At 34.2% G+C, this 53,438-nt stretch overlaps 1 protein-coding gene across 1 annotated transcript; it reads right to left on the bottom strand.

The window, feature by feature from the left end:
* Nucleotides 1–2,016: 2,016 nt before the first annotated feature.
* On the bottom strand, nucleotides 2,017–36,433 carry LOC138701210 (serine protease gd-like). Its single transcript, XM_069827870.1, has 12 exons — nucleotides 36,294–36,433; nucleotides 27,486–27,676; nucleotides 20,725–20,893; nucleotides 17,828–17,998; nucleotides 16,570–16,742; nucleotides 15,780–15,954; nucleotides 13,466–13,771; nucleotides 11,215–11,394; nucleotides 9,471–9,583; nucleotides 9,099–9,266; nucleotides 6,551–6,707; nucleotides 2,017–2,281 (listed from the first exon to the last, which is right to left on the bottom strand). Exons 2-12 carry the CDS (start codon nucleotides 27,672–27,674, stop codon nucleotides 2,076–2,078), a joined length of 2,007 nt encoding a protein of 668 aa, XP_069683971.1. The 5' UTR covers nucleotides 27,675–27,676; nucleotides 36,294–36,433; the 3' UTR covers nucleotides 2,017–2,075.
* Between the last annotated feature and the right edge of the window lie 17,005 nt (nucleotides 36,434–53,438).

Below are 53,438 nucleotides of genomic sequence, written 5' to 3'. Positions count from 1 at the left end.
ACCTTCATCCCATTCAGACACTAAATAACCTGAGATGTTGATACAGCGTCTAAAATAAGCCATTAAAAATGATGGCAGTTGTTCCGCAATAACTCAGTCTTTCGGCAGAAACCGAACACATGTCCAAGTGTTTCAGTCTCGTCACAGCCTGGGTGGCGGCAATGGGTTGTGTTGAATGCTCTACTTGGGACTGACCGTACTGCAGAACTATCTTTCACTGTTATTTTATAGAGATTTCCAGGAAAAAAGAAACAACTAATTTAATTTTCTATTAGCAGTAGCTAAGTAAGTTTACATAATAAAGCTACTGGCTGCAAGTAGCAGGGTCTAAGGCAGTGATGGTTCTAGGAAAAATATTTTCTATAGCTCGACTGAGACTGAAAGTAGTTTTACGCTCTCACATACTCAACTACTCATTCTGGGAGAAAAAAAAAGCAATATTCATATCATTATCTCATCATCAGTAAGTTAGCCTATAAGAATTCATATAAGCATGGATTTCGTTTCCAGTTACTTATTTCAAGTAGTTACATCTTCATTTTTGGAAGGTTGAAGAAATAACTTTTAGTTCTGATTTTTGGATGAAACCAGGCTCACATGCCAAATTATTGGACGTAGGTTCGATTGTTCGATTCAGAGAGAAGGCAGGTCGAAAGGATTTCTCTCTCTCTCTCTCTCTCTCTCTGCCATAATTTCCACAACTGGAAATGAGTACAGGGATTCTTTTCTTAAGAATGAAATTGAATCGGTATTTGTTAAAACAACGTCAGTCACAATTTTTGTGATGTTCAAGTTTGTCGCTATTTCGCTACATTTATAGTTAAACATATCGTTTGGTGTTAAAATTAGGAGATTTATATATTATTTATTATGTTTTATTTAACTACGCTCGCAACTGCAGAGGTTATATCAGCGTCGCCGGTGTGCCGGAATTTTTGTCCCGCAGGAGTTCTTTTACATGCCAGTAAATCTACTGACATGAGCCTGTCGCATTTAAACACACTTAAATGCCATCGATCTGGACTCGGATCGAACCCGCAACCTCGAGCACAGAAGGCCAGCACTATACCGACTACGCTACCCAGGCCGAGTGTGAGATTTATGTATTCATAATCAATCTACAGATAATTAAAACTTTAATTTTGTTTAAACAACAGTTTTTTTTTAAGTTTTCTACCAGTCTGGATTTCATGACTTAAGTTGTTTTAACAAATATCGATTCAATTAATGAATAGTAAGGTTTTTGAATAATTTCAAGGAAAAATTGTTCCGTTGTTTTAACAAATATCGTTTCAATTAATGAATAGTGTGGTTTTTGAATAATTTCAAGGAAAAATTGTTCCGGAACCGGGTATCGATCCCGGGACCCTTCGCTTAGCGCGAAAACGCTCTTCCGACTGAGCTACCCCAGGAACTATACATGACACCGTCACAAATTTTTCCTTGAAATTATTCAAACCTGTTTTACAGGGAGATACTACCTGAAAGCCAGATTTGTATAGTATGGTTTTCGTTACTTCTGTCTTCACGTTCAGATTTACTTTATAATAATGGAATGTAAATTCGTGGAACAGAAAGTTATACTCTAGATCATATATACCCAGATAGGTCGGCCTTATAGGCTTTGACGTTAACAACTTTTGTCAGGTTTACTTCGCTGCCATCTAGTCGTTACATAAGGAGTCACGTCATAATTCCCATTTTAATTGCATTAGCGACTGTACTGCCATCTCGTGTTCTTTTACGGCGGACGGGTGGCGATCCTGGCGGTTGTTCTCTTCAAATTGCTGCCGATTTTAACATAGCGATGAGTTATCTGTTACATATATGATCTAGGGCAACGTTGTCAGACAGAGACTAAACGGAGCAGAGCGCTCCACTAGACTGGTTGCGTGCTCCGGTGTTTCCACAGACATAAGCAAGTTCAAGCTCCGATCTAGCTCCACAACTGGTTTTGGAGCGTACAACTCTGACATTACTGATCTAGGGTTATACACACATCTGAATAAAACAAAATAATGATAACATTTTTTTATTTAAATAAATGACACAATTGTAAAACATGGCACATTATCTTAAACTATGAGAGTGTTGATCCAGTCTAGGTAAGGCGCAATATCTTGGAACACGATATAATTATTAGTATCACAAACTTTATTGTCGTTATCATTTGGTCTACTGTTTGAGACAATTCCACGAAGTTGCCATACCACAGTGCCATCTCTCTGAGCCTGTGGAAACAACATACCACCACCACTGTCACCATTACATACACTGCTTCCTGTAAAAAAAGAGTGTAATGTATTAGATTAAAGGTACCGGTAGTATAGTAGTGGTGAAAAAACCGGACCGACCCTTGTAGCTGATTTCAGAGCCTTGTTCACTCCAGAGCACGATAGACTGGTAACTAAGACTTCCGTGGTCCGAATCCTGCCTGGGAAGGAAACTTTTTTTTTGTTCCTTATTCAAATTTATTCCCAATACTTTTTGATTTCTGGTAAAATTCATGTTCTGGGAATAATAAGTTAATTACATAGTAAAATATCGCTGTAATTGAAAAGTATTGGAAATAAATTTGAGTAAGGAACAAAAAAAAGTTTTCTTCCCAGGCAGGATTCGAACCACGAAAGTCTTAGTTACCAGTCTATCGTGCTCTGGAGTGAACAAGGCTCTGAAATCAGCTACAAGGGTCGGTCCGGTTTTTTTGCCAATACTGTACATTATTTCATAAATATATCAGATTATCTTACAAAGGAAATACGGTAATTAGATAAAATCTACTATTCTCAGTCTTCCATAAAATGTACTTCAGAATATTGTAATTATGCTTAAACGTCAATATTAAATAAACACTATTTCGGTCCATTAAATTAGCTGCAGCTGTAATGAATTATTTAATAAAGGTTATAGGGCCTATATTACATAGAGTGAACCATAAGTAATATCATTAATTTCAGGGGTTATTCTTTGGGATATTTCAAACAAAAAAGTTTAGTGCAATTTTGCTCGTTTTTTCTTTTTAGTTTTGTCCTTTAAATGTGCGGAAATTTTATGTGAACAAATGTAACTGTTCGTTCTGATCAAATTTCTGCATATTTAAAGGACAATAGTAAAATGTTGTCAATAATTTATAATCATAAAATACACTGTTCTCTTAAATTGACTGAACGCAATGGCTTTCCCTAAATACGCTATGAAATGTTCTATATAAAACAATTTTTATCTCGAAAAGAAAACAAAAACGAGCAAAATTGTATTAAAATTTTCAGTTTGAAATGTCTAAAAAAATAACTCCCTCAAATTAATGACATTACTAACGGTTTTTCCTGTATAAATTATTGTTAAGAATTTCATTTACGCTGAAAAGTTTTCCGTATAATTTAGTATAATTTGAATTATTATATAAATTATATTTTATTATATTTTTCTTTTTTATATTGAAATCTATTGTTTGTTTTTGTATAGGCCTACATTACAGTCTATTTTTAAATATAAATTTTCACTGTATAGGAGATTTAATAATTTTTGAAACTATCCTTTTTTATTGTATCTTATATATTGCGGTTCATGAAATTTTATTATATTTTTTATTTGCAGATTTTAAAAGATTTAAGTAATTATGTTAGTTATTGTTTTATAAATATTAATAACTATTGTTATTCTGTTGCAAAGTGTTACTTGACTTTAATTGTACCTGGTTTTGCAAGAAATTAATTTAATTCATCTATTAATAATATTATATTCATATATTTTAGTTTACATTATGTTAATGTGAATATTAAGGGGAAGACATTTCAATATGCTTTTATAATTTTCATTAAGTATAACCATCAATTTCATTTATGCTTGTTAAAATTGTATTTCAATTAATTTGTAGGTCTATTACTCTATTAATTAAATGTTTTATTGGAATGTTTTACTTAATTATTTCTTATTCGTAATTATAATAGAATTAGTAGTCAATAACAATCGAAAAGTACAGGAAAAAATTACAAATATCGCATTCCTGATAGAGGTGATATATTATAATGATCTAATTCATTATATTACTGCAAAACTTACTGCTGTTTCTATTGAAAATGAAGGAAATGATGACCTTATCCGTGGACATCGCTTTGCAACGGACAAGGATGTGTGCAATTGGATAAGATTGTGGCACAGTCTAGTATATACAGTCACGAAGCTTGAGTTGTGAGGTTGCTAGGAACAATAGACTGTGCCGGTACTATTTCGCATTGTCCGTAATGAGGCGATATTAGCTACCCTAGTGGTTAGCAACTATATATGGATGCATATTTACTACGTATTCAGCTTCGTGACTGTATATACTAGACTGTGATTGTGGTTAGCAGTCTAAAGACTTCTACAAGAAAGGGATTAACCGTCTTGACTTTCAGTGGAATAAATGCATTAACAGTTGTTATGGTAATGTTCTCATTACAGCTGGTAAAAAGGAGGATTGCCACCACGGATGACACTTTATGGTGACTGACTCGTTTTCGTTTGACTGCCCTTTGTAAAAGTGAACTACTGGGAAGTTTGTAGACTATAATTAGTGGATTTTAAAATTATAATGATCAATTTATAGAGTAGCCTATAAATTTTGATAATAACAGTATGTGAAGTATGTTGCTTGGCCCTCCCCTTGAAAATATTCTGGGTTCGCCACTGATCGGAGTCCATTACGATAGGATTAATAGGTTCGAAATCTTGGATGTGTCTGCAGTTTTAACAGCACAAATACGTAGCAAAAAATCTTACATCACAAAAATGTAGGTCACGTTCTGATTCTAAGCCATAACATTAGAAAATTATTCTCTAGCATTGCTCATTAATTCTCTGTGTGAACATATCGAAGAACTTTTATTTTTGAACGAGAAATAAATATATATTGTAACTACTAACTTGCCTTTTCGTTTATTTTCAGAATCAGCACATTCAAGTACACGGTAATCACCTTTATTTCGTGTCGTGGCAGAATCATTGTGGCTATCATTTGTCCGTAGAATGTAAGTATAACCATGGAATTTACATCATTCTATTTTTGTGTGAGTACAAATACACTGGTGGACATAATTCTGGAAACTTATTGGTTTTGTATTGAATTATTATAAGATCTGCATTGATTCACAGATTTATTCAATTGAAAATGTTATTCCTGACTGATTCGTTAATTACGGGGTTACAATAAGGGTATTATATTAAACCCTGAATATTTTAACAATAAATAATTATTACTATGTGGGAAATTATATTCTTGTCGTTGAAGATCTAAATATTAATTTTCAGATTTAATTATAATTTTTCATTATTTACTGTAATAAAAACTAGTCCATTTTTGATTTTAAGATTATTGTTGATCGGTAGAAGCATTGTTGAGCACTGTTAGCATTAAATGTGGACATTATTAGTGAGTTTCTATCATTAGTCTGACTTAAGATGTCGTTAGGTTAACATCTGATGGCTTTACAACAAACTTTATTGATCATTTTATCACAATGGCTCCTCGAAAGGACTGGACACCTTCTAGGGCAATCACACTTCGAGAAGAAGGTTACACATTCAAGGAACTTTCAAGAAAACTTGGTAATGGTACTACAATGTCTGACGTCCAGAAGGTATGGCAGAAATACAAATACACAAAATCTTGTAAAGCAACACTTAGGATTGGTAGAAAAGCTAAAGTAAGTACAAGAGATGTAAAGCAGATTTGTCGATTAGCATTGAAAGATCGAAGGAAATCTTCTAAAGAGATACGGGAAGTTCTACACAGCAATTGGCTTTGTATTTATGTAAGGAATGTTCGAAGGAAATTATTTGACAATAGACTGAAAGCAAGAGCATCAAAAAAGCCATTTCTCTACAAAGGTCAACGAGAAAATCGTGTAAATTGGTGCAAAAATAATCAATCATGGACCAATGATGGCTAGGCGAAAGTGATATGGAGCGATGAAACAAGAATTTCTATATTTGAAAGTGATGGAATCAAATACGTTCGTCGCCGAAATGGAGAAGCTTCGAAACCTGAGTGCCTAATCGAACAGTCCTCGCAGAAATACTAAGTCCACTGATTATTTATTGTTGAAATATTCGGTATTTAATATAATACCTTTATTATAACCCCATAATTAACGAATCAGTCACGAATAACATTTTCAATTGTATAAATCTGTGAATCAATGCAGATGTTATAATAATTCACTACAAAAACAAAAAGTTTCCAGAATTATGGCCACCAGTGTACATTAGACAACTTTTAACGTTCTTATGCAAAGATATTGTACTGAATATATAAATGGTCGCTAACAGTTATTTCACACAACTTCACTAAATTAACTGTTCTTATCTACTTCGTGAAATATGTAATAAGGAAATATTATGTTCCAATTACACAAAACTGATTATTATTATTATTATTATTATTATTATTATTATTATTATTATTATTATTATTATTATTAGTTCTTAATTTATCTAAGTTATCTCCTTTCGTCACTTTTCTGGCATCAGATACTAATAAACTAAATCTTAATTTTTTAAGTTTCCTTACCATTTCGGAATCCTGCACAGAAGCTTGTTCTAGTAGCGAACTGTGAAAAGAACGTGGGATTGCTCCAAATACATGTCGTCGTGTTCACTACCGGCATTTTGACCATCTTCAACTTGTTTCTAGTCTGGCCAGCCTCGTCCAAGCCCCACCCAACTACCTATTACAAAATTTACAAAATTAAATTATAAAAAAGTAAGCTGGCGATATTGCTGTAATATGATATGCAGAGTGGAAGTGGTAAACTCTGCATACTGAAGGGGCAAATGCAATATATTAAAATTAGAGGTTGTGGGATTTAATCGATTAATCTAATGGATTAATCTATCAATTTCTGTTGTAAGATTAATCGATTAAAATATTTAATTGAATAATCGAGTCGATTAAAATTAATCGGTTGTAGTTGATATTAATTATTATTTTGTTAATACAAACTCATAGCCTACTAAAAATTCCGACAATATTCCTCTCTCGGAAATTGCTTACTTAAAAGCTCAATAGTACTGTTATTTTCTAACTGCAAAGCAGGTAGCGTAGGAAAAATCTTTGAACAAACACTTCAGAAAGAGATGAAGATATGAGGACAGTGACCTAGTCTACCTCTATTGAAAGTTGAAACACAGTGCGAAGCCTTTATTAAGTCTTATGGTTTTCCAAGAAAACTTCCACCTTGTTGTCAGCTCATCTTCCTAGCATATGAAATACATACTTTTCTGGGATTCGTCCCCCTCATCCCTTTATAAAATAGTCACGTCTACACTGTGTGCAAGTGAGAGCGTAACTACCTTCTTCTCTTTCTAAAATCTGATAATTCGATTACAATAGGAGCCAGTCTTCTGTTTCGACCGCTGTACTTTTGCAGTTGCAGTTTCTGTACTGAGTTTGTATATGAAGGTTGTGTGTTTAGTTTGATAAAGAAAAAAAAAATCAGTTTTCTGTGGTCTGTGAAAAGTGTAAACTCCATTATGTCATATGAGAATTTGAGAGGTAAACTCGGTGAAACGTTTAGATTTAAATTGAACGATCATGGAGAAGTGCTTGACAGAAGAAAAGTTTCTTCGTGTTTAGTGATGCAGGAAACATTGTTACTAAACGTAGAGCGGCACTTATTTCGGAGCATGTGAATGCACTCACATTTTTTAAATCATGGATAAAGCAGTATTAACTAGGTGAGTCTTCATATTTTTTGTTATTTATGTTTGTCTAAAAAATTCCAGGAGAAATTGGCACAAATTATAAGCCTCATAATAAATATGTTAGTAAATAACTAAAATAGTTGTTTTGTAATATAACGATACAATATACCTATACAGATATACATCATTTAATACTTATTCTTATCACTGAACACAAATTAAATTGAACAATAATTGCGTATTGCAGTATATTAAAACATTTTTGAAATCGATCAAATTGAAATAGTTAATCGATTAAATATTTTGATCGATCAACAGCACTAATTAAAAAAATAAATAAATAAATCTATTATGCGTTTTGTAATTAAGTCCATGGTTAATTAGAAAATTAGGCTGAAAGTCTGCTTAAGACACTGCAGTAGAATTACCAGACATCCTGATGGTAGGAAATAACGATACGTGTTAATCTTTTTATTTAATTTGCAAGGAAACCGTCCATTTTATTTAAAAACTGCGAAGGGATAAGTTATTCCTTATCAGTTTCTCTAATGATAAAAGTAAAAATTGGAATCGTACGAATAAAACGTATCGAGCAAAACAGTGTTAACATTCAGGGGAAAATTATTTTTTCTGAGAAAAGTAATATGGTACTGGATTTTTTTGTTGTACTCTATGCAAGGAATAAACTGTTAAAACCTGCACAATCTTATATTACTTCCACCCTATAGACTCGTCCTATACTTTTGTTCGCTCAGTACATGAAGTCTTTGACTCCTGTTACATAATTCGACAGCAATATTACAGCTCATACTTTGTTATGTTATTACTGAATGATGTCATTGCTTTCTATTACGCGTAAAAGTGACATTTTTCTCATTTTCACCTCCAATAAGAACGTAGTCTCATATATACCCTAATGGTATTACAGCTTGTCCAAGTCAAGTCTGCGAGTGGGGATATCGGGATGGAATGTAGAGGCAAAACACAGTTGCCACATAGGTCACTTGACGCTCAGATTTCAACGTGTGCACATCGTTTAAAATACACTACGGAGCGCACGCATTTGTTGTCCTTGTCTTCAGATAAAGGCAACAGTTACGCTGTCTCCCAGCCTCCCCCCTCATGCAACTTTCTCTCCTACGCCCACGCTTGGCAATCAGAACGCCAAGCCTCACTGTCAAGCAGAAGCAGAAGTACAGTCTATTTCAAAGCGTCTTAAATTGTTACCGCTCTATGAACTCAAGCGCAGTAGGAAAACTTTGTTGTCATATGAGACTGTACTGGTCTCCTCTCGTTACCGCCTCCTTTCACTACAGAACTGCCTCCAACTTCTCCTCTCGGCTCGCAGACTGAATTTGGTCGAGCTGTATGTGGTAAACAAGTAATGCAGTAAAAATGAAATGGCTTAAACTTACCACACCTTCATTGCCGATTATTTGACTCAGATCTGTATTTCTCTGGTTCCAGATACATGCAGGTCTCACATATAAAGTATATTCCACAGTACTGGATAGAATTAACAGAGCAATATCTGCCTCCAAATTAGTGGTGTTGAACGAAGGGTTCACAAAAACTTTTTTTACCTGTAAATACACAAAATTTCTCAGTTTCAAACTCTAAAATGAACCTTACACCAAGAGTGTCTTTCATAGTTTTTCTTAAAATATTTCTCTAATATTTATCATACTGGAATGTAATTCCGTAAGCCTATGCCATTGGGTATGTAGCCTACTTAGTTAGCTTTTTATTTAGACGACCTTTTAAATATGAGCTTTAAGAAAACTTACCTCCTTCTCCTGTGAACCTTCCTCTTTGCGGTTTCTGAGATCATATCTTCCAAGATAAACAACTAAGTCACTTTCATTGAGTGTTTTACCAAGTCTGGTGACACAGTGGGCGGCTAATGAAAAAAGAAAGAAAGGAAAGCTTGTGAAAATGACAACAATAGAAGCATTATAAATACAAAGTTTTCATTAAATACTTACATATTTAACTTTAATAGAATATAATTTGTTGTGTATATGTTGAATTATCTATTTATTTTTGCAACATTGGACAACTCTGTCTGGTTAGTTGCTGCGGTAAATTACATTTGAGGAGGTCAGAAGCAAAGGTGTATAAGTGCACTTAGTTATTTGTGAGAAAATGTGGTTGAAAGTACTTAAGATTTCGTAAATTCCCTCCAACATCGAGAAATGGGGCTGTGGTTTACAGTGCCGGTCTCTTCGTATCAGCACAGTCTACTATATACAGTCACGAAGCTTGAGTTTTGAGGGTGCTAGAAACAATAGACTGTGACGGTACTATTTTGCATTGGCTGTAATGAGGCGATATTAGCGATCCTAGTGGTGAGAAACTATCTAATGTTTGCATATTTACTACGTATTGAGCTTCGCGACTGTATATACTAGACTGTGGTATCAGTCTTTCTGTACCGTACAAATCAAAACAATTGAAGGAGTCACAAGCAATGGGGTATAAGAGCACTTTAGTTCGTTTTGAGAAGATGTGATTGAAATGTAAATTCAATAATATTTTAGTTTTAATTTTAATTTGTGATTTAGTTAAAAGATACATTCCTTTGTCATTATGAAACGTGATTACTATGTTTTTATACGGTCGTTCAAACTTTAAATGTTCGCTCTCGAAAACATGCAAGAAATAATATATGCATCATATTTTGCCTTGGAATCCCTGAATTGAAGACTGTTTGTCATTTCATGGGGAAGAATGGAGCTTATGAAATGGACAGACAAAATAAGAAATTGAGCTGTGCTAGAAAGAATGGGTAAAGAAAGAATAATGCTGAAACCGATCAGGAAAATAATAGGCCTAGAAATTGACTGGGTCGCTGCCTAAGAGGAAACTGCTTACTGAAGGTGCACTGGAAGGGATGGTGAAGGGAAAGAAGTTCGGGACAGAAGACGTCAGATGATGGACAGCGTCGTATGCGGGTGTAAGAGGAAGGCGGAAAAGAAGAACGACTGAAGAATGCTACGTTTGCAGTGAACGACCTGTCTTTGGGCAGGAATGAATGCATGAATGAAAGAATGAATAATTATGTCATTTTCATTTTGAACTCTCATAAATAAAGGTAGGAATTTATACCACAATATGAGGATATTAGGTAGTTGTGCTTAGATTGTCGTTAGAATAACGTGAAGTCTGAGATATGGCCAGGTTACAATTGAAATGTGTTGTATATCGCAGCAATTGGTGATACGTTTCTCGCGCGTAGGGTTCAGCGTTGTGCTCCGGCAATTGATTGCACTGCGATTCGTTGATTGGTTAACCACATAAAGTTACAACCTCACCCTGCTTATACCACGGCAGAGTTCCGTAACAGGTTATGCTCACTCTCTCTTTCAACAACAAACACTCTATGCATACCTAACCTTGTAGTCTCTGTGGGTAAATTCCTACCTTTATTCATAACATAACTCGAATAATATATGTAATTACGTAATTCATATTTAACCACAACAATTAGGTCTATTAGTTATGGAATTAATGACAGTCAGAGATAAGTACCTGTGATAACGGTCCTTGTGCTAACAAATGTTCCTCCGCATATGTAAACCAAATCAAAAGTCCTGAACTCATAAAGAGCAGCATGCCAGGGCCATTGTCCACGCTTGGTGTCTTTCCCATAAAAGATCAGCGGGTTTGTTCTCTCTACTGGGACTCCACATTGTGATCCTGCATTTCCAGCTGTGATAAAACAGATATAAAATAAATTGCTTGCAGAGTAAAAATTGTCTTATAATGCAGTGTATTATCACAGTCTAGTATATACAGTCACGAAGCTTGAGTTGTGAGGGTGCTAGGAACAATAGATTGTGCCGGTACTATTTTACATTGTCTGTAATGAAGCGATATTAGCGATCCTAGTGGTTCGCAACTATCTATGGATGCATATTTACTACGTATTGAGCTTCGTGACTGTATGGTATTATTATGATTCACTTAAAATATATACTGAACACTGACATTGTTGTGTTATTTTCTAATACCCAAATTAATTAATTTATGTCTCTTACTATTCCCAAACAAGGTTTGTTATAAAAATTATTTTAAATCCGTCTAACAAAGGAACCGTCCCAGGTCATGATGCTTCAATGAATTTAATGCAAATGCATATTTAAGCTAATTTTAGTTTTAGTTCGTTAAGAAATGTGGTGAGAGTAGTTCGTTTCGCTTTTTCCTTCTTTACGAAATATATTGACTTGAAAATCGATGCTACTTATGCCGCTTCTTGCGCGCAGTCTGATTCTCATAGTTCCGTACCACCGTAACACAGCTCTAGCATTAATGTAATGCCCTAGTGAATTTTTTTTCTTAATTGACATTAATGCATTAGTAGTGCAATCCATGGCATCTGTTACTCATTCGTACACTGTCCAAATCCATAGGTATGCAGCTGGAAGCCTAGGAACACGACTGGACATATGATTTCAAGAACCGAAAGGGAAATTTGGACCTAAAGTAAAACAACGTGTAGACAAAGATAAGCCATTTAATGTCGTGGTCGATGCAAGTATTTCGGTAAACTGACAAAAAATCACTTGAGAAGATAGTTAAGAAATGTAGTTCTTCCGTATGTTACGAAAGACACTACTACTTCTGGATTCCTAGAGTGGTCAGATAGATGACACTATATTTACTGCTGAATTAATCAATACTTCACACGGTAAAATAATTTTAAAACATAAATTATCCCTCCAAAATCTACATGATTTGTGCAATCCTTGGATGTCTACATTTTAGACAATATAAAATTGTAATTTGAAGGCCTAAAGACTATTTCAGACCTGTGAAAATAATCCAGACATAGCTTATTCCACGATAGGGGCTTCATAATGACATTCCATTCCATTGTGTAAAACCAGTTTCATTCACCTGTTCTCAAACACATGATAATATTGTACATGTAGCAGAAGTGTGGATCTGTGACGGAGAAACATGTGAGAAAGTTTGATAACGTTCTTGCAACAATGTTTCATGTTGGAAACAGTGTGTATACGTCACAGAAGAGTGTGAAAAACTAGCCTAAATAAAATGTTTGTACTGTTCAATGGCTCTTTGTCCCGACCACTTCAGTTCGAATCCACAAATCATATCATATTTAAAAGGTGAGTCACAAAGCTAATAAATATATTAAATTCAAATTCGATTTGTGTTTCAGCATGAGTGCTGTACTGATGTGAGTTAAGAGAAAAAGAAAATAGACTGGAGCATTAATGCTAGAGCTGTGTTAGGGTGTTGCAGAACTATGAGAATCCGAGTGCACGCAAGAAGCGGCATAAGTAACGTCTATTTTTCAAGTTTTTATATTTCGGAAACGAGGAAAAAGTGTAACGAACGACTATCAAGACATTTCTTAACGAACGAAAATTAGCTTAAATATGAATTTTCATCAAATTCAAGCATCATGATCTCGGACGGTTTCCTTGTAAGAAGTTTGTTTTTATGGGCATTTTCAGATGATGGGAACAATACATTTTGAACAATGAAATTATTCTTGAATATTTGTTACGGTATTAACCGAATTATTTCATGTGTGTCGCTTGGTATTTCAAAGTAAGTTTGATTTTGCTCTTGAATATTTCTTAATATCCAAATAATTTCTTGTGTAGGTTATAGCTTAATATCTACAAATAAATTTAGTTTTCTGTACATCGAACGGATGGGGGTTCATAGCTATTATTTCGGTTTTTAACACCAATTGTACTGAAAATCACAATTTGAGTCAAGAAAACAGACAATGAGTAACTTAGGCTACCTGGTTCTCGTGGTCGTTCCGGAGCTCTTGTTGGAGGTATGTTTGGAGGTATTTCTTGTGTTGGTGGAAGTGTAGGTCGCGAAGTCGGTGGTGGAATCGGCCGTGTAGTTGGTGGTGGTGGAGTCGGCCGCCGTGTAATCGGTCGAGTCGGCCGTAAAGTCGGTGGTGCAGTTGGCCGTGGAGTTGGACGTGGTGTAACAAACGAAGGTCCTGTTTGCATAATATTGCCAGGACAGTCGAGACTGCTCGAAGTACAGTCTTGGCTGAATAAACTATGTCGATACGTGTGTGTGAGCCAGGAACTATCTGTAAGGAATTAACCATAGGTTTCCATATTATAAAGAATATTAGTAAGAAGTATATACTGATGAGATGCAATATACAGAGGTTAGGTTTTTTTTTTTTTCAAAAGTTAGAGGTACATTTAATTGCTTATATTTTCTACACAATTTTAAACATTCTGGCACTGGTATTTTAACAATAAATGGTATTTTTGCATCACCTTGACAATGAGTTTGTTTGTTTCTGAATGTTATTGTGGTAGTGTTATCAGTAGACAGTTTCCTGTAACTTGGCCAGCAAGATCGCCAGATATTAACCTAGTAGATTATTGGTTTTGAGATTATCTGAAGGAAAGAGTGATTTCGAGCGAACCTACAACAATTTGAGTTGAAGGACTCCATCTCACATACTGTGGCAGATATTCCAGAACACGAACTCAGAGTAGCTGTATACAGCATTGAAGAGAGGCTGTTACTTGTACAAGAACAAAATGGTGGATACATACAATATCTGCTATGAAGTTTTGACAATGGATGGTGATGCAATAATACCATTTCTTGTGTAATATGCCAGTATCAAATTTTAAAAATTGTGTAGAAAATTGAAGTGTAAGAATTTAAAGTTACTACTTAGTTTTGAGAAACCTTATTTAGATTTTTTTGTACTTTCTTGAATATTGAATACAATTTGTATGGCAACAAGATTTCAGTAATGCTATGGTATAATCATTGTTAAACTTACGGGAAGTACGCACAGTATTGAAATAACTAAATGTAAAAGGTCCAAATTTTGAGTACCTACTGTCCGTCTGAGTGGTTATGTCGTAGGGTCGTCGAAACAGGGGAAATCACGTGACAGTTAGTTACTTAACGGGGTCCTTTTCGTTGAGTTATTTTAAACAGTTGTATAAAAATATGTAGACTTTCAATTCCGTACAGCAAATATTTTCAGGAAAGAACCTAACAGCCCAGCCACTAGCCTTTATAGAGGGGCTAGCACAAGCGGGTGGGGAAAATCGGGATGTGACATAACCATTCGGACGGACAGTACATACAAATGTAGCGAAAATTAAGTACGCTTGTAAATAATTGTCTCTTCTGCCATAACGCCTGTCTGTAATTCCCGAATTTGAGAATACGCGCTAGATGAAAAAGTATACAGTATATAAAATTTCTAGCTCATAATATGTGATTTTTCTCGAGGACATTATGCTTTGCATTACCTACTATCTTACAATATTCCTTCCAGTTCTTTTCCACATTTTAGAAATCACATTGCTTGTCAGTAATGATTTCGGCCAAGCAAACTTAATACCTCAACTTTTGTCACGCTAAAATATTTATTTATTGTATATTTTATTGTGAATTTATAAGTCTTTAAAATGCGGTGAACTTTTTAACACATATCGATGGCTGAGAACCAGACTGTTCTAAGTCCAGCTTTTTGTAAGAAAGAAATCTGTGTTTCATTGTGTTCCAGTTCTTGTCTGCATATATGAATCGAACAAAATTGTAAATATTCCTCTCCATAAGGTTGCTATGAAGCTATTCCAAATTGTTTCATGAAGCTTTGAATGTCAGGAGCTTAAAATAGCTCTCCTAAAAAAAAAAATAGTAAAATGGACTTGGAACAGTCTGGTTCTGAGCTATCGACATGTCAATTTGTGAAAAATGATGCGTTTGCTTTCCTTTCCACTGCCCACTTGAAGTTCTTTACTGGTATAACCATTCGTTATCTCATGAAACCTACCTGCGCGTCAGGGGAAGAAGAAAGTGGACTGAGAAGTTTTCCTCCCTCTGGCTGGCTACAAGTAGAAGCGTATTCTACTTGTAGCCAGCGAGCTCACTTACCCCCACCATAAAGTTCTTACGATATGCTATGGCGCACACAAGTATTTTGGTTTCAAGAGTTAACGAATGACCTATAGAAGCATTTTGTTGATATTTTGAAGGTAAACCGTGTTATATCTGCACCAGTACATCTGAATTTGACACTGGTAGTAAGTTTGTGAACTAATGCTTAGTAAACTCACCTGGTCTGCTACCTTGACAGATTACTTCATTGTTCACGGTAATGCTTTTGATTGTTGGCAAAGGAGAACTGACGGGAAAATTTAATCTGTACAATACTGAATATTTTTCACCAGTTCGCATACGCTGCCATTCTTCATTTAGACTATTTACAAGCTCCAAACTGCCTTTCCTGTCCTGAAATATACATTTTATATAGTTACATTTACATACGGTACTACATATTATAAGTATTACAGTAAAACCTCGTTAATCCGGACCCCGATAAGCCGGACTTCGCTTAATCCGGACAGGCAAAAAATGATGAGTTTGAAAAAACTAAAGAACCTTATTTTAAGACTTACTTTTATACATTAAAACTATGGAATTGCAATAATTACAATATTACACCTATAGTGTATTTAGGCATAGGCCAAAATACACCATAATAAACGTGTTTTGTTGCTATAAACGGAATTTTAATGCACTTTCTGTTTTTCTTTTAGGTTATTTCAGTTAATCGGTCAAATTATCCCCCGCCCAATTAGTCCGGATTAACGAGGTTTTACTGTATTTTAAGTTTTCAAGCAACAAGAAGAAAATCAAAGAACTGTCAAGTTATTTAAATGAATGTTAGATAAATCAGTATGATATGAGACGTAATAGGATTAAGTTATGCTGTGACAGCACAAAAAATTAACTTATAAACATACGAAACTTTTCAACAAATCCATACATCTCTATGTTAGTAAGCTAAAATTATGAATCTTCAATAAACTATTTGAATGAAACAGTTAAAATCAAGCTGATTACCCTTGTTGCAAATGATGCGACGTATATTTCTACACTGATGCCAATTGCTACAATAGGATAAGGATTAGGAACACTGATGATACCGTGCACATCCCCAGACCTGTCCTGCTCGTATTTAAATACATCAGGACAAGCTGAATTTGGCGAATTCTGTTCTTGAGGAATGTACAAGTCTGAAGAAAAGAAAAAAAATGTTATGAAGAAAGGCAAAACTAATTTTCTATGTCATACATTTAACGAATATTAGTAATAGAAAAATATTTTTTTAAAGTATATATTATGTACAGTTAGTGGTGATAAAAATGACGTAAAACACAACCATACACACGTAATGCTATGATTATTGCAACACAGACTGGAGTGTTTACCTATAACAAATTCAATATGCAATTTTGAATTCACTAACCTATATTCTCCAAATTATTTATTTATTTAGTTAATTTATTTAATTAATTAATTTATTTTATTTATTTATTTATTTTATTTATTTATTTATTTTATTTATTTATTTATTTATTTATTTAATACATTTATTTTATTTATTTAATTAATTAATAAATTTATTTTATTTAATTAATTAATTAATTAATTAATTTAATTAATTAATTTACTTATTTATTTTATTTATTTATTTATTTTATTCATTTATTTTATTTATTTATTTATTTATTTATTTTATTCATTCATTTATTTAATCATTTATTTATTTATTTATTTAATGTAATTATTTATTTATTTTATTTATTTTTTTGTTTAATTTAATTAATTAATTAAATTAATTAATTAATTTTATTTTATTAATTAATTAATTTATTTTATTTATTTTTTTATTTTATTTATATATTTATTTTATTTATTTATTTATTTTATTCATTTATTTATTTATTTTATTCATTCATTTTATTCATTTATTTCTTCATTTATTCATTCACTCATTCACTCATTCATTCAGTTATTCATTTATTTATTTATTCATTTATTCATTCATTTATTTATTTATTTATTTATTCATTTATTTTGCTAATAATTGTAAAAAAATATAACATAAACATAAAAACTTTAGCTCACCCCTGAAAGAGTAGAACTCGTGCTCAGGGGCGGATTCCTGAATTGAAATTAAAAAGTATGTAATACAATTTGTCTTATGTATACTACGCAATAAGAATATATACATTTAAATATTTTCTGTGTCCAAAATAAGTAACACTTCTTGTTTTGTGAAGTACCAATATTCCTCCTGTTCCAATTCCATCCTTACCTATAATCTCTACATCGTCATCTGGTGCAGGTAATGGGCGTGGATTTGTAGGCCTAGGTCTGAATGTATCGCTGGACCGTAGGATGTTGTCTGGACATTCCAGGCTACTTGAAGAACATTTGCTGTTATATATAGCGTGGTGTTTAGTTAGCGTTGTGAGAATTTGAGAGTCTGAAAGTCAAATAAAGCACATTCATAAAATAATCATATTCTCTGAAGTAGTACTACTGATTTTAAGTTAATCCGGACTTTCGTTAATTCGGAAAAGTTATTCCCAATGAATCGGGATTAACTGTATATATTAATCATTCGTTTAAATCTAATTTAATAAAAAAAAGTATGCATATGAAATTTCAAAACAATTTTCTGACTTAAGGATAGTTTATTTGAAGTCTTTACGACGATTTACTTGAACTCGACTGTAAAGATTTTCATCCTTATTTTTTTCTCATACAAGCGATGTTAAGAAGTAAGAATAATGTGTATAGACTATTTGTTAATAGACTTTTTCGTCCAAAAGAGAGTTTTTAAATTTATAAATTCACGGAAAATCGTTGTCATTATAGATTCCTGATGCACGACTTAGGAATAAGTTTAGTTTATTAAATCCTAGCTGGTAAAAATTACTACAATTGCGTTCTGATGTGTTGGCGATTTTTTTCTTACATAAATAGACTTGTTTTCAAAACACCAGAGTTGGTATAACCAAAAGCGTATTTACGAATGGGCTAACTCGGATCATGATCTATATATACCTTTGTGTGTATGTGAATTGAGGATTATTTATTAATTTATTTTAGCTCAGTAAGGCTGATTGTGATTGCATCAAACTCCTTGATTGGAAATGGGTAAATACTTTTCTGCATTTTCTAGTTTTGTGTTTGGAGGCCTATTATACAATCCATGGGTGTCGTTATTTCGAATTTCCCACTTATGAGTAAAAAAATTGGACCGGAAATCTTCCTTAACATTTTAGTATTGGTATATTGGTAATCAGAAATATTCTTGAGGAAGAATCTCTAGTCTACAGGATTAGAAAAATGTAGTGATTGACGCGCTGATTTTATAGTTACTTTCCCATCTGTTTTACACACCTTGGCCGTTTTTCTCACAGCTCCCTAACACCCTTCACGGGATTCAAAGTTAACGTCGTTAAGCAGTAAGAATATTATACAGGATGTTTAAAAATCATTCAACATTTTTGAGGTAGTAGTAGTAATCGAAATAAGGCAAAAAGTATAATGAACGTGGGTTCTAAAAATTAATATCTTCCGAGATATGAATACTTGTTCATCATCATCATCATCATCATCATCATCATCATCATCATCATCATAATCACAGGAGATGTTCAATGTGATTTCCATTCATTGTAACGTACCCCTCTGTCTCACATATTATTTATTTATTTTTATTTATTTATTTATTTATCTATTTATTTATCTATTTACTTATTTTGCTAATAATTGCAACATAAAACATAAATAAATAAAAAACTCTAGCTCGCTCCGAAAGAGTAGAACTCGTGCTCAGGGGCGGATTCCTGAATTTAAATTAAGAAGTATATAATACAATTTGTCTTATGTCTACTACGCAATAGGAATATATACATTTAAATTTACAATTTTTCAAAATTTATAAAATCCATAATAACTTTTTAAATTTAATACTAGAACTATTAGAACTGACAAGATTAGGATATTTAAATATAAATTTGTTATATATTATTGAGCCTAAATTACCACTATGACTAATACTGTAGCAGTGTTGCATTTTGGTTCAAACAATCTTAAGAATTCAGACCTTTTGTTTCATAACTATGCGAATACAATTCAAAATTATTTCGATTTTTATTTAGGCATTTTATTAATACAATATAATAAATTGGTCTTATTTTAAGAACATTGAAGTCTAAAAACAATTTTTGAGATGGAAAATCAATAGGTTTATGAAGACATATTTTAATTATTTTCTTCTGTAATAAATAAAGTGGATTAAAATAGGATTTAAATAAGCTACCGCATCCTATAATTCCATACATAATTACCGATTGAAATAAAGTTAAGTATATTGTGCATATATTAGTGTAGTATATAATATAGTATATTAGTGAATTACAAGTTGTTACCCTTTTGTTTATTGCTTTTCTGGTAAGATATTATATATACCCAATAAGAAAAAAGCAAAGAGTTCACATTAGAAGATATGCTGTTCTTACAATACGAATTTCAAAGTCCTTCTTTCGTACAAAAAATTTGATTTTACAACCCATGTCTATTAGACTTTTTTCTTGTTTTGATGGAAACTATCACCTCTTAGAATAATTCATGTTTTCCAATGGAAATCACATTGAGCACCTCCTATGAAGTTCGTGAACAAGTACTCATAACTTGGAAAATATTAATTTTAAGATCCATGTTTATTAGAATTTGTTTTCTTGTTTTGATGGCTACTTCCACCCCTCAGAATATTGAATGCTCTTTTTTTTTAATGACAATCACGTTGAACATGTTTTAAGACGTTGATGAATATTAATTTTAGGATCTATGTTTATTATACTTTTTCGTCTTCTTTTGATGAAAACTACCAACTTTAAAAATATTTAGTGTTTTAACATCCTGTATAAAAACGTCACAACAAATATTTAAACTCCAACAAAGAACTAATACGGTTGAGAAAACAACAATACAACTATTCAAAGTTGTTGTTGGCATAAACCTAATTCAGAGAAAACATTAGCTAAAATACAGCGGAATTCCTCTAGAATTTCTTACATGACGTAATGCTTATGACGTGGTGCGTAGGCACTGGGAGCTACACTTTAATTAAAAGTTGAATCACAAGACTGAATGAATTTGATTTGTTGGCGTGACGTATTAGAGAAAGATCCTGCTCACTCGGTCTGCTGCCCCTGCAGATGACGTCACCGTTGACGATGATCCGTTTAATGGTGGGTAGTGGCGAGGGCAGTGGGAAATCCAGACGGTAGAGCACTGGGTTCCTGTCCCCAGCTGCCAGCTTACTCCAAGCGTTACGGTCTACCAGCTTCAGGTTGCTATTCCTTTCCTGTAAAATAAATGGTGTATTTAAAAGATTGCGATGTAATTAAATAATATTGTGACTACAAAAATCACATGAGTTAGAAATAAACCGAAAAAGGTAATTACCGATCAACTTCATCCTCGAAAATATATTTTAAGTTATTTTAATAATAATCATAATAATCTTGCACACAACAGCCCATGGATGGCCGAGGCCATAGAGCGTTCGGAGTTTAGGTATACAGTAGAACCTCTATTATCCGTGGTAATGAAGGGGTTGGAGTGAACTGTTAATCGAAAAAATCGGATAATCCGTACCATAAAAAGTTTTCATAAACTAAGTGCATAATATTTTCGTAATTTCCTCCATAATATTTTCTTTTAATACGCTAGGTAGTGGATCAGAAGTTCACTAATTTAAGTCAGTTTTTTTTTTACAATTCATGTTTGATTTCTCGATAAGTAAGTTATTAAAACATTATTTGTGCCAGATCGTGCGTATTTGCTTGGTTTCCGCACAAAACCAATCCGCGTTAAGTCTAAAATTCCACATTCAGTATTCCCAACCTAACACACATAACAATTTCCCTCTTCTTACCGCTTAAGTGACATATTAATTTACTGCTTTAGGCTTCTAACATATTATTTTTAGAGACGTTCAATATAGTAATAATTATAAATTGGAAACTTACCACTGAAATTTCACCTAAATTGCACTGTTAATTATTGTTTTTAAATATTTGCAAAAAATTAAGTAAACTCTACAACTCCACTAAAGTTACTGGATTCGTGATGCAAGTAACTTTAAGGAAGCCGTGAAAAAATCAACAAGATTCCAGATGCCGATGTTATTGCTGCAATATGTTATATAAATAATATTGTTAAAATATTAAAATGAAAAATAAATCATTACATAACCTTACCGTTTGTTTTAAGTTCGCATTTATGGACTGGGGGAAAAAAAGACAGAGGTATATCACGGCTTGCTGGAGTATAGTAAACACAGAAACCATTTTAAAGCAACAATGTTGAAGATAGATATTTTTGTTTTGCAAATTTGCCGTCATTGAACAGAAACCAAAATGGAGATTTCATTGCAACTAATTAGAAATTCCTCTTTCGGGTATGTAATAAACGATCTTCGCACAAAATAATGTACGATACACGAGCGGTATGTTTTCTTTCAATTCTCGGAAATTAAAAAAGCTCAACTACGTTTCGCTTTTTCAAACTTTTCCTCGAACATGAAAACTTCAACATACCGCTCTTGTAACGGATATTACTATTATTGTACTTAAGTCTGGTTTTCAACGAAGGGTTTTTAATGGCCAAGGAAACTCCTTATGACGACAGTCTGTAGAAAGATAGTACCATAATAGTAGAGGTCTCATGTTGTAGATTTACAAATGTTATACAGTTTATGTTTTGTTTTTCATTAGCATAAATCGCGCACAGTTGTAATTTATATCTCGTATTGTGAGGTGAGGTAAACCACATTTTCTCTTTTCCCTAACCACTCAATTACTTGCACTTTTTTCCGTAGTACAACATGTTTTCTTTTGACACTTGTTGAAGACTTTTGCATATACAGTAGAACCCTGATTATCCGTCACCCTATTAACCGATTGGCGGATTATCCGACTGTCTATTTCTCGTTATTTTTTTTCTTCAGAAATAAATCATTTACATGAATACTCTTTTGTACAAATAGGTTCTACATATGTTTTTGCTAGAGAGTGTTATTACAAGCCTTTATCGTTACAAAACATTGTCTACTATTCAAAGTGCCGTTCTATAATATAACTTGTATATGAAATATGTCTTCCACGGGTGTTAACAAAAAACGTGTTGTGCTGAGTATCGAAAAAAATAGAAATAATTTGAATGGTTTGAGAAAGAGAAACTGTGGCTCATCTCGCATCAGAATACGAGATTGGAGTTACAACTGCGCGATTTAATAAAAAAAACAAGGATAAAGTGTAAAAAATTATGTATAGTCCGACCATCGGATCTGTGCCCCCGTAAGATATGCGAACTGAACCTTAATTCCTTTTCAGCCTCGGCAATTCATTTCTCTCCCTGTATTCCTATTTCTCTCTTTTCTACCCCTCTCTCTTTCTCTCCCCCACTACTCACAATGTTGAGCCTTCTTGCGGGACACTTTATTTGCACTTGCAGTCCAGTGTTGTCAACTCAACATGAATACTGTAGCACGGAGTGGTGAAAGAAATATTATTAAGCAAGTAATAGCATTTTGCATAAGTCAATCAGCGTCATTAGACCTACTTAAATTAAATTATGAATAAGTAATAATTAACCTTACAGTATTATAAGTAATATTCAAGAGACATAGCACTGTTTGACGTAAGTTTGGCAACATCCCTATTCGGCAAGGTTCGTGGCCTGCTGTTTGGCGTAGTGGGAGAGAAACGGGTGGAATGGGGTGAGTAGAGGCGTTAACTTTTCCAAGAACGACGACAGCGCTGAAGGGGCATAGATCCGATGGTCCGACAATAAATCTACAACATGAGACCCCTTTATTCCTATCTTTCCTGAGACAGTCATTACAAAGGGCTTCCTTGGCCCTTAAAAAACCCGTAATTGACAACCAGACTTAAATTTGTGAACTTCTGATCCACTACATAGCGAGTTAAATACAAGACCATGCAGGAAATAACAAAATCTTTCATGGTACGGATTATCCGATTTTTTCGATCAACCGTTCAGTCCATCCCCTTCATTACCATGGATGATAGAGGTTCTATTGTAGTTAAACAATGCGGCCACTCGAAGAGCAGGCCATAATGCATAATGGTAAGGGTTTATAAAGAACTCTCTGTAGAAAAAATTCGAATTAATATAATGTACAGTACTTAACATTTTTTTCTGCGAGGGAGAAAAACAGTCGGATAATCCACAAATCGGTTAATAGGGTGACGGATAATCGGGATTTTACTGTACAGGTTGGCAGTGAAATAACCTTCCTGATTGAAAGGGACGATAAGTACACTTAAAGGAATAGGAAACTTATATTACGTTTCGTGATTAAATGCACGGTTAATTAGAAAATTAAGTTTGAAGTTTCAGCAGTCTGGCAACATCGCCGCTAACAGTCTTCTTTCGTCTCGCAATACAGTTGTAGAGGTCAACGAACTTAGATCTGACTTTGTACGCGAACATCCCTCTCTCGCTACTACGTTGCAATCTGCTCACATCGTTCAGTGGCTTGTAATTAGGGGTTTTTTAATTAAATTTACACGAAAACCGTCCACGCTATTGAAATACGTCAGAGGGATAAATGATTCTTCATTAGATTTTCCATCGATATGAACAAAAATCACGATCCTACTCGCAATAGTTACCGAATAAGAGGATGTTAAATATTTGGGGGGGGGGGACTTTTTTTCTGAGAAAACTATGAACTTTCCACCAATATGGTATTCCACTTTTATGCTACATACAACATGAGCTATTCGCTCTGAAAATTTGCTGGATTATTTTGCTTTCATCTTCTTAGCGAATATCCTCCCGTCATTGTAATATAACTACGTATTTTCTAACGTATATAAAATAACAGAAGTAAATCTAAATACTTCAACGAAGCATTGCTTCAAATATAAAAGCTCTATATTGCTTATAAGTAGACATATATTAGTATATTTGTAGGGCTAGGATTTTGATGACCTATAAATTATGAAAAAATGTCCTCAATGCATTTATGACCTAAAAATATTTCAAAAATGCTCTTAAAAATGCCGTAACAATTTATCTTACATAATTGGCTTAGTAGAAAAAGAGGTTTTGTACAACTTAATATTTAGATTAGTAATTAAATTAAATTTTACATATTTTTTTCTAAGTACTACACTTTAATTAATTATTTTACTTGATGTAGTTTCCATGTATGATATTCACTTCTGGTCGGCATGTGGACATGAGGTCGGCAGTCGGCTGGTCGGTCTTGGCCCTTCATGGGCTGTAGCGCCATGGATTTACTTTACTTTTAGTTTCCGTGTAGTCTACCACAAGGCCACTCTTATCCTGAATTAGCAGGTGTAGAGGAGTCTATATTGAAGGGGTGATTGGACTGATTCAGTACTTGGGGTGTACTACGTTAAAATGACAATATTTGTGTAGAAAAACTATTAAAATATCATACAAAACAATGAGTATTAATGGACAAAATATGTAAAGAAAATATCAAAGAAAATAAACATTATTTTACATTAATAATGGGGATTTATGGCCAAAATTAAATGAAAATGCCTAAAAAAAATGACCGAATAAAACAAAAGATGCTCTTATGAGTTGAAACAGGCAAAAAATGAAAAAAAAAATGACCTAACAAATATGTCTTGAAACACTCAGTTTATCACATAACATATAAATACTAAAGCAGCTATGTTTCTGGCTTACTAGAAAAAAGATGCAATTTCATCTAAATCCTAGCTCTATTTATTTGTATTTCAAGTACTCGAAAAAAATTGAATAAATTTACTTCTATTATTTTATAAACGTTAGAAAATACGTAAATAACTTATTTCAGTTATATTACAAAGAGCGTAGATTTTTTTATATTTTATTAGGTTATTTTACGACGCTTTATCAACAGTTTTGGTTATTTAGCGTCTGAATGAGATGAAGATGATCATGCCGGTGAAATGAGTCCGGGGTCCAACACCGAAAGTTACCCAGCATTTGCTCATATTGGGTTGAGAGAAAACCCCGGAAAAAACCTCAACCAGGTAACTTGCCTCGACCGGGAATCGAAGCCGGGCCACCTGGTTTCGTGGCTAGACGTGCTGACCGTTACTCCACAGGCGTGGACAAGAGCGTAGATATCCGCTAAGAGGACGCATATATACCAAATGAAATTTTCTTTAACTCAGAGTGTCCACCGCAGTGAAGTAACGGTTAGCTTACCTGATCGTGAAAACGATCGGGCCGGAGTTCAAATTCTAGTTGGGACAGGTTACTTGGTTGAGGTTTTTCCGGGGTTTTCCCTCAACCCATTAAGAGTAAAAACTTTCGGTGCTGGATCCTGGACTCATCTCGCCATCATTATTATCTTCACTTCACTCAGACGCTATACAGCCATAGCAGTTGATAAAGCGTCGTAAAATAATCAACTAAAAAAGCAACTTTAACTCCGAACGCTCTATACCAGCAGTTGCTGGATTCATGTCCACATAGGCCACCGGCGTCGCTCAGGCGGTAGCATGTTTGCCTGCAGATCCGGGGCTACGTTCGAGCGTGAGTTCGATTCCCGCTTAAGCTGATTATCTGGTTTGGATTTCTCCGAGGTTTTCCGCAACCGTAAAGCGAATGTCAGATAATTCTGGATATATTGTGATGCATATTTTCTTTTATGATACAGAAAGTGGAATATTCAGCAATTTTTCGAGGCATAATGAGTAATGAATGAATCACTCCCTGTGAAAACGCGGCATTATTCTCAGCTCATTTGTTTTATACCAAGTAAGACAGTCTATGTGAAACAATAACAAAAATGGAAGCACACTGTTCTCTACTGCAAGAGTTCTTGTCCTTAGTTTAAAATGTTATTGGTGCTTTGACACCTGAAACACACGGAATTGCGAAAAACCTTTCTGAAAAACTTCATTCATTGCTTCCAAAAGTAGTGCCTCTGATACAGTAACATTTTAAGTAAAAATTTTACATCAGAGATTGTTGTAATATAGGCTAAAACATTTCAGTAAAAGTAGTGCTTGTGAAAGAGTAACATTTTAAGTTAAAAGTTTACAGCAAGACTGTGTTTATTCTTTTGTAATACACAACACAGCCTTGCTCTTGAAATCATTCTTTTATTTGTGTACTGTGGTTGTTGACCTTGATGCGGGAGTAGACTAGACGGCAGTTCGGAAGGCGGTCGGCTACTATATGCGCCGTAGCATTTTTAGTATGTGACGTCACAAGCTTGTACAGTAGAATCAATCGGAATCAGTCTGTAACAAGTACTTCCCAAGTTCGTTTGTTCATGTGTGAGTGTTTCAATACACTGAATAAGTAAAACTAACATTTACTGTGTATGTGTAACATAAATAAATGGAAGAAGAGACTGTAAAAAGACAAATATTGCACAGGCAGGCGCGGAAAATATTGTTTAAGGTGTATAATTATTTTAAAAACGTTGACGAGCAGAACGTTGCCGGCCATCTTGATGCTGACTGCAACGTTGCCAACGTGCAAGAAACGACTGCAGAAGCATGTGGTGTGGGATTGAGAACAGTGCAAAGAATATTGTTAGTGAAGGAAAGAGTTTATGTTTGATGTCATGTTTACAGTAACTAACGGCTGAGGTCATTATTGTCTTTTGATAATTGAAGTTCTTTCCTACGCTATTTGTAATACACGTGCGCGTGAAGTACGATATGGCAATGTTGTACGCTGCTGTGCTCTCTCTATCTGTCTCTCTCGACGCAAGCGCTAGCAGACTACCGCCTTCCGAATTGCCGTCGACTCTAGTAACTTCTGAATCGTACATCACCACGCGCCACTTCTCTTCGTCAAGTCTTTTGACTCATTGCACAAACTCCGTACTCACTTAATTTCATAGAGTAGTGGCCAAGATTCCTGTTTATAGTGTGATGACTTACCGATGGGACGGATGCTGTGACGTAGATCTCCACGGTTATGTCGATAGCGATGTATGGCAGAGGGTTGGGCACCGTGATGATGCCGTACGAGTCCTCGTATCGGAACACGTCAGGGCAGGATGAATCTGCAGCCCAAGAAAGTGTCAGAGTCTGCACTACCGTCAGAAAGAGCCATAAACACGCCGCCATGCCTGTAACACAAGAATGAATACACCTACACCTGAATTACAGTATAGTGCTCTGCTTTGTGATAGCTAGCAATAAATAATAATAATAATAATAATAATAATAATAATAATAATAATAATAATAATAATAATAATAATAATAATAATAATATTTGCGACTCTTCTTGACTGGCAATGCAGAATCGCCTATAAGAATTTGGGTCCCCTACAAACATTTGTCAGGGTCCTCCCCTCTCGCCAATATTTAATTATGTTGAAATTCTAAAATTTAAATACTGCACCAAGACAACAAGCTATTGTTATTTTATTACAATGTTTGACAACCTTGTTTTTACTGAAAATGAAATATTACTTAGACAAGAGAAATAAAAAATAAACTATCAGTATCGGAGACCCGTACTGTCACCTGGACTTCACTCTAGTTAAATTTTAACTGTTGTAGACGATATAAAGAATAGGGAAATGTAAAGTGTTGAAGTTAAACAAGGAAGCGGGGTTGTCCCGAGAAAACCTCTGCAATGCCTCCTTTGTCCATCACAAAAATTCCATAAAGAACAAGCCGAGGATCGAACTCGAACTCACAGACACCACTTCGTAAGCTGACACGAGTATGTAAAACATTTACTTGGCATTCGCTCAGCTACGTGAGTTGAACATAGATTTTATACTCGTAGAAATAAAGGTACAAAAATGCGTATTGAAGAAAGAGAATTCGTTAAATCTTTCCATAAATAGACACGGATCTCGTAAATTAAGTCGAGTCATTGTTGTCCATATAAACTGTATTCATTCAATGTTTAAAAAATTAGACCCGTTGGCGTTCGGAAAAAAACAGCTTATTTTGCTGTAAACATATCAGATGTAACAAGAACTGGTTCTGGCAATTAATGTGTGTAACCAGAATCGTGTAGAAGTAAAACTGTGGGAATGTAATTTCAAGCGTGAAATTTAACCTTGATTTTGAGGAGAGCATCTGGACTGGACTATTGAAATTAATTTTAAAGTCTTTATTCTTACTCGTTTGTTATATTGTAATTATTGTATAAGCCTTAAGGAAAGTAGTATGTATTATTATGTACAGTAAAAAGGTAAAGGTATCCCCGTCACATAACATGAAGGCACTTGGGGGCCATGGAGGTAGAGCCCCATGGTTTCCATGAGGTGGTGTGGTTGGCATCACGCTTTGACCGCCTTTTACCCCCGGGAAAGACCCGGTACTCAATTTTATAGGAGGCTGAGTGAACCTCGGGACCGTTTTGAAAGTTTGGCAACGAGAAAAATCCCGTCATCATTCGGGATCGAACCCCGGCCCTTCCAGTCCGTAGCCAGTTTCTCTACCAACTGAGCTACCCGGCCGTCCCGTTATTATGTATAGTAGTGGCAAAAAAACCGGACCGACCCTTGTAGCTGATTTCAGAGTCACAGATTCAAATTTTCCTAGTCACAAAACACATCCGTCTTGTATAATTAATTGTAGCAATGAAATTTATTGCATTTGTTCGATTCTTACCGTCTTTTGTTTCCTTCAGTGCCTCAAACTTACAGACGAAAAAACCTTGAGAGTTTTATTTTCATCTGGCATCAATATTACATTTCTACCTCTATTCGGCAAAGATAACTGCGTATTTTTACATTAAATAGCAGTACATACCTCTGGCTTCACTATCCATATTGAAATTACCACAGTTTGACACAATATACAGCACAGGATTCTTTTGTATCAGCTACAAGGGTCGGTCCGTTTTTTTTTTTTTTGCCACTACTGTACAGGGTCATGTATTTTGTTATAAATACACTTTTTTTAAGTTTTTGCGAATTCCAATATTTAAATGTCAATATGCATCTCATTCACACGATTACCTCAAAATAAATTCTCGCTTGTACGGGCTTCCATACCTAGTAAGAAACATAACTCCCTTCCATAGAAACCCAATGAGTCCAATGTGCGTTCGTCCTGTATTCTGTTATTGTTACCTCAGATCCTGATCTTAGCCAGCTAGAGTTTTGACACTTTAACTGTGCACATGCGGAGAGTAGCACTTCTGGCACTCTATCGCACTTCCAGAAACATCAGTTGTTATAATAAAACAATGCGTAATTATATTTCATATTTAAGTATGAGATGTATCTATACTAATAATAAATCTGTAGCCGAAGTTTTTCTGGTAATTTTCGATTTTCCAAAAATAATTGGTCCTAACATATATAATTAACCGCCCTGAAACCGAAAATCACTTTTTTGACATTTTTGTTGGTATGTATGTATGTATGTCTGTCTGTCTGGATGTTTGTTACCTTTTCACGTGATAATGAGTGAACCGATTTATATGAAAATAGGAATATAAATTAAGTTCGTTGTAACTTAGAATTTAGGCTATATGGCATTCAAAATATTTTATTTAAAAGGGGGGTTATAAGGGGGCTTGAGTGAAATAAATCGAAATATCTCCCTTATTACCGTTAATTTTCATGAAAATTATTACATATCATAATAAAAGTTTCTTTAAAAATAATTTCCTATAAGTTTTATTCTATGCAAAATTTTGATAGGACTTATATTTAATGAGATAAATTAGTTTCAAAATGACAATAACAACACCATCTAAGGCGGTGTAATGAAATAAAAAACAAATGACTTCGTCTATAAGGGGCCTTGGACAACAACAATCGAAAGCTATGAAACATAGCCTACAGAGAATGTTTCTGTGTTTGTATGAAGTAATATCGGAAGCTAAATTAACCGATTTGTATAATTAATTATTAATTCACCATTGGAAAGTGTAGTTTTTCTAGATGGACATAATGCTATAATTATTACAGTAACTTCTGAGTGAATCGAGGACAGGTAAAAATAAAATAGCTTCTTATGTACAGAAAACTTGATAGGCTATTCTGTACATTCGTTTCCTGTATTTCCTAAAATAATTTTTTTAATACAATTTAAATTAAGTAACATAATAAACTATATATCCTTCTATCAAAACGAATGTTCCCTGGATCAAATGCCCTATTTTAATTATGTAATTACTTTATATTTATTTCTAACGGGTGCAGCGGAGCGCACGGGTACGGCTAGTATTAAAATAAGAATAAAAGAGGAAAAACTAAAAAATTATTTTTACTTTCCTCTTACTGTCGCGAGGTAACGAAATGATCCTTGGCCAGACTGTAGAGCCATGTTCTTGAGCGAGAAAGCACATTCGCGAAAGATATAGCTACTGTTCGACCTGGAAACATTACTTTTGAATTCCCTTCAGAAAGGATGGAAATTTTACTTCCTCTCCCCGCACTCGAGTTAGATACGTATGTTATAGTGAATAGCATAAGATACATCGTTATTTAATTACAGAAATAAATCGAACTGAGCCACCGGCCTGGCTCAGTCGGCTAAGGCGCTTGCCTGCCGGTTTGAAGTTGCGCTCGGGCGCGGGTTCGATCCCCGCTTGAGCTGATTACTTGGTTGGATTTTTTCCGAGGTTTTCCCCCACCTTAAGGTGAATGCCAGGTAATCCATGACGAATTCTAGGCCTCACCTCGCCAAATACCTCGTATGACATAAGAGGATATTTAAATTTCTTCTTGTGAAGTTTATATCCATGTCTTGACTTAAGATGTGTTTTCAAAAGTTTCGAGAAGATTTATTTGAAAGAAATAAAGTGTAATTTCATGTTGTTTCTCTTTTTTTTTTACATACGAGGTCACAGGTCAACATCATCGATATATAATTATAATTTTGTACTGTCTATTGTATTTGTAGCTTTGCCTTATTATCTACAAATAAATAAACCTTCAGATATTGAACTTTCGTTCGTCCCACACTAATTCTTATCTTTCACTGTTGCTACCTCTCGTCACTGTAACTCTCTGCCGCCTGAAGTCAAGGGCAGCCGAACATTGAAATCTTTCAAATGCAAGTTGGAAAATTATCTTATGACGAGTTGCCAAACTATTATGACAAGTGTTGTATTGCATGTTTCCACGTATTCACATTGTTTTACGTTCTAATGATATTTAACTTGTTTTATCTTTTTGTTTTCATATTTCCCGATAATAGTATTTCTACAGTATAATATGATAACGAGAGCTATTATAATCATAATTTTACTTACTGTGTGTACCTAAAAATATTGTATTCATTGTATGCTTTCCACTGCGCTATTTTATTACTATTATTATTATTATTATTATTATTATTATTATTATTATTATTATTATTATTATTATTATTATTACTCTTACTATTTTTCATTATTATTATTATTATTATTATCAATAATTGTCTTATTTTTTATACTTTGTAGCCTATGTCTCATTTATTTTGACCTGCTGTTCATATTTTATTATGCTTTTTCCTTTCTTTCTGTATGTTAATTTAAATGCAAGTAAATCGCAGGCAATCTTAATAGAACATCAAAGATCGAAGTGTGACAAACAAAATTTGCCACCGATAATTGTAAATAATACTACTATTCCATACAGTACGACCGCGAAGAACCTTGGTATTTATATGGATTGTCACCTGGAATGGAATGAACAAGTGAATCACACTTCCAAAAAAATATTTTCCATTATTCACTCATTAAAGCGACTGAAGAACTTTCTTCCTGATAAATTAAAATTAATCCTTGTACAAACACTCGTGATGCCACACTTTGACTACTGCGATATTATATTAAGTAACCTAAATGCAAATTTGAGCAACAGGCTACAACGTGTGCATAATGCGTGCGTCCGTTATATTTGTAATATTCGTAAGTATGATCATGTTTCCCCGTCTTCCCAAACTCTGTCTTGGCTAAGGCTAAGTGATCGACGAGCTCTGCATTCCCTTGTTCTCTTGTTTCAAATTCTGCGCACCGCTACCCCAATATATTTGGCTTCTCGTTTTCAAAATTTATCCGCATATCATCAGCTAAGTACAAGATCTCATTATAACAATTTACTCATTATACCCTACCACAAGACATCTTTATATTCTTCATCCTATACAGTTTCAGTTGCTAGAAATTGGAACTCGCTTCCGAGTGATATAAGGGGTTGTTGGACAATAGCTTCATTTAGGTCAAAATTACATAAATTCTTACTTAACAGATGAATTGCTGATTAATATTTGTTACTTATAATGAAACTAACATCTGTCCATTCTTATTATTATTATCTTTAATTTCTCTAAATAGATTTACAAAACCTCTAATGACAATTACATTAATATTCTCATTATAGAAATAGAAATATATATATTCTCCCTGTAACATAGTCCTAGTAAGCTTATATTAAATTAATTTTCATCATTTTACTAGCTATCTCAAATATTAAATTAATTATAATTCATTGAATTAAATTAGCTCATAAATTAAGTTACTACTTTACCTTATAGATTTATCTAAATTTAAATAAATGTGTAGTGAAGATTATTGCTGGAGAACCTTTTAAGTGTAGTGAAAATATTTGTAATTTAAATTTATGTATTGTATTGATTAAGGCTGGTTGAGTGGAAGAGAAGGCCTTATGGCCTTAACTCTGCCAGCGAAAATAAAACATTATTATTATTATTATTATTATTATTATTATTATTATTATTATTATTATTATTATTATTATTATTATTATTATGTTACATATTATGTCTGATTTCTACTTACTTGTTGTTTACATTATATTATTATTATTATCTTATTCAGTTTTGTGTGTAAAATTGTAGTATACTTTGTAAATTTGTAGTGTTTTTTTGTAACGTAGTTTTACTCCTGGTTGAGTGTTAGAGAAGGCCGTATGACCTTAACTCTGCCAGGTTATTATTATCAATAATTGTATTACTTTTTATACTTTCTATGTCTCATTTATTTTGACCTGCTGTTTATATTTTATTATGATTTTTCCTTCCTTTCTGTATGTTATGTATTATGTTGATTTCTACTTACTTGTTGTTTACATTATATTATTATCTTATTCAGTTTCATGTGTAAAATTGTAGTGTACGTACTTTGTAAATTTGTAGTGTTTTTTGTAACGTAGTTTTACTCCTGGTTGAGTGTTAGAGAAGGCCGTATGACCTTAACTCTGCCAGGTTATTATTATCAATAATTGTATTACTTTTTATACTTTCTATGTCTCATTTATTTTGACCTGCTGTTTATATTTTATTATGATTTTTCCTTTCTTTCTGTATGTTATGTATTATGTTGATTTCTACTTACTTGTTGTTTACATTATATTATTATCTTATTCAGTTTCATGTGTAAAATTGTAGTGTACGTACTTTGTAAATTTGTAGTGTTTTTTGTAAAGTAGTTTTACTCCTGGTCGAGTGTTAGAGAAGGCCGTATGATCTTAACTCTGCCAGGTTAAATAAATTATTATTATTATTATTATTATTATTATTATTATTATTATTATTATCAATAATTGTCTTATTTTTTTATACTTTCTATGTCTCATTTACGAGTATTTTGACCTGCCGTTCATATTTTATTATGCTTTTACTTTCTTCCTGTATGTTATGTATTATGTTGATTTCTACTTACTTGTTTTTTACATTATATTATTATTATTATTATTAATATTATTATTATTGTTATTATTATTATCTTATTCAGTTTCATGTGTAAAATTGCAGTGTACTTTGTAAATTTGTAGTGTTTTTTGTAACGCAGTTTTACTCCTGGTCGAGTGTTAGAGAAGGCCGTATGATCTTAACTCTGCCAGGTTAAATAAATTATTATTATTATTATTATTATTATTATTATTATTATTATTATTATTATCAATAATTGTTTAATTTTTTATACTTTCTATGTCTCATTTATTTTGACCTGCTGTTCACATTTTATTATGCTTTTTCCTTTCTTTCTGTATGTTATGTATTATGTCTGATTTCTACTTACTTGTTGTTTACATTATATTATTATTATTATACTTACTATTATTATTATTATTATTATCTTATTCAGTTTTGTGTGTAAAACTGTAGTGTACTTCGTAAATTTGTAGTGTTTTTTGTAACGCAATTTTACTCCTGGTTGAGTGTTAGAGAAGGCCGTATGACCTTAACTCTGCCAGGTTAAATAAATCATTATTATTATTATTATTATTATTATTATTATTATTATTATTATTATTATTATTATTACTAGCCGTACCCGTGCGCTCCGCTGCACCCGTTAGAAATAAATATAAAGTAATTACATAATTAAAATAGGACGTTTGATCCAGGGAACATTCATGTTTGATAGAAGGATAAATCGTTTAATATGTCATTTAATTTAAATTGCATCCAAATAATTAAAATGCGATCATTTTGGTCCAGAGACACTCATTTGGTGCAATGACAATTCCTTTAACATGTTTCTTAATTTTTATTATATGCAACCATAATTTAATGAAGATTGACATCATTTAGATTTAATGTGTATATTTTATTTTACTTGTTACAGGTTTCCATTGAATTATGGCAATAATTTAATTTTAACATTTGTTTTCTACGTATTCAGTAAATGGCGCTTGGCCCACTATGGTTCTGAACCCTTCAAATAACTTAAATTATATTATAAAATATTACATATTATGTTATATTATATTATATTATATTATATTATATTATATTATATTATATTATATTATATTATATTATATTATATTATATTATATTATATCAGAAGTTACTGTAATAACATTATAGCATTATGTCCATCTAGAGAAACTACACTTTCCAATGGTGAAATAATAATTAATTATACAAATCGGTTAATTTAGCTTCCGATATTACTTCATACAAACACAGAAACATTCTTTGTAGGCTATCTTTCATAGCTTTGGATTGTTGCTGTCCAATACCCCTTATAGACGAAGTCATTTGTTTTTTAATTCATTACACGGCCTTAGATGGCAGTTATTTTAATTTTAAAACTCATTTATCTCATTAAATATCAGTCCTATCAAAATCTTTGAAGGAATAAAACTTATTGCAAATTATTAAAAAAAATACTTTTGTTATGTAACATTTTTCACAAAAATCAATAATAAGCGAGATATTTCGATTTATTTAATTCAGGCCCCCTTATAACCCCCCTTTTAAGTAATGTTTTTTGAATGCCATATAGCCTAAAATCTAAGTTACAACGAACTTAATTTATATTCCAATTTTCATCGAAATCCGTTCATCCATTATCGCGTGAAAAGATAATGAACATAGACAGACAGACAGGCATACAAACAAAAATTAAAAAAAAGCGATTTTCGGTTTCAGGGTGGTTAATTATATATGTTAGGACCAATTATTTTTGGAAAATCGAAAATTACCAGAAAAATTTCGGCTACAGATTTATTATTAGTATAGATTACTATTATTATTATTATTATTATTATTATTATTATTATTATTATTATCATTATTATTATTATTATTATTATTATTATTAATTTTTGTAAGGATTCTGAACCACCATTACACTTCCGCAAATGGATCCCCTAGTCTTGCAGCCAGCTGACTCAAGGCAATTAATTACGCAATACTGGACAAGCACAGCCACACAGGTAATATTCATTCCACAAACTTCAGTATTACGTCCCTGGAATCTGGTAATTATTAATCTAATTCGAAAGTATGACCAAGTTGACGTACCTGAAGTGATTTCCTTAGGAACAAGTTGGGCAGAATCCACACTACAAATCACACTGTGCAGATGTTGTCACTGATTAAGATCTCGCAGAGCACTAACGTTTATCCCCTACTTGGCACATTTTGACAGCGGGGCAGCAGCAGCAACAGGATCGTGTTGCGTTCTTCGGAACTCGCGGCCAGACTGGTGTACCTGTATGGTTGCCATCTGCAGGTCCTCATCTGCGTTGTCTTTGCTCTGGGCGAAGAGGTATGCAAAAGAAAAAGAAACATAACAGGAAATTGTGGCTCTTATTAACGGAACTGTGTCGTTGACAAGGAAATGGATATGAGGACTTGTGAATGATCAACCTTGAACTATCTTACGCTTTCAGCAAGAGATTGGGAAAGTCCAGCTGAATTTGCTGCATGATTAATGTAGTAGGCTACGTATACTGCGAGGCTTGGTGTGTCAGTGTTGTCCAATGCAAGTTAATAATGTCCCGAAACTTGTGGCCATCTTGTTTCGAGACCCGTAAATATTTACGAAAATTCTAATAATACAGTCGATAATTTAGGATTTGTATTTATTAGTATTTATTTATTTTTTAACCTGGTAGAGATAAGGCTATCAGGCCTTCTCTGCCCCTCTACCAGGAGATTACAACTATAATATGAAGAATAAAATTATAATTAATATTACATTTACAATTACAATTACAATAAAAATTAAAGTACGACAAGATTACCTGATTAATGAAAGCTAGACAATTTATCGTAGAAGTTAAGAACAAAGAATATTTTTGTATTTACTGAATTACAAATTAAACCTAGAATAACAAAATTCTATAGTGATGAAATTACCATATATTGAGATATTTTGTAATAGATTAAGAGAACTATTTACAAGAAACCATATCTGAACGAGTCTCAATTACTGATCAAGTGCCTAGTGAGTTGCGCATAAGGATTTTTAACAGAGTTCATTCCGTTGACTGAAATTAAATATATTACTTGAACGATTGTGGTTCTTATGGAGACTTGGTTAGGTATCAATGACCTCCCAACAACTTCGGTAAGAATGGACATGAATAAGCTGCTACTTACCGGTTTTTTTCTTTTAAGACTGTGGGCTACTTCGTTTACTATTGATATTGTAATTGCAACATACTTAAGGTTTTAGAGAACCCGGAGGTTCATTGCGGCCCCCACATAAGCCCGCCATTTTCTCTATTTTTTATTGGGTTATTTTACGACGCTGTATCAATATCAAGGTTATTTAGCGTCTGAATGATATGACGGTGATAATGCCGGTGAAATGAGTCCGGGGTCCAACACCGAAAGTTACCCAGCATTTGCTCGTATTGGGTTGAGGGAAAACCCCGGAGAAAACCTCAACCAGATAACTTGCCCCGACCGAGATTCGAACCCGAGCCACCTGGTTTCGCGATCAGACGCGCTGACCGTTACTCCACAGGTGTGGACCATTGTCCCTATCCTGAGCGAGATTAATCCAGTCTCTGTCATCATATCCCACCTCCCTCAAATCCATTTTAATACTATCCTCCCATCTACGTCTTGACTTCCCCAAAGATCTTTTTCCCTCCGGCCTCCCAAATAACACTCTATATGCATTTCAGGATTCGCCCATACGTGCTACATGCCCTGCCCATCTCAAACGTCTGGATTTTATGTTCCTAATTATGTCAGGTGAAGAATACAATGCATGCAGTTCTGTGTTGTGTAACTTTCTCCATTCTCCTGTAACTTCATCCCTCTTAGCCCCAAATATTTTCTTAAGCACCTTATTTTCAAACATCCTTAACCTATGTTCCTCTCTCAAAGTGAGAGTCCAAGTTTCACAATCATACAGAACAACCGGTAATATAACTGTTTTATAAATTCTAACTTTCAGATTTTTTGACAACAGACTGGATGATAAAAGCTTCTCAACCGAATAATAACAGGCATTTCCCATATTTATTCTGCGTTTAATTTCCTCCCGAATCTCTATAATATGACTTTGTTATTATAATTTTATTTGAACAGCGTCGGCTCGTAGAACTAGCCATAGAGAAGCTGAGTTATGTAGCCTACAGCAGAATAAAAATGTCAAATGAAAGCGTTGTAAATTTTAGAATGTCAAAATGACGCACGGTGAGGACATGAGCGTACCTTCTTTTTAAATTGAAACGGTTAGAAAAGCCACGACACACCTGTGGACCGCCTTAGGACTGAACTCAACAGTATGAATGACTTGTGCTATTGTGTACAACTACAAATCCGGCTTCAATTTCAAGGTTGACTCAAGAATTCGTTATCCTGTAGACGAGGTGGAGCCTCGGGCGAAGCCATTCGGACACCACCTCTTGTTTCTTATTCCTTCCCACAGGCGTCGTCGAAAAACTGTTCTAAACAACACAGACAGCCCTAACAAAAACGTTTTCTTAAATTATTAATACTGTACATCGACATACACGTGAATATGTTAGGAGAAAATCCACCAATGATTAGGGAAAATACGGGAATTTTACTTGAAGCAATTAAGAGATAGGTTTGGAAGTAAATCCTGAAAAAAAGTATATGATTATGTCTCGTGACCACAATATTATACGAAACGGAAATATAAAAATTGGAAATTTATCCTTTGAAGAGGTGGAAAAATTCAAATACCTGGGAGCAACAGTAACAAATATAATTGATACTCGGGAGGAAATTAAACACAGAATATATAAGGGAAATGCCTGTTATTATTCGGTTGAGAAGCTTTTATCATCTAGTCTGCTGTCAAAAAATCTGAAGTTAGAATTTATAAAACAGTTATATAACCGGTTGTTCTATATGGTTATGAAACTTGGACTCTCACTTTGAGAGAGGAACATGGGTTAAAGATGTTTGAGAATGAGGTGCTTAGGAAAATATTTGGGGCTAAGAGGGATGAAATTACAGGAGAATGGAGAAAGTTACACAACGCAGAACTACACGCATTATATTCTTCACCTGACATAATTAGGAACATTAAATCCAGACGTTTGAGATGGGCAGGGCATGTAGCACGTATGGGCGAATCCAGAAATGCTTATAGAGTGTTAGTTTGGATGCCGGAGGGAAAAAGACCTTTGGGGTGGCCGAGACTTAGGTGGGAAGATAATATTAAAATGGATCTGAGGGAGGTGGGATATGATGGTAGAGACTGGATTAATCTTGCTCAGGATAGGGAGCAATGGCGGGCTTATGTGAGGGCGGCAATGAACCTCCGGGTTCCTTAAAAGCCAGTAAGTAAGTATAGTAAAAGGATTTCTTTGTTATCGAAAACCTTAAAATTCTGAAAATTCCTCCGAAACGTTTCATTTCTTTTGTGACAAATCAAATTTTATATTTCAGTTACAGCTCCCACTCGAACGCTAAACCATATTTTGGGGTATTAAAAGTAAAAGTAACACGATCATATAACAATATATGAAGCATCCTACTGAATCAGAGATTGCATAGCTCTGTAGTATACACAGGGTTCTTGGGATTTTCTTAACAAAAATCAACAGTACAGTTGAACTTTGACCTGTCAAAGTGCTTCCGGAAACTGTTAAGGCTTTGAGTTATCCAAAATTCGAGATATAGAAAATATGAAAAAATTTCCAGTACCATAAATTATTGCAAGTACTACCGTGTAACTTTCAACGGAGAGAAACTAAGGCTGTCCATAGACTCTTTCTTTGCTTTTCAGGACAACGATTTTAGCAATTCATAACAATATTTGAGAAGAATAATGTTAAAGACGTACATTACTTACATATGTTTATGTAACTTTCATTTTCACCTTAAAATCGAATTAAATAACGTTTCCTACTGGGAAGAGAAATATTCACCGAGATATCGAAAAAACAAAGTAATAGAACTTCCATATATAAACTATATTACATGTAAATTATGTGATTTCGCCGGGAAATAAAAATTACTTCGAGATAACGAAAAATCGGGTTATAGGCCTATAAGTTCGACTTAAGGAAGTTTCTACCACAGTCTAGTATATTCAGTTACGAAGCTCAATACGTAGTAAATATGCATCCATAGACAGTTGCTAACCACTAGGATCGCTACTATCGCCTCACTACAGACAATACGAAATAATACCGGCACAGTCTATTGTTCCTAGCACCCTCACAACTCAAGCTTCGTGACTGTATATACTAGACTGTAGTTCTACTGTATTTATTTTATATAATTGACATTTTGGTGTATTAAGCTAAGCAAGGTATAGTTTCAGAAGGCATAATGAATGTTTATTTTCTCATTGTGTATGTACTGGTGTATTAGTTGTCGGCATTTCTTGACTCGTGAGTCAACTCCTTAATACACGAGCACTGCAGAGGATAAAGCATGATCTCCGTTCCCTTAACCATGACTTGTTCACTCAAATATTATATATTACGATGTACCGAAATACATATATTTCAGTGCAGAATTTCTGCGTCATCATATGATGATGGAAGAGTGGAACAGAGAAAAATTCTCTCTGGCACCGGGATTTGAACCTGGGTTTTTAGCTCTACATGCTGACACTCTCTCCACTAAGCCACACCGGATTCCCATCCCGATGTCGGATCGAATCCTCTCAGTTTAAGTTCCACCTCTTAGGTTCCCTCTAGTGGCCTACCTTCATGCACTGCGTCATAGATGTATGACAGTGGCACAATGAATGACTAAGTGGCCGGGATCCGACGGAATACGCGCCGTCTAAATCACGAAGTGATTATTTTTCGCATATCATATATTACGATGTACCGAAGTACATATGATATTTCAGTGCAGAATTTCTGCGTCATCATATGATGATGGAAGAGTGGAACAGAGAAAAATTCTTTCTGGCACAGGGATTTGAACACGGGTTTTCAGCTCTACATGCTGACGCTCTCTCCACTAAGCCACACCGGATTCCCATCCCGATGTCGGATCGAATCCTCTCAGTTTAAGTTCCACCTCTTAGGTTCCCTCTAGTGGCCTACCTTCATGCACTGCGTCATAGATGTATGACAGTGGCACAATGAATGACTAAGTGGCCGGGATCCGGCGGAATAAGCGCCGTCTTAAATCACTAAGTGATTATTTTTCGCATATCATATATTACGATGTACCGAAGTACATATGATATTTCAGTGCAGAATTTCTGCGTCATCATATGATGATGGAAGAGTGGAACAGAGAAAAATTCTTTCTGGCACAGGGATTTGAACCCGGGTTTTCAGCTCTACATGCTGACGCTCTCTCCACTAAGCCACACCGGATTCCCATCCCGATGTCGGATCGAATCCTCTCAGTTTAAGTTCCACCTCTTAGGTTCCCTCTAGTGGCCTACCTTCATGCACTGAGTCATAGATGTATGACAGTGGCACAATGTCCACACATGTGCAGAAGTGCACTCGTTTTGAATGACTAAGTGGCCGGGATCCGACGGAATACGCGCCGTCTAAATCACGAAGTGATTATTTTTCGCATATCATATATTACGATGTACCGAAGTACATATGATATTTCAGTGCAGAATTTCTGCGTCATCATATGATGACGGAATAAACTTTGGTATCCTTCCCCTCCTACCTTCCTCTTTTGTGTGTTGTGCGGGCTGCATTTCATATGACGTAATTTTTCCCGACCACTAATGTATATGTACTGTATATTTATTTGTCTCTTCTATGCGTGTGCTCGTAATAAGAATACGTATTTGTGATTTAGCGTATCATTCTTCTGTGCCCCCCCCCTCCAGGAAATCGCTCTATCTCTGCCTGTGGAATTGATAAACCAACAGAAGCATCATTTTAATTCCCCTCTTTTCGTTGAAAAGAAATATGATGCTCTAGTCTGGAGTACTGTGATTTGCTACAATACGGTGTGCAGAAACCGCCTGCACTAGACTCTTAATTATGATCTTGTATTTTTGTACTGTTTTTGTAATGAGAATGTATTCCGGCAAAGTGACGAAATGTACAGGTGAAAGTTTCGTGCCCTGGACTGTGAGAACGAAGTAAGAACAACGTTGGACAACACTGTGTACGTGATGTGTAATTGCAAATGGGAAATTCACGTGCATAGTGAATTGAGTAGGCCGTCAGTGCCGTACACACGCAGGAGTAAGTCATAACTCCATCAAATAAACTTGTGGAAGGAAGTAGCGCAAGTTTCTTGTAAGCTGTAAGTGGGATGGTCTGTGCACAGTCTAACTAAAAATATCTGCTGCAGTGTGTGGCATCAGAAGAGACTTAAATTATTCATTCTCTTTGGTAAAACCAAAACTCATAAAAATACGTAACATTTTAGCTATTTCTTCTAATATCGCCAGCTGCCTTGAAGAAAACTTCGTGTCATATGCTTCCGGGTTGTAGTATAAGGAGATAAAATCCTTGTTATACTCTTCTAGCCAGCTATTCGCACGAATATTTCTCAACTTCCTTCCAGAGCGTAAAAAACGTGCACGATCAGCCATCTTTGGATTCTTTCCTCAGATATAAATTAGATTATTTTCATTGCTGTAGACATGACTGAATGAACGGTTGGCCGGGAAATAAACTGTTTCTAATTACACTGTGTTCTGTTAAATTCTGCTACTTCTGTTGTAAATTGATTTCAAATTGATTTCTAGATTTTGTCTATATTTTACCTATTTTACCACTACTTGTATTTCTGGTGGTGTGAAATGGAAGGCATATTGGACTTAACTCCGTCGAAATAAATAAATACTTGCATTCCATTATATTTAAGCCGTAATGACGGATAAAGCTAAATTATTATTATTATTATTATTATTATTATTATTATTATTATTATTATTATTATTATTATTAATATTAGTATTAGTATTATTATTATCATTATCATTATTAATCATTATTATTATCATTATTATCAATCATTATTATCAATATTATCCTTATTATTAATCATTATTATCCTTATTATTATCATTATCATTATTGTTATCAATATTATCATTATTATTAATCATTATTATTATTATTATCCTTATTATTAATCATTATTATTATCCTTATTATTAATGTTATCATTATTATTAATCATTATTATTATTATCATTATTATTATTATCAGTATTATCCTTATTATTAATCATTATTATTATCCTTATTAATATTTTATCATTATTATTATTATTATCATCGTTATTATTATTATTATTATTATTATTATTATTATTATTATTATTAGAGACGAGAATTTCATGCACTATAAAATCCGAAAATATGCATGCATTCATGTTCTATCAAACTATGAAACATGCACCATCGAGCGAAAAATACATAAAAATATGCACCTTCATTTTTGTTCCAAATTTGTTATTTCACTTTACTTTTTTTGTCAGTTAATACTCGTATGTTTTTATAGGCAGAGAATGACTTCTCTACATCGCAAGACGTTATGGGTGCAAATTTGAATGAACCTTTTTCTGTTATTTAGTTTTTTTTTTTTTTTTTTTTTTTCAATCCTGATTTCTGAAGCTAAAATGAGGGTCATAATAATCTACAAACTGAGGTGTGTTCACACAAAACCATTAAAACGTGAATTTAAACTGAATATAATGTATAATATATGCATGATAAAGCTCAAAACTGCTTAAATATGCATTATGCATGTTTTTATCTCCAAAAAAGCCAAAACATGCAAATATGCACGGAAAAAGTACACATAATTGGAACCGGAAAGTAATGAAATGGATATTGAGCTATATCCTATGTTCCTATAAAAACATGCATTTGCATGGAATTCTCATCTCTAATTATTATTATTATTCTTAAAATTTAATATCAAAAGCATAAAGTTCATATTTTGTTCAACATTTTATAGAGACCTAAATTAATATAATAATTATTAAGCGTGGTATATTTAAGAGAATTTCATATGGACAAAAATACTTCTGATCTTGTTACTTTTACTTTTAATACCTCAAAATATGATTTAGTGTTCGAGTAGGAACTATAATTGAAATATAAAATTTTATTTGTCACAAATAATTGAAAAGTTTGGAAGGAATTTTCAGAATTTTAAGGTTTTCGGCAACAAAGAAATCCTTTCACTATTGTTGTTATTACTGTCAGATGTATGAAAGTGACACATCATCGAGTCTGACATCACCACAATAATTTTTTAAGTAAGCGTTATGCAACATGCAGGAAAGAAACATATATTACAAAGGCACCTTAAAGTTTTTGATATTTCATTCATTACATAACGTGTTTTTTACACTTCTGAATAGCAAGGTCTGTACTGCAGGTTTGGGGCTTAAGGGAACAAGCGAAAGGTTTGCTAAAATATTTCCTTAAATTCTGTAATACGTGGGCACATATTCATTTTATTATGACACTAAGTTATATACTGTAAAGTGACACAGAAGTCAGTTTACAAATGGGAAACATTATTCTAATTGGAAGTACAATTGTATACAATATATTCACTACAGTAAGTGTTCAAAATGTGCTCCATTTACTTTAAGACAGTGCCTCACTCGATCCTGACATTCTTTTGTCACGCTTAAAATTGTTGCAGGAGGGATGTGCTGGATAACATGGGTGATTCTTTGTTTCAAGTCATCTGTAGATTTAAGATCTGTCTGAAAAACGTGCTGTTTCACAAATACCCATGGAAAGAAATCAAGGGGTGCGAGGTCTGGTGACCGTAGAGGCCATTACTCAGGTTCACCTCGTCTGACCCAGTGCACACCACTGTTAGAGCATATCTTGGCCCCATCTTGTTGAAACCACATTCAGTGGAAAATCATACATGAACTCCATTACAGTGCTGTCTAGCAATTACCCATATGTGTGTTAATTTACATTTCCATCAAAGAAATATGGTCCCACACCCATATGACCTAGTATTCCATACCACACCATTACTTTTGGATCACCACGGTTGTTAGCTTCACGCATCCATCTTGGGGTTTCTTTGGACCAGTATCGTGCATTTTGTATATGAGCGTGGCCATCCAGAAAGAATAAGCATTAGTCACTGAAGAGATCATTTTTGTAAGGAGGAGGGACCCAAAGGCTTAACACTGTAGACTGAGGATTATTGTGCTCACCACTTCTATTCTGTGAATGATTGGGTAGCCTAAAGGCCACTCTCTTGTACAAGTACAGCACGCAGCATCGTTAACTTAACCCGGGCTATGGTACGGATGATGATGATGATGATGATGATGATATATGAATTAGTGATGGAGAAATGAGTCCGAGGTTCAACGCCGAAAGTTACCCAGCAATTTTGCATCAATTGGTTGAGGGAAAACCCCGGAAAAAACTCCAACCAGAATTTGAATCCGGGCCCGCAAGTTTCCTGGTCAGACGTGCTAACCGTTACCCCACAGCGGTGGACCAATTATCCGCTTGCTATCTATTGTATAATTTTATGTATCTTTGACTTTTTCAGCATTAACCAAATTTCTACATTCTCATGCAGACCGATTATTTAGTCCTGACAGCTCGGCGACGCGAAAGAGGAGAAGAATAGGAACAGTGGGGAGAGCTACGGAGTAGAAATAAGAGCGATCGGTCAGTAAATAAATGCAATACAGCCTAACTCTACTGGAAATAAACCACACTACCGCACGCGTGACATCCCATCGCTCTGAATGCAAACGACTGACTAACCCGAATACCCCTTGGCGTAACTTAATGGACTCGCCTGACCCAGGCGCACATTGTCGGCGACTATCAGGACTAAATAATCGTACTGTACATTCTATTCAACTGATGAATAATTACTGTTCATGCTTGTAAATTGAATTATCTGCCTGCTTTGTATTGTATTTTTTGTATAACTTTTGATTTTTTCCACATCATGTCAGAACTAGAATGTAAGATTTATGGAATACAATATACGAATCGAAAACAACCACTTTAAGAGAAATAAATGCGTTAATCAGATATAATAATTGCAAGTGAGACTTTAACTTCGGACACTCCTCTTACAGTTTCATTCCAATATACGTACTATAAACTGCGATGTTATCAAAAGAAATTTCAAGCTGATGATTCTGTGGCAAGTTGAAAATATTCTAGAGATGTGGACTAAATTTATTATAATTATATGCGAAGTCATGATCGATTGTCACAGTATTTCATAATGTTCATGCCGACAAAACTGTGAAGTTTTCCTTTTTCCAAACGCAACATAGTGGGAAGGCGAAATAGTAGCCTTGGGATTGCATGAGACATTTGCGTTATAGATGAGGAAAACATCGGGGGGGAAAAAAAACCCTATGTAATTAATCCAAGCGAGGTTCGAACCCGCACTTGAACATAGCTTGAGTTCAATGTATTACCGTATGAGCTACGCCGATGGATAAAGTTTGAAGTTTATGTGATCTCGTTGAATGTTTTAGGAAGAATCAGCAAGTATTAACTCTGTGGCCGGGAGGAAAAAGGTCTTAAGTCAATTTTTTTGTGAAAATGAGATTTTTATATATTCTGAAAGCGGAAATAATTCTCTACAATCTGGTAAAACGGCTAAAGTCAATTAAGACTCCTGACTGGATTTATAGAGCGTTACCAAATGTCCTAAGTACTTTTTGAATCGAGCACACATAGAATAAAGGACTTAAGAATATTTAATACTTTATTCCTTACAAACATCACATGTTTACTTTCCATGCTTCCCTATTAAAAAGGTCTAACTTGTACTTTAACCATTTTATCACATACTGATGCCCTTTCCTTTTAAAACTTTAAGCACCAGGGTAAACAGACCTATAATCGTTTAAGACCCATTTTGCATTCCTAATAATTTAAATTTCTTATTTATTTTGACATGAAAAAGGTCTTATGTTTAAATTAGCCCCTTCTACTCAGTTTGGGTTCTAGTCTTAAAAGGGCTTAAGTGCGGCTATTTTTGTAAATAATCAAGAAAATTGTTAAATGAGCAACATTATCTATTTTAGAAGAAATAATATTCAGGAAAAACCTCTTAATTAAAAAAAGTCTATAATTGACACCAATTTCAATCTTTCTACTGCTTTCCTGAAAAGTATAACATTTTTACTTAATTAATAATTATATATAATAAATAAATAAATTTTCAGTCATATACACTTTTCAGTTTGTGAGGTCAGATAATCTGTTACATCACAATATTTAATACAAAGTCACTAATATTTTCGACTTTAAAAAGTCATCATCAGGTGCATGAGAAGCAAACAATTTTAAATTAGGTGATAGTTGATCTAACAATTAATAATATAGTAAGTAATGCACATGCTGGCATTTACAAGTATGTAAGTTTCGTGCCTTTTGAGTAAACTGTACATGGTAAAGCTGAACACTGATGCAGTCTAAAACATGTAACGTCGGGTGAAACACGTCTCCTTGTCTGGAAGTAAACAACTGAACAACTATACAAATATGGCATTCACCACGACGAATTAGACTGCGTGCTCTCCTACCAACAGCATTTGCACAACAGCTTTTTCCATCCCTTTTAAATTTATACATTACATATAACATTTTAACATAGTTAATATTAATTTTAATGATATGACCTAATGAGAATATTTAGCCTTAATTGTATAAGGTTAATATCATGCTGTGCCTTTCCTTGTTTTATATACATACGAGAATTTAGCATCAGTGTTCAGCTTTACCATGTACAGTTCACTCAAGAGTCACGAAACTTACATACTTGTAAATGCCAGCATGTGCATTACTTGCTATATTATTAATTGTTAGATCAACTATCACCTAATTTAAAATTGTTTGCTTCTCATGCACCTGATGATGACTTTTTAAAGTCGAAAATATTAGTGACTTTGTATTAAATATTGTGATGTAACAGATTATCTGACCTCACAAACTGAAAAGTGTATATGACTGAAAATTTATTTATTTATTATATATAATTATTAATTGTATTCACACTTTTCTGAACCAACATGTCTTTTAAATTTTTACTTAAGACCTTTTTCCTCTCGGCCACAGAACTATATTCACTGCACGGACAGCCATAATAATATAGTAGCCACCTTAATATTTTTTTAATGATTTGTCCGAATGACATACACAATTCTGTGTTCTCAAGGCTCACTCCACAACTCAAGCTATGCGTTGGCGTCTAGGATTCACCGGGAGTTAAACCGAGATTTCCTCTAACTGAAGGCGTCAGACCATGAAACTGATTCTTCAGTTAACAACCTACATTAGTTACGCCGGGGAAAGTACAGTAATTTCAAAGCTTTGGGAATCTATAATTTAATCGTGTTTCAGAGTTCCAGTTCCTAATGTCTTACATCATATAGTTAATAGAGTAATGCATTCTTTATCCTCTAGGCTAGTATGCTCTTTGTATCCACATCCCGTTTTATTTCACCGAAAAGACGGTGACAAAAATGACCTTTCAGATTCCACCATGTTTCAAGCATTGGCTACAAAAGCAATGCTACCTGACACACGTGATCAAGGCTGACACTAAATGTTACGTAACGTTACAAGTTAATTACAACTATTTTCTTCGAAGCATCACATTACTGTACGTTATTACTAAGACCCTAGATCATTATATATGTATATATATAATTTGAACTGATAATAGAAATTACGGGAAAACGGCTGAACGGATTTTAATAAATGGCCCCTCATTTTGAAGCTTGGAACCCAAAGTTTTTCGGAAAAATAGTAGTTTTGAGTGAAATGTCAATTTTCCTACATAATTTTCCTATTTTCCAAAATCCATCTGTCGTCAGTTTTGAGAACTAGCTAATTGCATTCAGGAGAAGCGAAGCGAGCATCAAGTCGGCCGTGTTGCATTTCAGAATAAAACAAAACACACACTACAGTAAACAATATTACACGAAGGCCATGATCTGTAAGAATGCTGACATATTTAGAGCTCAAATTAAATTGGTTATTGAAAACTTAACTTACTAAAAATAATTTACAGTTTCGATTCTGTGGTGTGTAATTTTCTGGGTACAGCTGTGTATTGTATATTAAAAACTACAAAAATTGAGGTGGTTTGATGACATTATTACCATTATAAATGAAATATTATTGTACTTAATGCCATGATGTGACTATTTTTCATTAATTATACATATTAATGCTATATTGATGATATGAAAGTGAAACGTTTTGGGGTTATATAAGTAGATGTAGAGAATAACTTAAATTAGATTTTGATTTCTATATTTTACTGAGTGGCGGCTATATAGTATTTGTTACTGAAAGCTATAAAACTTACGTAAGATAATATTATTAAAAATCAAATATTTTTATAGTTATTAATCGAGTGGGGTTGGGTCCTTTTCATATATTTAATGGCGGTGTGGTGTAGATATTTATATGCGAGGTTCTCTTCAGTATTGGCTCGAGAGAGAGTCTCTTTCATTATTATGGAGGCAAATAACTTTCAGAATGTCTGGTATTCTTCATTGAGAATAAATCTGAAAAATGTTTATTTGAACATCTAATGAACTTAGTTTGCAGCATTTGCTGCACAAGCCACTAGTATATATATATATATATATATATATATATATATATATATATATATATATATATATATATAACAGATAGGTCATCGCTATGTTAAAATCGTTTGCACTTTGAAGAGAACAACCGCCAGGATCGCCACCCGTCCGCCTTAAACGAACACGAGATGGCAGTATAGGCGCTAATGCAATTCAAATGGGCATTATGACATTACTCCTTATGTAACAACTAGATGGCAGCGTAGTAAACCTGACAAAAGTTGTTAACGTCAAAGTCTATAAGGCCGACCTATCTGGGGTATATATGATCTAGGCTGAGACGTACGAGGAACGGAAAGCAAAGAAGCCATCATCCCCATATTTTCTTAACTTCAATATAAGGGCATTAAAAATTGAACAGAGATTACTTTTGTATACTATTTTTATAAACTAGTTCGCTCATATACCAATTTAGCAATGGAGTGTAACAATCCGTTGGTTCACCACTGTGGAGTAACGGTTAGCACGTCTGACCGTGAAACGATCGGGCCCGGTTCAAATCCTGGTTGAGACAAATTACCTTGATGGGTTTTTTCCGGGGTTTCCCTCAACCAATTGAAGCAGAATTGCTGGGTCACTTTCAGCGTTGGATCTCGGACTCATTTCGCCACTCGAACAATGTGTGCCAAAGCAAACCAGGATATATTTCTTGCTAGTTGTAGCTTTCATGACAAAGCAAATGGTATTACTTGTAGCAGGGCAATCGTTGACGGGTACTTGGGTTGGTATTCGATTCAGCTAGATACATTCATTTCATTTAGTGTTCTTCCCAATGTACTTGGGTTGGTATTCGATTCAGCTAGATACATTCATTTCATTTAGTGTTCTTCCCAAGGGCAGGTCTTTCACTGCAAACTCAGCTTTCTCCAGTCTTTCCCATTTTCTACCTTCCTCTTCACCCCTCCCCACCCCTCTGTTATTTATACTCGCTTTAACATATCTGGTCATATCGCGAGTTAATCTTCTGTGTGAAATCCGAAGGCCTATGCACTATTGTTCAGACTAGTTCTATTGTTGTGAACTAGATGGCGACTGTATAATGTGTATTACTGATTTGCTATGAACATGATTTTGGTGATGAGGCCGGTGATATTCAGGGATGTTGTGGCCCGAATTGTCCTGGCATTTGCCTTACGGTTAAGGGAAAACCCTGAAAAACCTCAACAAAGAAATTCAATCCGACCGGGAATCGAACCCGGGCCCTCTGCGTAAGAGACCTGCATGCTGGCCTCTACACCACAGAGGTGGTCGCCTTCCTCCTTGTCTCCTCATATAATCCATATATCTTAATTTCGTCAATCATTTGATATCTTCTTCTACTCCGAACTCTTACCCCGTTCACCATTCCTTCCAGTGCATCCTTCAGTAGGCAGTTTCTTCTCAAACAGTGACCCAACCAATTCCTTTTCCTCTTTCTGATCAGTTTGAGCATCATTCTTTCTTCAACCACTCTTTCGAACACAGCTACGTTTCTTATTCTGTATGTCCACTTTACACGTTCTATTCTTTTCCATATCCACATTTCAAATGCTTCTATTCGCTTCTCTTCACTTCGTCGTAATGTCCATGTTTCTGCCCCATATAATGCCACACTCCATACAAAGCACTTCACTAGTCTCTTCCTTAATTATTTTTCCAGAAGTCTGCAGAAGATGCTCCTTTTCTATTAAAAGCTTCATGGGTGAAGAATCGGTAGGACGGAGAAAAATTCTCTCGGGCACCGGGACTCGAACTCGGGTTTCCAGCTTTACGTGCTGGCGCTTCCACTAAGCCACACCGGATTCAAATTTCGATTCCGGATTGAATCCCTCTCATTTTTAAATTCTACCTACTGTGTTCCCCTTTGTTGGCCTACCCTCGAGTATCGTGTCACAATATGGATAGCTTTGTTGAGGGGTATAAATATTTTCACTATAAACTTGTTCAAAATTTGCAGACTAATAAAGATGTGCACTACCTACAAATGCTGTTAGTTGGGAAACTCAAATACCAAAAGTTCCCTCAAGCAGCTCTGCAATGTATTTGAGGTCCTACCAGCAGTGTAGATGCTGAAAGATATTTCATCAAATACAATTTAATTGTTAGTGATAGAAGAACACAAATGACAGTACAAAATGTTGAAACATATTCTATGATTTCCTTCAACAGTGTCACTCATTCATGAATGTGACTTTAGTTAATGTATTTTTTTTTTTCATTCTGATTTTGCATAGGTATAAATTTGTTCTGTTGGAAGTAAATCCCGAAAAGACTAAGTATATGATTATGTTTCGTGATCAGAATATTGTACGAAATGGAACTATAAAAGTTGGAGATTTATCCTTCGAAGAGGTGGAAAAATTCAAATATCTTGGAGCAACAGTAACAAATATAAATGACACTCGGGAGGAAATTAAAAGCAGAATAAATATGGGAAATGCCTGTTATTATTCGGTTGAGAAGCTTTTGTCATCTAGTCTGCTGTCAAAAAATCTGAAAGTTAGAATTTATAAAACAGTTATATTACCGGTTGTTCTGTATGGCTGTGAAACTTGGACTCTCACTTTGAGAGAGGAACAGAGATTGAGGGTTTTTGAGAATAAGGTTCTTAGGAAAATATTTGGGGCTAAGAGAGATGAAGTTACAGGAGAATGGAGAAAGTTACACAACGCAGAGCTGCACTCATTGTATCCTTCACCTGACATAATTAGGAACATTAAATCCAGACGTTTGAGATGGGCAGGGCATGTAGCACGTATGAGCGAATCCAGAATCGCATATATAGTGTTAGTTGGGAGGCCAGATGGGAAAAAACCTTTGGGGAGGCAGAGACGTAGGTGGGAAGTTAATATGAAAATGGATTTGAGGGAGGTGGGATATGATGGTACTGGATTAATCTTGCTTAGGATAGGGACCGATGGCGGGCTTATGTGAGGGCGGCAATGAACCTCCGTGTTCCTTAAAAGCCGTAAGTAAATAAAGAAGTAAATAAATTTTTTCTCCTATTTTATGCTTTAACCTAGGCATATATCAATTTAAAATAAATATATATTTGTATTATATTATACATTCTTATTTCACTAGTAGCTCTATGTAAATATGATTTCAACTTCACATTAATATTATCAAAAGACATGGTATATGTATCATGATTAATTTGATCCTACGTTTTCCTTCAAAACGCAAAGTGACAAATGTATGAACGCTACAAAATGCGAAATTTTAAAATCAAAATGCGAAATTTCTAACTTAAATATGCTAAAAATCAGCACCCCTACTTATGATACGTGAATCTTCGACTTGTATGTTTTAACTAGTATTTACAGCTACAAATCCTGTGAACCTTAGTTTGATTCCCATCAGGACAGCTGAGATTTACGTACTTATCTTACAGACTTGTGCTTATCCTGTGCTTTTAATGTTTACAGTTGTTTGTGGATTTCTACAGGGACATCATTTTATTTTTACTTCAATTTTTATTGTATCTGAGTTTTTGAATGTACTTCACTCCCACCCCCCTCTACTAGTGAACTTCCAACCGTTCTCCACACAGAACCAAGCTTATACAGTCAAAGTCGCCTTACGGTCATAGTAAACACAAACAGTGCTGAGTTAGTGAGTATAGTATGTTCCAGAAATATGTTCGCTTTCAATATATTCAATCA

The sequence above is a fragment of the Periplaneta americana genome, chromosome 6, assembly GCF_040183065.1.
Source record: "Periplaneta americana isolate PAMFEO1 chromosome 6, P.americana_PAMFEO1_priV1, whole genome shotgun sequence".
NCBI lineage: Eukaryota > Metazoa > Arthropoda > Insecta > Blattodea > Blattidae > Periplaneta > Periplaneta americana.
This window is presented reverse-complemented; position numbering and strand designations above follow the sequence as displayed.

Excerpts from the sequence above, each read along its gene's own strand:
- LOC138701210 (XM_069827870.1), bottom strand. The coding sequence starts at position 27,674 with ATGGCGGCGTGTTTATGGCTCTTTCTGACGGTAGTGCAGACTCTGACA. Across the intron at positions 13,772-15,779 it reads CTGTCAAGGTAGCAGACCAG|ATAGTTCCTGGCTCACACAC; the intron begins GTGAGTTTACTA and ends AATTCCTTACAG. Across the intron at positions 11,395-13,465 it reads GGAACGACCACGAGAACCAG|CTGGAAATGCAGGATCACAA; the intron begins GTAGCCTAAGTT and ends GTTTTATCACAG.